The 70,939-nt window shown below is 40.6% G+C and overlaps 5 protein-coding genes across 6 annotated transcripts; 2 read left to right on the top strand and 3 right to left on the bottom strand.

Moving 5' to 3' along the window:
• Window positions 1-818: 818 nt before the first annotated feature.
• Window positions 819-27,658, bottom strand: hook3 (hook microtubule-tethering protein 3). The gene is made up of 23 exons (XM_069673531.1): window positions 27,513-27,658; window positions 19,823-19,908; window positions 19,661-19,733; window positions 19,425-19,475; window positions 18,899-19,031; window positions 18,674-18,741; window positions 18,428-18,490; window positions 17,232-17,315; window positions 12,620-12,783; window positions 12,375-12,515; window positions 10,783-10,870; window positions 10,578-10,691; window positions 10,312-10,422; window positions 10,080-10,164; window positions 9,061-9,130; window positions 7,438-7,578; window positions 7,164-7,251; window positions 4,722-4,756; window positions 4,508-4,590; window positions 4,232-4,332; window positions 2,427-2,531; window positions 2,155-2,226; window positions 819-1,755 (listed from the first exon to the last, which is right to left on the bottom strand). Exons 1-23 carry the CDS (start codon window positions 27,567-27,569, stop codon window positions 1,615-1,617), a joined length of 2,154 nt encoding a protein of 717 aa, XP_069529632.1. The 5' UTR covers window positions 27,570-27,658; the 3' UTR covers window positions 819-1,614.
• Window positions 27,659-31,072: 3,414 nt separating this feature from the next.
• On the bottom strand, window positions 31,073-35,920 carry rnf170 (ring finger protein 170). 2 transcript variants are annotated; one of them, XM_069673470.1, is made up of 7 exons: window positions 35,700-35,920; window positions 34,097-34,260; window positions 33,733-33,808; window positions 32,831-32,945; window positions 32,506-32,579; window positions 32,122-32,253; window positions 31,073-31,974 (listed from the first exon to the last, which is right to left on the bottom strand). In XM_069673470.1, exons 2-7 carry the CDS (start codon window positions 34,234-34,236, stop codon window positions 31,705-31,707), a joined length of 807 nt encoding a protein of 268 aa, XP_069529571.1. In that variant the 5' UTR covers window positions 34,237-34,260; window positions 35,700-35,920; the 3' UTR covers window positions 31,073-31,704. The 2 variants fall into 2 exon arrangements, with proteins under 2 accessions (XP_069529571.1, XP_069529573.1); XM_069673472.1 differs by having other exon boundaries at window positions 35,696-35,920.
• Window positions 35,921-39,501: 3,581 nt separating this feature from the next.
• gpn3 (GPN-loop GTPase 3) lies at window positions 39,502-42,677 on the top strand. Its single transcript, XM_069673584.1, has 8 exons — window positions 39,502-39,648; window positions 39,811-39,919; window positions 40,429-40,596; window positions 40,874-40,998; window positions 41,131-41,246; window positions 41,445-41,541; window positions 41,630-41,758; window positions 41,862-42,677. The coding sequence occupies exons 1-8, from the start codon at window positions 39,601-39,603 to the stop codon at window positions 41,925-41,927; spliced, it is 858 nt and encodes a 285-aa protein (XP_069529685.1). The 5' UTR covers window positions 39,502-39,600; the 3' UTR covers window positions 41,928-42,677.
• Window positions 42,678-42,808: 131 nt separating this feature from the next.
• On the top strand, window positions 42,809-48,006 carry arpc3 (actin related protein 2/3 complex, subunit 3). Its single transcript, XM_069673354.1, has 7 exons — window positions 42,809-42,899; window positions 43,285-43,384; window positions 44,829-44,905; window positions 45,307-45,375; window positions 45,611-45,737; window positions 47,278-47,372; window positions 47,735-48,006. Exons 1-7 carry the CDS (start codon window positions 42,894-42,896, stop codon window positions 47,795-47,797), a joined length of 537 nt encoding a protein of 178 aa, XP_069529455.1. The 5' UTR covers window positions 42,809-42,893; the 3' UTR covers window positions 47,798-48,006.
• A 1,441-nt stretch (window positions 48,007-49,447) lies between these two features.
• ube2g1b (ubiquitin-conjugating enzyme E2G 1b (UBC7 homolog, yeast)) lies at window positions 49,448-53,342 on the bottom strand. The gene is made up of 6 exons (XM_069673349.1): window positions 53,173-53,342; window positions 52,590-52,692; window positions 52,380-52,477; window positions 51,983-52,161; window positions 50,913-51,013; window positions 49,448-50,227 (listed from the first exon to the last, which is right to left on the bottom strand). Exons 1-5 carry the CDS (start codon window positions 53,213-53,215, stop codon window positions 50,927-50,929), a joined length of 510 nt encoding a protein of 169 aa, XP_069529450.1. The 5' UTR covers window positions 53,216-53,342; the 3' UTR covers window positions 49,448-50,227; window positions 50,913-50,926.
• Window positions 53,343-70,939: the final 17,597 nt, after the last annotated feature.

A 70,939-nucleotide genomic window follows, 5' to 3' on the forward strand; every position in this document is an offset into this window, starting at 1 on the left:
TGACGAATCATTCACGATGTGCTTTTAAAACAATGTAAACAGAATGGAAGAAAGATGGGTTAAATAAAGAGAACAGCTGCAACACGCATACCTTTTCAAACTTCCTATTTAAAGATACATAGACAAACTGGGTTTTCCATGATAAAAATTGACTCTTAAATGAAAGTCAATGAGCTACATTGAATTAACCCCTTATTGGCATTAAGGGCGGTCTACACTCCACAATCTCAGCCAGTGTCTCACACTTCATTTTCCTTCAACAAATGTCTGTTTGTGTAGTGTGAGGAGGACCAAATACCTTTGCTATCTACATTTAAATTGAACATTATGGCACATAAGGTGTTGTCTGGAACAACCTGGTAATGCTGGTAAATCTTAAACCATGTGAACAGATAACTTGTCCGCTTTGCTGAACAGTGGCTCCTTAAGAAAGAGGGTGAAAACCTCTTTACAATTTTATAGATCACATTGATCTTTGACACAGTCTATCTAGCTTCGCGCCATGTCTACACGTACATGGGTGGTTGGCCTTTCGTCCACACATGAACACCGTTTTAGGTCACTGAAAATTGATGCTGTGGCATTCTCATGACAGCGTTTCTGTTGTGTTTTTGCGTTTTCGTTTGGACAGGGATTTTTTTTTTTATAACCATGCTTGTGTGGAATGGAAATTTTTTGGGAAACAAAAGAGGGAAAAACTCAGTTTTGAAAAATACCGGTGTACGTGTAGACATGGCCTCAGACTGCAATGTCTTAACTTGGCTGAAGCAGTTTTTTATACAGGGGAAATTACCATTAAATATATTGCTGATGGTTAACTACTATTCCCCAAATAATGTTGTCCTATAGCGATCATTCAGACCATTCAGAAAGAAAATGGAAGATTCAAAGGTGCTGACTATTCATCTTCCTATGCCTCAGTACTCAATATTACAAAAAACCTAACAACATGGCAGAATTAGCAAATCGTCCCAATTTTACAAATAGAGTTCAAACACCAACACATGTAAATGAAAACTGCTGTTACCTGCTTAGAGCTACATCACAAGAGTTAAAGCAGTTAACAAAAGGACAGAAAATCTGACAACTCCAGTCATAAAATGTTACCACAGGTAGAGATGTGCATAAATACTGCATGGACAGGCGGAACATTTCGGACTAAATGACAAAACCTTGTCAGGAAGATGCGATTCGTCTTTGCATTGGAGTCAAGGTAACCTGCTTGGCAAAAGTTTGTCACGGAGAACAGGAGTAAAGGTCAGTGGTTGAGATGGAAAATGAGAGGGGGGTTTGGAGTGACTAGTCACACCCTATAAAATATGCTGGGGTGTGAAAAGGAATAGAAGCCTGGCATCGCAGGAGGTCAGCGTATAATATGCTTAGTCAGGGAAAAAAAAAAGTGGTGTGTCATTTGGGCAGCCTTGCCTGGCATCTCTACCTCATGGATCTGATCAAGAAGAAAAACAGAAAATCAATAGGCAGAATGCAGGGAAACAAGAAAGTCCATTAGAAATGAAAGGAAATAGTGTGCCTCAAAAGGGGCACATCTACGTATGTAAGTTCAGGGGATTTGTAAGGTAGTTTGTCTCAGTAATCTTTCTGCCCTGCTGCCATCTACCTTGCGGTAGCTGGCTGGACGTGGCCTGGATAGGAGCGGCGCGTGCTGGTGGCTTGTCTCTGCCGGGCCAGGAAGGACTGACCGGACCCAGTGTTGGCAAGTCTGTCTTCAGCCGCCTTCTTCTGCAGAGACATTCCCTGGGGAGAGATAGGGAGGAGAGCCAGCTACTGTGAGTGCACTGATCAAGAGTCATGAGAAAGACAAATATTAGTGCAGATTAATCCACTCATGAATATCAACACCGGCTACAGAGGTAACAGTGTTTGTTCAGCTTACAGAAAATATATACTTAAACATGTGCTGCCCTCTAGTGGTTAAAATGCATTGATGCAATGATCAGAATCCTAATTTTATTCATACTGTGTAACCGTGTAATAAGTACTCACATTGGTACATTGGATAACTAATTGCATGCTAACTGATAACTAACCTTAATGGCCTTATATTCGAGCTGTATATAAGTGTGTGTCACGGTTAAGAAAGAACACTTGTCAAAACCGGTGATAACTGGTATCAGAGTTTCAAGTCCTTCTTACCATATTGTACCAGGCCGACACAATCAGTTTCTCCTCGTAATCCCTCTGGCCTTTTGTCTTGTCCATCTCTTTCTGTTTGGAGGAAACAAAGAGCCAAACTAAATAAGCAACGCAACTTCTTTTTAAGCTACAATACATTGTCGTCCATATATTGCCATTGTGTTTTTACACACTCAAAAACAAGCTTCAGTGATCTACAAGGTGACTGGGAAACCCCACTGAGCTACAAGACACGGTGTGCACTATATCTGACTCTTCTAACACTCGATTACCTCCAATGAATGTAACATCCTCTCCTTCTCCTGCAGCTGGTTCTTCAGGGCCTGGACCTCGGGGCCTGAACCCTGGTTCTGCTTGGGGTCCAGGGTCCGGATAACCTGGGAAAGACACATTAAATCACATCACTTCAGGGTTCTTTTTCCCCTATCCTTCTGGAAACGTCCCGAGGTACAACTTAAGCCACCCCGAAAACAATTTGGACCGTCCGGAATTTACAATATTTGTGTTTCATTCAAAGTGATATACAATTCTTACAAATGATTAAATGATCAAATGATCAATCACTGCAATGGAGGCATTCGAGGCAATCTGAAAATAAAAAGTTGTTCTACAGCGCCTACACACATATATACACACATAGATTTACAGAAAATAAACAGTAATCTACTATGGCTGAACAAACAAAGAAAAGGTCGATGACTACAGATACAACTTCAAAAATAAGTGAGAATCCAAAGAAAAAGAAACTAAATCGACGCTCAGATGAAGGCAAACAGTCAGGAAAGCGACCATCAGTGAGGAAAATCAAGAGTCACAACTGTAACAAAGGGAGCCTAACGTATGCGCCCGCAATTGACCTTTTGGTAAGTCCCGTCCCCCTTGGTTACTGTTGCTACGCCTGTCAAGCTTTCGCATGTAAATAGCATGGCGTTATTCTACTATAAGAGTGAGAAATGTGAAGGGAAATAATGGCAAATTCCTGGAAAAATTGCTCCCAAATATCAGAGAGAAGTTGACAGAAAGGACGACAATATGCATTTGAAAGCTACATCCAGAATATCATTTGTCAGCAGAGTGTTGAGAATGAAGAGGACATAAAAATCGGTCTCAAAGCAAGCGTTAGGCACCCCACGTCCTGACGATTCATGTTAAGGACAATCACATACAGGAACAATGTTCTAGCACAGCGGGGTAAGTCAATATATTGTTTTATTTTAAGCTAATGTTTAGTTATGACTCCCTATAACTTTCATTATGTAATATGTTTTAGCCCATTTCTAGCTAAACTAAATTATCCCACTTTTTCATTTAGTTTAAAGCGCATCAGGATATTGTTGCATATCGTGGGCTTCATCCACACACTGGATCTGGATGAACTTATATTTAATATTCAACCGTCTTTGCTTGCTAACATGCTAACCTAGCCAAGTTAGTTGGCATCTTGCCATGTAACAAACAAAGGAGTTTGTTGATCTAAGCTGCGAGTGAGCTCTTCCACAATTTTTAATCCATGCCCGACATCCCTCTTCTTAAGTTTTTGGCTTCGGTAAAGTGACAGATATGACACCCTCCTCTAAACTTTGAGGACATCTGCTGTCGGACTTGCAGATTTCATGTGCACACCGTTACGGCATCTCTCCTTGTTTTGAAAGCTTGACAGGCCTCCCGCGCCTAGTTACGGTTGCTAATGTAGGATTGGACAGTGGCCGTTCAAAGGAGGGACTTAGCGAAAGGTCAATTTATCGACATATGGTGCTGCTAAATACAACAAAACTGAGAACTTCACGATTATATCTTTAAAAGTGTTTTTTGTTAATTAATTTATTATCTAACAAAACATTATTTCTCTTAAAGTGATTCTATTGGTTTATTTATAATTTGTAGTTTTGATAGTTTTGAGTTTAATGAACAATGCCACTTTTTTTTTTTCATTCAACTCTCGTCCCCAAAATTCTTTTTCATCCTCCCCGTCGCCCCGGTACGATGGGAGGTCCTTAAGCTCAAGCACGACAGAAAGCATCACTGCTTATAGTACACTAAACAGGTAGTTAACCTGTTGTAGTAAAAAAATACTCACACTTTTGGCTTTTTCCAGGTATTTCTTATATCGCTCCTCCATCTGTTTCATGTCGTCATCCTTCTTCTTCAATGCGTCTTCCAGCTCCTCCACTCGTTGGGCTGAAAACCACAAACATTGAACTTTTTAAAAGTTAAGTTTTCCATTGCTTTAGGAATGCAATGAGTAAAATGCTGTAAGTCTTGTTATGATGTACTACAATACTACAACATCACAAGATCGACAGGCTCTCAATCGCACTTCACATATTCAGAATTCAACCGGATCCAAACTCACAGCTGGCGTTATATTTAGGCTCCATTTCATCGATGAAGGAGTTTTTCTTCAGTAACTCATTGTTCAACTCTCGTAGTTTCTCCCTGATGAAGAGAACAAAGCAACAGCGTCAAATTACTATTCCAGGACTGCATGAAGAGAACATTTCAGACCACGTTTTATGTTATTCTAACACAACAGCATGTTTCTGAGGTCTGTAAAGGTGGTTACTTACATGTGCTCCTCATACTTCTTCTTCAGGATGGAAGACTGAAAAAAGAGAAAGGGTATGTTTAATAACATTTTATAACATCATATTACAACCTACAAATACTACAGTGGAGACATTACAGAATTTGTAGAGATACACGTTTTCTTCATCTTTGTTCCTTTAGACACATTTATGTGCCCTGCTAGTTCTTAATTTTTTATACGTCACAAAAATACACAGAAAGGATTTTTACTGCCTGGCTGTTTAAAAGGATCTGTTGTAAGTAAAAAGGGTTTTAAATAAAGGGGCTACCATATAACAAGCTGTGCACATTCCCCTTATCATCCAGCAGAGGGCAGTGTAGAACAAATAGTGTTTAGAAAAGGATATCATGATGGTAACGAAGTGCTTTAAAGTTACTTGTTTCTCTGTTTGATAATCACAAAACAATAACAGGCAAACGAGTATTTTAATTCTCTTTCGAGTGTTTCATTCTGTGCCTCTAGGCAGTACCACATTTTATGTGTTCTCTGAGGTGTCCAGCAAAAATATGTGAAAGCAGAAATCTTGTCTTAAAAATCAAACAGCATCAAGGGACAAGGAAAGTCTGATTCCTACGGGAGAAAGAAACCTACATGAAGAGGATGCTTCTCTATTTCTAAATGGGGAAGAAGATCTGCAGAACTCCAACAACTAGCTAAGAGAACAGAGTAACTTGTGTGCAGCAGCTCAGTGTAATAAACGCATAACAGCAGTTAAATGTTTGGTATAAGGTTTAAATCAACTGATTATTGAGGTTATTCTGGCCAAGTTGTATTACACAGTATAATATATGCCCTACACAGAATAAGCACCAGATTATGCACTCTTTTTACATTGTGCAAACTTATTACATTCTGAGCTGTTACACACTTGTAAAAGGAAGAAGAGGAAGTAAACATCCTACATTTAGAAAGTCTAACTAAAGGAAATTTGTCAGGAAACAGAAACATATACTTACTATAGTCTGACAGTGGGAGAGTAATTAAAGAAGAAAACGCATTTTACTTATTTGCAAGAATCAGAGTCTATCCCATCTTTACATGGGACACCTGACACACCAGCTTCTAAACTCCATGACTGAAACTGTTCTCACAATTGACCTTTAAAGGAGAAGTTCAATATTTTTAGCAATCAGAGCCTGTCAGTGGCAAAAACAAGCACTGTTAGTGGACGTACTTTGATAGGGCGCGATTGCCCCAGGGGATTATGTTGCAGCCATTGCGGCTGTATCGCGGCTATGGCGGAGGCTATCTCCAGGACCGATTCCAAAAGTTTTTGTTCCTACGAGTCATTTCAACACCCAAATTTGTAAAAAATAAATAAATAAATAAAATAGGGCCCAGGTTTAAAAATACCAAACTTCTCCTTTAACAAATTGTCTTCTTGAGCAACTCCTCAATAAGTGTAAAAAAGAGTTTTGTGTCTGTTTGTGCTTTTGTGTTCTGTTCATTTTGAGCTAAAAGACTAGCTAGTTAAATTAAGCCTGATAATGTTAGTGGGATGCCATATCTACACAGGCCGGCAGAAACACAACTTAAAACCTCATGAGAGAAAAAATGATGCAGTTAAAATCACACATAAAACTATGTTAGAAAAACTCCAAACCACCTCTTACTAAATACTAATTGTCCCCTATTATCCCTGTTTTCAAGGAGACACGGTTGAGAAGAAAGGCATACATTGAAAAAAATAGTTAATATATTAAAAGGAGTACAGTCTAATTATTTTGCTGATTTTATGGTGGTCTGTTCTGCCTTTTAATTTAGTCACTGATGATGTCAATGCTCTCTAGTCTATGAAGATAGTCACAACAAAAGTCTCAGGAGTGATTTCAACTCATTTTTATGCCCCGGGCCACGTGTGTACACACCAATGACTGTATACAAAGAAGGACGATGCGTCTCCCTCTACTCCTATTGTACTTAGCCAAAATACCCCACGAGGTGAGTGCTGCCATCTTGCACTTGCACTTGCACTCTGCTTATCCGGAACAGATCGCCTGCAGGAGCCGAATTTGTCAACAGAGCTGTCAATCATAATTTTTACAGCATCAAGTACCTATTTAAAAATAAACTTGGACGTAAATCAGCATGATAAGAACTAACTATAATGACAGTAACCATGTTTGAGAAACATGTATTTGGCGTGTATTTTGATTTTATAGTTTGACTCATGTCCCATCTGTTAACATGGAGGAGGCGGGCTTTATGACCTATACTGCAGCCAGTCAGCAGGGGGCGCTCAAAATGTTTTGGCTTCACTTTTAGGGAGCTGTCATGTCGTCCAACTTTTTATACAGTCTATGGCACACACACATAAACGTGATCGTTTGCAACTAATTATTTGCTGGGTGTGGTATGATGGGTATTTCACTTTCTTTGTTCGAGGCAGGTGTCACAGTTCTGCTCACAATTTGTTACTTACATCATCTGCTTTAGAGCCCTGTTCTTGAAGACTCTTCTGTAGCTCCTCCACCTGACTCTGCTCCTCCATCAGGCGCTGATTTATTAACCTAGATGAACAGCAACGATCAGTCTGACACGATAGCTTTAACAGAGCAATGAGGCACGCTTCTGGCGAGAACGTCATCAAGATTGTGGTTAAATATTCTCACTGCTTTGTGAAATAAAGCTCAAATAATAAAGTGAGTTTTTAGGCAAATGTAACAACATGTATTTGCAGGGCTGCATGTTCTGACCTGTTCTCTGTCTCCAGTTCATTTTTCCTTCTGTTGGCGTCCTCCAGGAGACTCTGCAACAGTGCTATCTTCTCATTGTCTGATCCCTCCTGGGCCAGCTTCAGCATCTTGTTCTCATGCTGAAGACGAATCAAATGCTCCCTGAACAAACAGACAGAGGCGAGTGTTCAGTTCAAACAGAAGAAAGAACCAATATTAGACGTTAAACAGCCATGCTTAATAACCCCACAGAGTATTTACCTTAATATGTCACTCTACATGTAGTCTATCATATCATCATGGTTTAAGATACAAAGAGGCCTCCACAGTGAGAATATATTATTACATGTCTTTTACTGAGTAGTGTTATCTCAACACTAAATTGGATAAATTGTAGCAGAATCAGATTATGCCCGACTTTCAGTTAAAGAGATAGTACAGGTTTTTTGAAGTGGGGTTGTATGATCAATAGTAATGTAAGTTTTTTTGTTAGATCGTGTTGTGCACAGTCTGTCTCCTGGGTCCGTTTTTTTTTTTTAAGGGTGTGGTTGCTGACTCCTTTCCAAGCGGAGAAGTGGCTAAACGTTTCCAGACGAGCTCACAGCTGCTGGCTGGAGAAGGCTATGCCAGGGACAGCAGGGGAAGACTTGAGAGAAAGCTTGTAGTATAGCTTATTGGGTAAATTATTACATAAGCATGAGCAGATTTGTTCTGGTGGAGGCCTGATTCTGCTAATCTGTCAAAGGGCGAGAGGAAAACTACATTTCCAGCTGCTGATGTGTCGGTTTTATACTTTAGAGAGAGGACTGACAAATCAATCCCAGATGCTTATAAACACAGTGAGATCAATCTGGCTGAAAGGACAGTTTTCACACTCACAGTTTGATGCTGAGAAGAATCACACAGACATCGCTTTATCAATTGTGTATACATCACACATGTTCTCTTCTCTCATCTTACAAGCTTGCAGGAAATAACATCACTTTTCCATACTCTACCTATCAAGTCTTATAAAAAACAACAGCTTGCACCGAGTTAACTCAATTCCTGTTTTTTGTCTCTGTAGTAGCTTTCAGTGGATTAGGATTTTCAAGGTAAATCCACATTTTTCTTGGTTCAGTAAACATCCAGGCTCAGCAGGCTGCCAGCAGAAAACCCAGCCCTCTTGGAAAGCAGCAGTTAGGCTGATGTAACTCACACACAACTATTACATAAGTCACAACAGACAGGCCAAACTCGTCTGCCTTAAAACAGTAGAGAGAGGAAGCGGAACAGGCTAGTAACACTATCTGGCTATAAACCGAACAGCAGTGCACACACAAACACACACACGCAAGATCAGTAACCTCAGTAGGGGAACCAGCTGGCTGCTCTGTCTCTGTAAAAACAACTAATCCTCAGCTGTATCTTGGCTGATATGTTTTTAGCATGCAAGTTGCAACACCAGTCTTTTCAACTTTTGTGAAAATATAAATGACTTTCCTTAAATAGGTGACTTAAATCATCCTTTTTGTACATCAATTTTCCTAACTAACCTACTGCATTTAAACACGACGCGATCTGCAATTTGTACGCCATCAAAAAACTCTAAACCCTTCTCTGTTTTTATACAAAACAACGAAATGTAAGGTTCACATGTCATACCGAATCTCTGGGGTGGTGATCTCAGCAGCCAGCGAATCAGTGCCGTCATTGCTGGCCAACGGGAACAAACCTGAACACACCAAAAACACCGTTAACACAGGGTAAATGCGATAATTAAAGCTTAAGCAAGTAGACTACATTACCCAGAAAGGCTGCACGGTATTGGAAAAAAAAACATTCATTGCGATATCTTTTTGTTCTGCGATATTTATGCAATATTTATTGTGATTTTAAAAAATACAGGAAATTATACCAGATAAATGCAGTGTTTTTTCATGTTTTTAAAGGGGGGCCATTATGCTAATTTCAAGCTTCATCTTTCACTCTGTGATACCTGTTGAGTAGCTTAGCATAATTTACAGTTTAAGAAACGTTTTCTCACACTGGTCCTGATACAGCCTCTGCCTGATATGAGTCAGCTCTGTCCCTTTAAGAAACCCCACTTTCTTCTGATTGGCCAGCTCTCTGCAGCCTGCACTTTGTGACGTCACAAAGTGCAGTGTGTAGAAAAAACTGTGTGAAACCTGGCGTTCACAGCAGCCTGCAGAGTGAGCTGAGAAGCCCGGGGATTACTCCAACATACTTCCACTACAGATTTGAAACTTCACCCATGTTTAGTCCGGACATCCAACATTGTAACATTATATATATGTCTTAATATGTGAAACAGCATAATACTCCCTCTTTAACAATCATACTTTTTTATTATTTGTGACTTTTAAGTGTATTTGATTCTAACAAAACAAAACTCCTCTCCTACTTTTACCACATTTGGTTCAGATTGTGACACCTGCATGAAAAAGTAGTTCAGGTGGTTCACGGTCCATTTATGTAACCCTAGCGTTAACCAGCACCAAGACCCAGCAACAATAAAGTAGCAGATTGACGTATACACTTAATTTGCTTCACTATCGCACGTCCTGTAATGTGAATATTGCACATGCGCACATCACAATTGCGACTATTAAACGATATATCGTGCAGTCCTATTACCCACCCTTAACAGTCGTGAGTTTTACCTGATGTAAGCTGTCCCTCCTGGGCTTGCACACAATGCAACTCCTCAATAGTCTCCTTTAGAGAGTCTCTCTCTGTTCGCATGCGCTACACAAGTAGAGAAAAAAGCAAGAAGGAGTTAATACAGGAGAGGTCTGACAAGATGTTTGGTTATGTCCATAACAAATGTATATTTATCTTTCTGCAGAGTTAAAGTAGTTCTGTTATGATATTAGTAAATGGTGCTGTGCGTACATCTTTTTCTTTTTGTAGAGAGTCCACTTTCTCTTTGACGCGTTTGTATTCAAACTCCATCTTGTCTGCCTTTTTAGACTCTTCTGACAGTCGGTTCTGAAGCTCAACCACCTGTGGACAGAAAAGAGCAGTTAATAGGAGGACATTACATATGTGTGGGTGTGAGTACTTTACCAGAGTTACAAGTTTGGGTACCTGGTATAGCCAGGGGCAATGTCAATAAAGATTAAAGCACTAGAAAGTCAACATGGCTGCCGGTTGGTTACCTGTCTTTTGTATGTCTCCAGCTGGCCCTTGGTAGCATTCGCCTTCCGTAGCTCCTCTTCCAGACTGACGTTAGTCTGCATGAACATTGTGTTCTTCTCCTCCAACAGCTTATTCTGGAGAAAAGAGACAGAGATGTAAGCATCAGTTGTGTTGTGTTCTTATGAACCACCAAACCCTGCAATGTACTCTGTGTGTGACGAGTACCTGTCTCCTGAGAAGGCCCATGTCTTCAAGTTTCTTCTTGTAGTGTTCCACTGTGCCTTCCAGCTTTGATACTTTGTCAGATGAATGCCTGGTGGAAAACAACAGGAACTATTACATTCAGAAAGGAAAGGATGGTGTGGGAGCAGTCATCTCCATGGCTGGGCCTGTCTGCTTTTAAACTGCAGTGTACCAAGGACAGGCTGAACAACACGTTTTCAGATTGGCAGGTTTGAGACTTCACAAACCTAAGGAGCCAATCCCGTTAATGGACTGGGTGACGCTATGCGTATCATTATATGCAACCTATGGCAACCACTTCGGCGATGCGCGAGCCAGCTGTAACCGTCATCGTGATTTTTGCAAACTCACTACTGACTGCAAATATTAACGTTACTACTACTAATTACTACATTTCAAGCTAGCTACGTTTCAAATAGTTGCCTCTAAACGATAGGACATGTTTTGTTTTTGCAAGGAGTGGCTAGTTGGAAATTTGCAGAGTGGGTGGGGACTATGCAGATTAGGGATGCACGATATTGGATTTTTTGCCGATATCTGATATGCTAATGTTTTCCAACCCTTTTTTGCCGACAAAAACTGCCATACCGCAGACATCTTGCACCCTTCTTCGCGCTTGATGTAAGAGGCGTTGTACAAAAGGTCACGTGTCTGATCACTCACGTTTCTGAGCGCACCTGAATGCAGCATCCCCCCAAAACACGGCAGAGGAAGACATGCCCAGACTTGTTTACTGCACCTACTACGGAGACATCTGTGATTACCGGCGGACTCTTTTTATCGTTTTTTTCGGCGTGTTTGATGTTGTTAAGTCCGGTAAAATGAAGAGATGTGAGCTAACTGTTAGCTAGTTAAGAGCAGTGAAAGATGTTCTATTCATTGGCTCGAGTTTTTGTGACTTTCTGTGACCGAGTTAATAACATAGCATTACGTCAAGCTTTTTTAGGGAATCATCGAGCATTTAGGCATAATTAACTGTTTTTATCGGTGGAAAATATTATCGTATTAGCTTAATCAAGAGTTAGCATTAAATTAGCTTTACCAGTGGCATTAGCTTATCAACACCTTTACTACCACGGTCCTCCGCTCGCCTATGGGCCTATCACAAAACAAAGAGGAGAGAAAATAGACGATGTTTCAGTCCTTTACGTTTATTTTTAAATGAACAATCATTGTCTGTGTAAACGGACACTAATATACCGGAGGCGAACACATCATCAGCACTGCACAACAACCTGAGGAGGAGACGTAACTTCCTGTAATTCATCACGTGAGCTACACAAGCCACGGCATTGGCTGGCTGCCCCTAGTGACGTTTTCACAGCGCATGTCGTGCATCATAACAAAGACCCAACTAATCGATTATGAAATTCGTTGCCAACTATTTTAATCATCGATTTTAATCGAATAAATCGATTAGTTGTTGCAGCCCTAGTGCAGATACAGATAACATGGTGTCCCTATATTATACAAGCAGAGCATTTTAAAACATGACTGGAGCTGCTCTTTAGAGTTTTCGCTCTTCAGCATTATCTCAGTGTGTTGAAAGTAAAGATTTAGCATCCCTGTCTTACCTGAGGACATCCATCTCATCTTTGAGAGACTGGGCTTCATCAGCGAGGGACGTGAGCTCTTCATTCTGTGACTTTACATCCAAGAGCTCTTTTTCAAGCTCTTCACAACGGATCCTGTAGTCGTCCTTTGCTGCCTCCAACCTAAAATGAATAAGCAGTATTTATCTTTCAAAGCTAAAAATATCTGATATCAGCATCATTCAACGCAGCTCTCCCTTTTTCATGTGACTACATTTCTTCCTCACCTGAAAGTCTCCTCCTGTAGTTGCTCCAGTTGTGTCTGCAGCTGGAGGTGTCTGCGGCCAGCAGGGCTGTTAATATCCTCTATAGAGTCAGACTGGTTAAGTCTCTCCATCAGGACCTGGTTCTCTGCTAGCAAACTGCTCTTCTCCTCCTGAAGGGCTGCCACCTGTGGGAGAGAAGACGGCGAAAAAAGGAAGGCAAAGAGTGGGGATGCAAAAAGAAAAAGGAGTAGAAATGGTTCAATGCAGAGATACATGGAGTCAAATGAGGAGAGGGAAGAAAGGCAAAATAAGAACAGAAAGATATGAAAGGAGAATGAGAGGTGAACAGAGGGATAGACGGAAAGAGTGTTAAGATAGAGAGAAGAGAGGCAGAGAAGGGACATAATTAGAAACAACATACACACACGTGAAGCAATAAATGAATACGTTATTTAAAATCACTGCATCCATTCTGGTAATAAAGCAAGCACACACCAAACACACTCCAACAAGGCACACCAAATAGATTCCAGCACAGCAATGAGGGCTGGTTTGATGTTGCCTTCTCAATGTGATTGACAGGGTATCAAACTCCACACAGAGCAAAGCAGAAGCTTTTTGTTTTGAAAATTGGACCATAGTCTAAGTCTGGTGCACCTCTTACACTTCAGAATGTGCGTATGATATTAATAAGCTGGCTTCTTTCCAAAATGTCTCATTCCTGACATATGAAGGTGTCAACACCTACGACTCCACTCTTTGAAACTGAAATGTTATTTCACCCGAGGAGTATTTTGTGTGTGATTTATTTTGTGTATATTATGAGCTTTTAAATCTTACTGGCTATGTTGCTTTTTTAAAATCTTGTGAAGCACTCCTACAGTGAGGGAAATAATGATTTGATCCCTTGATGATTTAGTAAGTTTGCCCAAAGAAATGACAGAGAAATGAACAGTCTCTAATTTTAATGGTAGGTTTGTTTTAACAGTGAGAAAATCACATTATATAAAAGTTATAAAGTGATTTGCATTTGATTGAGGGAAATAAGTATTTGATCCCCTAGCAACCAGCAAGAATTCTGGCTCCCACAGACCGGTTATGTGCTCCTGAGGCACACAGACCTGTCCTCTCGCTTTAAGAAAGCACTCCTAATCTCAACTCGTTACCTGTATAAAAGAAACCTGTTCACAGAAACAATCAATTAATCAGATTCTAACCTCTCCACCATGGGCAAGACCAAAGAGCTGTCTAAGGACGTCAGGGACAAGATTGTAGACCTGCACAAGGCTGGGATGGGCTAACCATCAATCTCCCTCGGTCTTGGGCTCCATGCAAGATCATGCCTCGTGGGGTATCGGTGATCACGAGAAAGGTGAGGGATCAGCCCAGAACTACACGGGAGGAGCTAGTTAATGATCTCAAGGCAGTTGGGACCACAGTCACCAAGAAGACCATTAGTAACACACTTCGCCTTAATGGATTGAAATCCTACAGCGCTCGCAAGGTCCCCCTGCTAAAGAAGGCACATGTACGGACCTGTCTGAAGTTTGCCTATACACCTGAATGATTCAGAGAAGGCTTGGGAGAACGTGATGTGGTCAGATGAGACCAAAATCGAGCTCTTTGGCATCAACTCGACTCGCCGTGTTTGGAGGAAGAGAAATGCTGACTATGACCCCAAGAACACCATCCCCTCTGTTAAGCATGGAGGTGGAAACTTTATGCTCTGGGGCTGTTTCTCTGCTAAGTGGACAGGACAACTTCACCGCATCGAGGGGAAGATGGACGGGGGCCATGTACCGTGAAATCTTGGGCGACAACCTCCTTCCCTCAGCCAGGCTATCAGAATGGGTCGTGGATGGGTCCTCCAGCACGACAATGGCCCAAAACATACGGCCAAGGCAACAAAGGAGTGGCTCAAGAAGGGTCATGGAGTGGCCTTAAAATTAGAGACTGTTCATTTCTTTGTCAGTGGGCAAACTTAAAAAATCAGCAAGGGATCAAATATTTATTCCCTTCACTGTATGTGAAAAATGTCTGTAACAGTGTCACATAGAAGCGTTATCGGACAACTTGCACCAGCATGAAGTTTCTCTCGCTGCCTTAAGCCTTTTGACATAAAAGATGTGATCAGCACAGCTCAAAGGAAGGAAAGTGTGAGTGAGACTCAGCTGCATCACTTCTAAGAGCCAAATGAGGCTTTCATAAAAACATACTTTATGCCTACACTAATCTCTATTTACATATTTACAGTAGGCAGGGACGTGGATTTTTAGGAATGGCAAGTCTTCTGGTTTCTGTTTGTAGTACGTTTGTTGTCAGAGTAATATTGACCAATCACGTATCAGCAGGCTGCGGCGTATGCAGGAAACACAGTCTGTGTGGAGAGCAAAAGCAGGCGGAACGTAATGCGATGTGATGACATCCCGGCTCCCAGCTCACTAGCATCTTTTTAATCTTTATAAGCAGACGTCTGCATGCATCTAGGACAGCTAAAATTCAACTTAAGACAAATTCCCCTGACGCGGTGTCAGAAAAGCCGTTCAGCATTTAGATTTCCCAACTTCCTCGAAATCATATGAAATGATCGATCCGACCTCCGTTCAACAAACGTGCATTTAAAAAGTTGTTGTTACTTTTTACTAGAAAAATGGGTTCTGTTTCTGTAAACAATGCAGCATGCAGAACACCAAGTCTTGACTGGAAGTCATTTATCGCTAACCGCTGGCTACAAGCCTAGCATGTTCACCGGTGTCCCCAGAGGCTGTATCGTTGTCAGACTGTAGCCGATGGGATCAGAGATTGTGCCTGCATGTATTTAGTTATAGTATGTGAAATGTTTCAGCAGATGTGTTTTTGAAAAAAAAAAATCTAAATAGTAACAAAATGTTTAAAGTGTAAATATTTGACATATATTCAATAGGTGTTCTGAGAATTGATGCCTTCCTTGGCCCAAAAGTTTTTCCCCCCGACTGTCTACTGTTGCTGTGGGAGAGCATGAGACACACCAAGGTAAAAAGGCAGAGGGTAATAAGTGCAGGGGTGACAACTGACACACCCACACTTAACTGTAGCTGTGGCTGGTGTGCACCAAGAGGGCCACATGTACACGAGTGCACAGACACTTGTGCACAAACGTGTACACACACACACATGCACACATAATTAGGAGAGGGGGGGAAATCTGGAATCCAAAGGGGATGCTGGTGCAAGCAAAAAAAATCCAGGACTATTAGACAAACCACACACCATTAATGGAAAACAACAGGAAGAAAAGAAAGTGTGGATTTACCCTCTCTTCTAGCTCATTTAACTCTAACCTCAGTCTATCACGCTCCTCTTGGACATGGAGGGCCTTTAAAGCAAGGACCACAGTATTGAAAAGGTCAGGAAATAAAGAGACAACCAACAGGAGAGCAGGTAACCCTTTAAACCGCAGCTCCATTTTTCTGCCATAAATATGTATAAATGAATATATAAATATGTCAAATATTAACTAATGCTACAGTAAATGATATAGCAATTGTGTTAGCATTTTTGCAACAGTTTGTCGCTGTTAAGGTAAACGATAACACAATTAATCAAGTTAGAACAGGGAAAGTCTGATAATTACAAAAAGGGAGCTGCTTTTAAAGTGTAACTGGAAAACAGCAGTAGAAGTATTAAGTATGACACAACCAGGTATCTAGTAAACAAATGATAGCAGAAAAAAGAAAGCTTTCAATGGGGTGGAAGAGGAGTATTTATGACTCTGTTCTATATTTAACTTACCGTAAAATTCGGTGTATAAGAAGCACTTTTAATACTTTTTTTTGCATCTAAAACGTGGGCGCTGTAATCCGCCTTTTTTTTTTTGTTCAAACTTTATTGAATACTACTTTAATATACAAACATTTGTTGGGGGATGGACAATCTTGTTTGTATATGTCACCAAGTGGGCTATGAAATCTGGGTACCTATCAAACAAAGGTCTGCAGATATGCGGACTCACAGAAAGTCCGTGATTTGGCGTTGAAAAGTCTGCATCAGAGCCCTCACGCACTCTGTGATTTGACAGTGGAACAACACATAGAACTCACACTCTTACCGGGAACGTGCCTAAAAGTGTGAGTGTGGAAATTGGGATTTGGCCAATCAAGGTCACCGACGGCTGAGCTCAAATCCTTCACTGGTAGCTAGCAGGATTGCAAACTCGACATGTGGAAAACAGATGGTAGGCTGTAATTTGTGGGTGTTTTGAATGTGTTTCATATGAAAATAAATTGTAATATCTTGTATACATGTTTTTATTCATATATAGCTAGAAAACCTAGAAAGCTAGAAAGAGTCTTATTTTCCTGTGCGACTTATATTCCGGATTTTACGGTAAATAACTTTGAGGTACAATACTGAAAACCTTACAGTAATGTGCACATTCTGTGCTCATTTATCTACAGCATGTTGGAGTATCTGTTTTGAAACTTGAATTCAATAGTTCACATAAAGTTTCGTGTGACACTTTTTTAAGTATAACCTCACTCGAGCTGGTGCCGTTATGTCTCTCAGGTAAAGTCATTCAGACATGTGATGTGTGATGATGTGTAAAAACCAGTGGTCAAAAAAACATGAGGCCACACTGCTGCATAAAACGAACCTGCATGTCAAGCTCACGACACCTCTGGGCGATCTCTTCCTTAGTAGCCATGGCATCATTCAGCTCCTCTACCGTCTTCTTCAGCTGAGGAGAGAATGTAAAAACAATTAAAGTCCAGCAGATTTGATTTGATTTCAACACAATTTACTGGCCCCTCGAAAGGGATTTAAAGGGCCAGTTCACCAATTTTCAACCTCAGTCCTATCATGCTATTATGGGGAGCCATTATGGTGGGAAAAAAATGCAGTTTCGCTTTGTGCCTTTGGAGGACGCTATCCGCTTCTCCAATGGGCCCTGGAAAACCTCTGCCAGACTACATAAAACGCGTCATATGGCGGAGGCCAGGGAGCTTGCTAAACTACACTTCCTCAATCTAGGACACCCGCCTCCGATGTCATGTCTCGTTCAAAATCTACATTTGAAATGTAGACTGCAGACCTGAAGATTTTGTAGACGATCCACCGGTATATTCTCATCATATTTCGGATTCTGTACGGCCCTGAGTCATTGCCTGCAGTGAAACGGTAGTATTTCACTCCAGCGTCTCTCGCTGGGCCGTTCCTTTCAGAGGGAGGGGCGCAATGCACGCTGGGTGTTGTAGGAATGTATAACAGCCGAAACCACGAGTTGTTTATACAACTTTCTTCACAGCTGTGGCGCCAATTTCAAATATTATTGCCTCTATTGATTAGAGAGAACACCAGCTTTGACTGACAGTGGCTTTTTACAGGGGAGAATTGATTCTTTAAGAGTCATTCATTTAGATCTCAAAGCCTATACTACCAAAAAATGTTTTTTTTGGGCTTTTGCTTTTATTTATAGGACAGCTGAAGAGAGGCAGGAAATGTGGGAAGGAGAGAGTGGGGATGACATGCACTAAATGATCAACAGCCCGGGAGTTGAACCTGCGATCAGTGCGTCAAGGACTGCAGCCCCTGCAGCCCCCTACCTACCGAGCCAAACCGACGCCCCCTAATAAATGTTTCTAAGGCAGTTCTAACACAGTAATGATGCCACAGTAGCACAGGGCGAGGCAGAAGCTAGATTTTTGCAAAGGGGCCTTGTGAGGTTCCCTGTGAATAACTGGTCTGTCCAGGGTGTCCCCTGCCTCTCGCCCAATGACAGCTGGGATAAGCTCCGGCCTCCCCGCAATAATGGATGTATGGTAGTGAGGTTGTAGTATAACGTCTCCATACCTGTCTGTCTAGATCCACATACGAGTCATTTCCTCCCGTCACTGGAGTTTCTTTACTCATCAGCTGCGGAAACACACACAAAAACACTTGTTACACCCTGGTTCAGTAATAATGACAATCAATGCTGAACCCGCCCACTCCAACAGGATAACTACATTCAACATATTAACCATCCCAAGTCAATTCCAATTACATTTCTTTCTAATCAGTTCCTTTCTGCAATTAATTTGAGAGAGAACAGTTCACCTCTTGGATGGCTGTCATGACGACATGCTGCACTGACTCCTCCATCATCATTATGGTCTGGATGTACTCTAGAGATCACAAGGAAACAAACAATATAAGGGGATAAGTTTGAGCTTTGATTTAGCTGTTAATGCAATGTGACATCACATAACATCATTTTCCAATAAAAAAAACAAATACACATCACACACGTTTACAAAAACACAATAATTATGGGATGCACACCTTGTTTCTGTTCACAGTTGACAGCACAGCCAAGGAGAAGTTGGAGCATCCTCCCGAGTTCTGCTGCGTCAGAGTGTTCACCGATAAGGTTCACATCTGGTAATGTGAAGTCGTTGATGTGCTGTCCAAGGATCTAGATGCGGACAACAGGCGGTTAATGTCATTAAAAGTAATCACAACTTTTTATCATAAGGAAGCTAGACTATCATGGTGGTGTCGTAGATATTTCTCTGTACTGCGCTTTTTTTTTTTTTTTCCAGATTATATTTTTGGCTTTTTATGCCTTTATTTCAGAGAGAGGACAGTGGATAGTGGCAGAAATGGGGGAAGAGAGAGTGGGGACGACACGCGGCAAGGGGCCGAGGGCGGGAAGGCGGGGGTTGAACCCCGGGCCACCGCATCGAGGACTATAGCCTCTGTGTATGGTTGCCGATTTAACCACTGAGCCAAACTAGCGCCCATTCCGCTTTTCTTATCTGTGGTGTGGGTAGTGATCGTGTCTTATGAACACATGAAGTATTCTTACCTCCTGATTATAGTCAAGGATGCCTTTCAGGACTTTCTTTAGATTGCTGACCTGTAACAAGAGAGAATATTAAAAAATCCTAACATGACTTACACAAGCAATACAAGCACAAATTAGAACTACAGGTGACTTTAAAAAACAGTGTCAACATATAATAAAAATTTCTAGATTAAGATGATAATCTATGAAAACTTGCAGTTATCAGTAAAAACATGCAAAGAATAACAGGTATTTACCTTTAACCTCCAGTTGTCCCCAACCTCTGGCTTGATTCTACTTATCCAAGCATCGTTGAAATACACTATATCTCTAGAAAATTCAGAGAGACAGAATAATAAGGATTTAAACGGTGTCAAACGAACAATTATTGCTAAAAAACCTCAAGGGGGAAAACTTACATCTTCTGCAGAGCTTGGGCCATGACGATACCGCCCGTCAGGTCTTCTACTGTCTTGCACGGAGCCTCCACTCCAAATGTCTGGATCTAAACAACAAACAGACACACGCGTTGAGTGCTGGGTGCAATTTTATGCTGGTTAGAGTGCATACGATCTAATCTGGTCTCAACACGCAACAAACACTGTTCATGAGGAGCTAGCACAGCCTCTTTGTCAGCTCAAATGTGGTTTCAGCACATGTGATCAGCTGGATGGTGTGTGTACCGGGAAAAACAGAGATAATGCATTTGTAATACACTTTTTTAGGTTGAATTTAATGAATTCTTGCATTAGTATGACGCTTACACTTCTTGCTGGAGCAAGATTTTTCACAGCAGTGCAAGTCACCCCTGCTCAGTTTCTCTTACATCATCTCTATCACTTCTTTCAGCTCCCTCCTTACTTGACGTGTCTTTGTTCTTTTTTTCTATCCTTCTTATTATTCTGTACCGCTTTTCCTCCAGGCTGAAAGGCTGTTGCCCAGGCAGAAGTGAATATATTTCAGTCTGCACGCCAGCAGTCCACGTGCGCGAGGAAGACGGGAAGTTGAGAGCAAGGAATGTTGGATTTCTGACAGGAAGAAAATGACGAGGTTGAAACCCTGCCTGCACATAGTTCCGTCTGTCTCGCTTTTCATTACGTGGCTCAACCAGCAGCTCTCGGGCCTTTAGTTGCAGAGAGGGGAGAGCAAAAAGTTTCAGTGACCGCATATCAATAAGGGACACTTGTTCAATCCCCGATGCGAGGTTTATCCTGGATCAACATGAGGTCACCGGGTTGAACTTAACTGAGCTGAAAAAGACTCCAGCTTTAGCCAACATAAAACTCATTCAAAGTTCTTATAAGTGGAAAACATTTATTGTGTAAAGCAGCTGTAAATGCTGGCAATAAATGGCACTTTACTTAGAGTGGTCTCAATCCATTGCCCTCCTGCCTGTAGAGCAGATTTCCTCTAAATAAACATGATGCAAGAACACCGCCTCCGACTGCTGAGCTGCCACAATGAAGCGAGCATTTTTTTTTTACTTGTAAAAAAGGTAAAGTGAATTTGCTGTGTTTAACTGAACTATTTTCTTATTTCTTAGAAGGTACTCCATAGATCACAGGCAGGATTAAGCCACAGAAAACTTTGTCAGAGGTCTGCACTATCATTTAATGGCAGAGACAGATAAGTAAACAAGAAGACACCTGACACTGTACACAGTGAAGGACACACTTCACATGGCACAAGGGCAACATGACACTGAAAATAACATCCGCACATCATCACATGATACAGTCCCAATCCAGGGGCTGCGTCATTCATAGCCTGCGTAGACCATTAAAGCTGAACTGAAATGAGACGGGTCTGGTCTACGCAGGATTTCCTGTTTGCGTCACCAGCTGTTCCCGCCCTTACCCTTGCGTCTCACCAAACGCCGCTCCTGCTGCCTAGCAACAGGTACCTGGCGCGCTAACTAGCTAGCATAACTAACATTGAGTACGTTAACCTGTTATTTTAAAGATAATTTGTTTCAAGGGCCCTGTTTTTAACGTGTAACGCTAGCTATTCAATTCAGTGGATCCTGCGCGGCCCGGGAAACGGAGGACGCATTTGAAGGAGCCTTCGAATTGGGAGAGCCCTCGAAGCGCTTCTGTGACGCGATCGGCCTTCAAATACGGCCTTGCCCTGGATTGGGACACAGCGAATGTCTCCACAATGTTTGCTGATTTATTTAGATTCAACAGCCCAATTGAGGTTAATCGTGAAGTTCTGTTGTGAGATTATCTGCGGGGCATGTTCAGACCTTATGTGACACAAATACAGCATAAAAAATGCCAATATAAAGTTTAAATCAACTTCTAAACTTTTACTTGTAAGCCTTCTACATTGTTGTCGGATACCTGGGGGGTGTACTACGAAGCAGTAGTTCCCTTCTTACTTGGGTAGATCACCATGGTAACTTATGCTTAACATCTAACCTGCTCCGGAGCAGGTTATATTGGCGATAAGAGATCAACCTGAACTAAACACCAATCAGGTCTCTTGATTTATAATATTATATTATAACTATAACTATAACTATAAGGTGTGCTAATGATGGAGCATATTCAATTTGAACATTTACACAATTTTCCTTTTATTTGCTATTTGTCCTTCCTGCATTTGGCAGCTGCAGCTGAGTGGATTTTAGTCTGGATTATGTGTAATTTCTTTATATGTTGCTAAAATCATAGTTTGCTCTGAGTTTGTATAATATGCCGATCAGCTGACGGCAGACTTGCCCGTGTTTAGATTGGTCATTTGCTCCAAACAACGCCCCTTTTATGTGAACGCACTCATAGAAACCCTGGGTTGACTTGTGGAGTTGCGATTGCCTTTGTCAGGTGAAGTGAAGCCAGATCAGGAAAAAGATACCCCGGGTATGCTGAGCTCGCTTCATGATGATAGGCACCTGTATGTATGACATCTTCCAAACGTCTTGAAAACATGATTAGATGACACTCTCCTGTGCCCGACTTCAAAATGTCTGTTACCGTTCCTTTCCCCGCTAACAAGCTCTGTGTTTTGAGGTAGCCCAGCACCCATAGGACAGTCCCTCTGTGTATACATCATGCAGCTTGTCGCTGAACACTGGACCAGAGCCAACACGTAAAGGAGCCACAACAATGGCCCTGATTACATAACGGCAACTTCCAATGAGAGGAAACTTTTTACCGCTTCAATTACCCACACAGCATTCACTATTATCTACCAGTGCAGCTAAACACTACTGACAGACTTATACATAGCGCAATCAAGATATTCTCTTTCCTGTGATGCTGTTATCTTATAGAGTAGTTCACATGCTGACTTCCTTTGTCTAGATATAATATGTCTCAACCACACCTATTGTTCTAATCTAGGTGACGGCCCTCCTCACCAAAGCACCATTTTGGTTTGCATCACTTCCCTTTTCAGGAAAAAGGTTGGGAGGGAAGAAAATATAGCGCCTCGCCGCCTCACAAGCACACAGACAACAAACAAAGGCAGTGACAGACTTACTAGATCAGGCACCTTGGGGGAACTAACACATCAAAATCTGTGAGGCAAGGAGCATTTGAGCCCCTTTTTTCAGGCCTCTAACGATTGTTCCCAACCAGTGGGCTAACAGCTTCTAACATGAGCTACACATGCTTCATAGGGTTGCATGTAAGGTCTACAGAGCTGCAGTATACATGCCACAGGAATACAATGCCTTTTAACAGAACGTATGGCCATGTGATGTCACCTGAAAAGCCACAGCGGAGCAGTGCAGGCGAGTCTCTTTATGCTGTGTAGGACATTGTACAGGCACCAGCTAACAGTGAACGAAACTCCTTTTTTTCAGCTGCAAATTAGTGACTGATGGCACATCAAATGGCGTTAAGGGGTTAATTATATGTGGCTCATTTGTTGCCTAAATGATCATTAGGTATAAAGCCACTTATTTTGGTGATTAAATCTGCAATACCGATCAAACCAATTGGAACAGCTCATTTTCACACTGCCATAACGTCTAACTAAAAATATTTTGGGGATATTCATCTACGTACATTGCAAAGAAATGTATTGTTTTGTCAGACTTTATGAAGAATTACTGAAAGATTTGTCCATTTGCCTTATGCAAGCTGAATCAAGCTGTGCTAAAAATAATGTCTCGATTTGGAAACGGGGCAAAGTTTACTCCTTGTGCTAAACCTCTAAGCCGTTGTTCCTGACCTGAGCTGAAGGTCACTGAGCTGCAGCACAAACTGTAAAACAATCAACAATCAACAAGCTATCCACACGTTGCCGATTTCATCTGAACTCTTTGCAGAAAGCTGCGGGCTAAGCCATGTCCCCTACGTCACCAGAATCACCGGCCAAATCAGCTTATTATGATTATATTAAATCACTGAACCTTGAAGCGTTGGCCAAATAATGAGAAGGGTAACAACCACTTGTGCCTCTATTGGTGTAATATTTTGTTTGTCCCTTTGTTATTGATCATAATAGCTTTAATAGATACCATGTTGTGCTGCTCAAAGATATCAGGCTTATTTTATTAGTTCATTGAAAGTTCAGCGGTAACCGGTGATGTGCTTTTTATCTGCATATTATCTCAGGCTCTGTTAGAGCCCAATCTGTGTGTGAGCCGCGATGTGATGATTGAAAATCAACTCATCAGAAAACAAAGAGCTATCATGGGAACTGAGGAATTTGGAGATTGTAGTTAAACATATTTTCTTAAGTTCCACTGCGATCACCAATCAGCAATCTGCTAACAGGGCAGATGAGAGAGGTCAACGTAGCTGACCTGACGTTTGAAAGAGACTGCCTCGATTACATTGGCAATTGTCCACCATAATAACTGCACTGAAAATGTACGACATTGTATGAGACCTAAAAGGTTGGTACAATGCTCCCCAGAGACAGAAAATGCTTAACAAAAAGGTGCATTTCACACAATACTCTTAGTTTTCTAAAGCCACTTTCCCACTGGTCAAAAAACCCGATAACAGCCGGCTATTTTGCTTAGTGGGAAAGGTTACAATCGGCATTCAGACCTGGGTCAAATGACTCTGCAGTCGACCCAGGTAATTATCGCCTCCACTCCGATCTGCATTGATGGGAACACAAAACCTGTGTCGACGCGCGAATCTCCGCTCCCTTTCCGGCGCGATGCTATGCTCTGTCGGTTACTTCTGAGACTTCTCATCATCTCAACTACAAATTCTGCCCGTCTCCGTCTGAGCAGCGCTCAAAAATCATTCCAAATTTGTTGCCGCCGAGTTTGATAAACAGGCTGAATGAGTAATAGATACAATAATGACCTAACCACCATAACATCTTCACTGTTTACTAACCCTGTTTCCAGCGCGTTTGTGACGTCAGACGGTGAAGCAGCAGAAAAGAGACAGAAAGGAGGATACTGCACTGGCAACGGGAAAAGAGACAACCAGCATCTATAAGCGGGTCTAAAAAACCTGCGTTAACGCGCTAATTTCAGTGGGACATGGGTATTATTCACATGCACAATGCAATGGCAACATTTGTGTGGCAAGACACAATGTGCAACAAAAATTAACCTGATCTATTATGTATGTATGTGTTAAGTAGTATGTGTTTTTGCCAACAGCCAACAACAATACTCCTGAAAATACTGGCTAAAGTACACCAAGAAAACATGGGTGGGCTGAGGTCAAAATAGGAAAATCCACACCTACAAGTTTGTGAAAACAGTTGGGAAAGGATGCAGGCGAGCTGTGGAAAAGCACGTGTCACATGACTAGGACTAAAGAATGGGATGAAAAAGCCTTCACATCAACACAATATGAAAATGAGAAATGTGAGATGATACGTGTCCTCTTAAATGTTACCATAACAGGCAGCCACATGTCAACATTAGGATGCATTTTACATAATAACAGTCGCCTCTTTCGTTTGGAATGCCAGTTTTCCCCAAAAGGAAGAACAGCATACCAGTGCTACAGATGCCAACCTTGTACAACTTTGACAGTAACAGTGAAGCTGCAAAAATGCATGCAACAAAAATAACCAAGACACAATGCAACAAATGCAACTGGTTATTTCATCGTTTTTTTATATAGAGTTTCTTTGTTGTGTTTTTTGAACAGTCCTTCACTACATATTATAGAGCTTGTCGGAAATTATTAATATTTACGTATTAAATATGGTATGAATGTCAGTATGTGTATGTTTAAATGTAAATGCATGATAGCGTATGCAGTACAGGCCCTGGCAAGAGCTCTGTTCAACTGAAAACAATAAACGTGTAATACACTATACACAAGATGTTTAAGTGGGTAAAAAAATGTCCTGTGACTACACTGTCATGACATATCGTTTTATCACTTGCATCTCATTATCTTATTAGACAAACTTGCTTATATAACAGGCAAAATAAGGTTAAATAAATGGCTAAAAGCTGATTAACTCGCAAAGATTTACTGGTATTTGGCTGGCATCTGACTGTATTTTCCACGCTAGTACAATGGATACTTCATGCATTACAGGTATGCTGCCTTGACTTTTAATTTATTAATTAGTCAATATAATGCAACTAATGAGCAACCAACTTTCTCAGTGTCCCCTAAATTATAAAAATCATCAGGCCATCAGTAGACGCCGAGACATCTTCGCTGCTATTTCGTAAGAAGTTCAGTCTCACATGTTTCAGTAATCATCAGCCCCACTCTGTGTTGTGACTTCACAGTTAACAGGTATGTGAGGAATGTTTGCCAGCTACATGGTTACTTGGAACATGACGAAAGGCTATAGATAAGCCAAACTATGACAACAAAAGGAGGAGGCAACAGTGAAGCACTCATAGATGTAAAATAGATTGCAGCTAAAAGTGTGCATGAACTGAATTTAAAAAGTACACGTTCAAATTCTGACTAAAGACTGACTTTACAAAAGGTTTCTGTAATCATAGTTAGAGGTGTATCTTGCACAAGTAAGCATTAAATGTATTCTCAAATATTCACATTTAACAGCCATGCTTGAATTGATGAATAACGCAAATAGTTGAGTTGCTTAGTAATAGCTTGAAATACTTCTTGAAGGGAATGCTCACATTCATTTGATTACATGACATGTAGGAAGCACATGACTAGGGAGAAACAGGGTAGCTTGCTTGCCCTATACTCTACTATTACCAGCACCACCGGCTTGCTTTATGTATATACTACTGACATTTATGCCAGTACTTTATTGTGAAAACATGGAAGTGGGTACAGTTTCCATACCCCCTGTATCCATTCATAATTATGGATAATGCTTTGTGATTCAAGCTGAAACATCATGCATTCAGTTACCTTAATTATTAATTAATTACATGATTAAGATCTGTGACAGGAACAGTTTATTTCTACCTGCTTGGATATCATATTCACATCAGCGTTTTTCTCAGACATCAACCATTTCTGCTTTAACTTCAATGCATCAAAAAACAACATACCGCAGACATGTGTTCATTATAACTGTGTAGCTGCTAGCCTAAAAATGCTGCATGTCGTTTCAGCTCTGGACACATTGCTGTATTTCAACAATGTAAACATGCTCCAGTCGTTAGCATGTGATGCTACAGTCTGGGGGCTTAGATGTCTGCTTTCAGGATTCAACTAAAAAGATTTAGAGTAACGTTAACGTGATAAATCTACCCTTTATGTGTCATTTTGATCAGGGATGACCGATAAGGGAAAGAAGACATTGTGACACGTTGGACAACAATGACAGGGATTCAGAGCTGTAATGTTATATCCACAGTCCAGAGGAAAAAGCTTTAAAAGCGTTGAACCACAACAAGGCCGACGTCTCTGTCGTTTGATCCCTTTACAATAAACGACAGAGCAATAGGAAAGTAAAGCTAGCTAAATATCAGAGCGAATTCAACCACAATTTAAATCTTGACTTGGTAGACGATTTGCTTGCGGCTAGTGAGACACACATCAGCAGCTAAAGCAGCAAACAGCTGGCCTGCATACGTAACCAACGTGATCCATGTCATTATCCCCGAGCCCGCTGCCGTTACCCCAGCTAGCTCACCAAGCTAGTATTAGCATTCTATACTAGCTAGCATCGCCGGCGCCGGAGGACTGTCTGTCAGTGGAAAAACGCCCAAAAACTTCACATTTGATCACTCACCCATGTCAAGAGGCTTTCGCAGAGCTCCATACGATCCAAGGACTCTGATGTACTCATCGTTAACTAACGTAGACAGACTTTGTGTGGTAAACAGAGCCTGAAGTTAGCAGTCGGCTTCATGTACTCCCGAGGTCTCTTGCTCTCTGGGTGTCTCACAATCTGTGTCGGCCAATAGTCGGGTTCGCTGCTTTGCTAGACTGGCGTCTGCCTGAGGAGGGCTCGGTGGGCGGAGTCTGCAGTCCACATAAGGGAAACTTCCATAAATACAGGGAAAAAACCCAAAGGAGGATTTGTTTCCTGTGGGAGAATATTGACACAAAAAATGTGTGGAGTATTTTTTAAGCTCCTTTGAGCAAACAGATAGTAGCGTTTTGAAGTTACATACGGCCACTTCCATGGGCTGGAAAAAACACATTGCAGGACTGGATTAACCCAAAGCAAGAATGTTGTTGTGCCCCTCTTGGTTCTTAAGACAGAGCCTTTTGAGTTTGGGTTCAGTTCAATTCAAATCGATTCAATTAAATTGTAATAACTTTATTTATCAGTTAGGAACTCCATTTGTGTAAAAGCGTCTGTGATACAGTTCACGTACCCAACAACATACCACACACACATATCAAATACGACATATGCAGAGCAATCAATAGTGGTAAATAAAGCTTTAATATATAATAAATAAGACTGAATTAATATTAGATAAATAATGTTAAAAAATAATAATTCAACTGTTCATGAGTCTGATGGATGTGTGCACAAAGCTTGACATGGCTCTTCTCAGTCCTGAAGGTTAGTGATCTGTATCTCAGGCCTGAGGGGAGGTGACTGTATTGGCTGTGTAGTGTGTGTGTGGTGTCCAAAGCTATTTGTAATCCTTTTATTTTAGTCCTTCTGTTGTAAATGCTGATTAGCGGTTCCTGCTCCAGTCCGATTATTTTACTGCTCATTGTTGTGACTTTATTTAGCGGATTGCGATGGATGTTTGATAGGGACCCAAACCAGTCGGTTATATTGAAAGTAATAACAGATTCAGTGAAACATTTCTTTAAATGCTGTCTGATTGGTGGACTTGAAGTTTGCAGAGTTTCCTGAGGAAGAAGAGGCTTTGCTGACATTTGGTGAAGATGGTTTCACAGTTGGGTTGGAAAGTGAGTTTATGGTCAATTATTGTTCTGAGGTTCAAATATTGAAGTGACATTAGGGCCCACTTTAGTTGCCATTACATTTTAGTTTTATTGAGTGTGACTGGTACATTTCAACAAGCAAAGGGCTTGTCGCAGGAAAAGAAGAGGAAAAGGCCTACGTGGGAAAGCAGAAAACAATTTTTATGCTTCACAAATTAACATTTCTCTTATCTCTGCTTTTGTCTTGTTAATCACTGGATAATTGTTTCTCTTGGGGCCCTAAATGTACATTTTAAATACCACAGGTGGCTCACATGGCCACCGCATCCATATAAAGATGTACCAATAAAAACATTGGGGCATGTTCATTTTCCAATTTGAAAATGACAAAAGGCAATTTGTGGCCCTATCATCATACAGGAGGTGCTCTTTTAGGATGACTGCATGCCAACAACGTGTATGGACGTGAACAAATTAACCCAATAACACTCTCATGGAAAGGATAGCTGTCTCATCTACTCCTCTTCATTTAACAGTGAAAGGGCCGAGTTGAGGAAGGGCACAGCTGACTCACTTCTGCAGAACGGCGGGGGCGGCCGTGTGCTCAGACACAAATCTGTATCATGCTCGAACAGATTTGTTTGAATCACAAGAGCAGAGACACACACTGCCAAACTCAATAAATGGCCAAATTCTATCCTGACTGACTTTTTAAAAAATCTATCAATGAAGACTATATTATATTTCAATAGCTTGAAATGCTTTTCTAGCTTGTGGAAAAACTGTGATCTTGAGGAAACCTGAAGAGTGGCAGGGTGTATTCCCCCTGACTTGTGTGGGTGTTAATTATAATCCCTTCCAACAGCTTTAGTATTTTCCCACCTGTGTAGGACTTTCACCTAACCGGTTCTCAGCTGGGAAACAGCAGAAGCATTTACATGTTGCTGTCATTGGCTTCAGCTTGGTGATCAAAAACAAAAGGGTGGAGGTTGCTGAAACACCCCCACAGACTAACCTGAGGAGTCACTAATCAGTAAAGACAGTGTAAAGGTATGACGCAGCTCGGTATGTGCCACACCTCAAAATAAGACATTCCAAGAGGGAACTCTGGGTCTTTTTTGAGATCTGAAGCTGTCAAACATACTGAACAAATTTTACACTTGACTGTTGATCCGACACCCAACCCTTTCCCCTTGCTTCTACTGTTCATGAACATGAAGGCCACTGCTTGCTCAGCAAATATAGCCCCAAGAAAGCAAATGGTCTGGATACAGTTTCAGTTAGTGCTCTGAAGCAGCCATTTTCAGCTCAGGGGTCGGGACCCCTCGTGGATTGAAGTAACTTTAGGGTGCCAGGAAAAGCGTAACAGGGACAGATTTATAAACTAGAAAATAGAATATCTCTCATTGGCTGGGCAGGGAGACACAAGCTTCGATAGTTGGCTAATTTAAGGAACCACAAATCAAAAAGGTTTAAAGCTTGGATTCTACCTTTACTATGCATCAATACAAGTTCCTTACGGAGCTTTTCAGTTGATCATCTCAACACTCGGAGATACCCCTCATTTATTTTACATTTTTATTTTATCATTTTATCTAGTCCCACCCAAAAAATGTTTCTTCCCCAAATACATATGTGAAAGAACTCAATCATTTGTCATGTAAAAAAAATGAGCTTTTAAATTACTTAGTGATTTATACAGAGGATTCAGATGATCCCAAAGTTAGCTCAAGAATCTGACAAGCTTTGTGCTGAGCATGGAGTTAATCACCTTATCACTCTGAGCCTGATTAGAGCGGTATGTCTCCTGTACACAACATCAAAACTCACAATTATCTTTTCATTGGCAACGTAAATTTTGAAATAGGGATGCACGATATTATTGACACGTTATCTATATCTGCAGATTATGGCTCGTCATCTTTCTGCTGATATTTTCCACAGATAAAACAACGCTTTAATTCTGCCTAAATGCTCGATGATTCCCTGAAAAAGCTTCACGTAATGCTACGACATTGTGTACCACGTAATGTACGACTCCGCGCGAGTGTTCGCGCGCACTGCCTGCACCACGCCTCTTTCATAAAGCGTGAAGAATAGTGCAAGATATCTGCGGTATGGCAGTTTTTTTTTAAAGTTTCCGAAAAGGACAGCAAGGTTGCTATTTGCAATGGTTGCTCAACATCGGTCATGCGAGGAGAAGCCTGTCTAAGTTGTATGAATATTACAGTTTAAATTTGACATGCCCAATATTTACTCTTGGACACTTGGCTTTGCCTCTTTTCATGACCAAGTGATAACTTGAATAAAAATCTCCAGCTAAGGAAGTTATTATGCGACAGTCAGTTTGTCATGGGTAACTTCTGTCATTTTCACACAAGCATGAATATCTGTGTTTTTTAGGTCATTACAAATATGCACAGTCAGAGGTTACTTACATAAGTGCATAATCAGTTTAATAGACAACAAAGCCTGTCATAGCCACAGCAGGATGGTTTAAGTCACACGAAATGTCCAACAGTCAGAACTCTGGATGCAGACAGCCAACTTTAAATGCATATAAACAAGACACTGCCATCAATACAGTTAATTCAGGTTCACATTACATTACAATGTTGTCTCCATTATGATGATATGCATAATAACCAAATTTGGCAATACTGTCATAGAACAGGCTTGTACTGTATGTTGCTTGTTATTCAGCTCATCAAAGACTTCCCTGGATTACACCGAGTCAGGATGAAAATAGATATTTACATCACATTCCTTTACAGCCATCCTCAGGCTGTACTGTTGTCCACCTTGACTTCATAGAACTTCTATTAAGCCATTAATAAACATTTGTGAATTTACAAAGTCAACATTCAAAGATTACTCCTTCTAATCCCTCTGCAGCGATAAAGAAACATCCCACATTTTAAATTAAACCTGTTTGAGAGAGACAAAATTTTTGGTCAACTGACATTGAAGCATTTATTCAGTTTGAAGTCAGGTTTTTTTTTCCACATCCGGCTCAGATGCTGGGTTCACCTCATCCTGAGCAAGCTCTGGCCTCTTTAATGAGAGAGCACCTAGCCGTTAAGTCTCTGTGTAACCACCTCTCTGTACATGATGGAGATGTACACAAAGAGGAGCAGGATGACAAAGAAATCGTCCATGAATCCCAAGAGACCAAAAAGTGCCTCGGGAAGGATGTCGAGTGGCGAGGCAAGGTAGGTCAGAGCGCCGACCAGGCAGAGGAGGATTCGAATCCTGAACATCCAGAAGAGGCCACCCACAGAAAACATCTCCCTAAAGAGGTGGCGAAGCAGGGTTGGCACATCTCGCAGCCTGTCCATGTACTGAGGAGACAGAGGAGACAAAGTGTTACAAATAAAAATGGATGCTTATCGCACATTAGTTTCACATATTTCACATGGATATTGCGTAAAGTAGGTCAATCTAACCTGTAATTACAGCAGCCTAAATATGTAGTGTAGTGTACTCACAGATCTTGGCTGGCCTGAGAACCTGCGGTTGTAGTCGTTAATGTCTCTTAATATCAGCAGAGGTTCTGCCTCGCCATCCTGCACCCTCTGCGGAGTGGCATGCTCATGAAACAGCGGGAAGAGCAATGTTACCTGGGCAAAAGCAAAGAGATTAACTCAACACATGGCTTTACTGATGCCAAGAAGGAACTGCATGGCATTGCATTGTATGGATGACATCTACTTTAATAAAGAATAGTTTAATGAGCTTGGACCGAAGATGTGAGAGAAGATCAGTGGCTATGACAACCATCACCCTCATTGTCAATGAGCTGAAAATGAAGGAAATGCTAGATTCTAGAGACATTTTAATGTATCTGTTATCCTGACTGCTACTGGTCTCACCATTTGTCTGCAGATGGGACAGTTGATAGCACCCAGCCAGGTGCCATACCTCCAGTAGGCTATAATGCAGGAGCCTATGAAGGAAGAAACAGCACTTCACCACATTGAGTACAAATTGAAGTACAAATTAAATAACTATACATTATTGTTTAAGAAATGTGCCCTGATTGCATTCTAAATCATTCTGATTTCTGTGCTTTATCTAAACATAAGCCATAACTTGATATGCTAAAGCTTACCCATGAGGGTAAGGGGTAAATATGTTCTCCAGCAGTGACAAGTAACTTCACTGTTTCCTGGTTTATCATCTGCACAGAAGTCTTACCGCAGAAAAGGTGTCCACAATTGGTTTCCACAGGCAGAACAGCCTGCTGTAAACACACAGGACAAGACATGTCTGTGTAATACTGCTGCCTGGCCTCCGACTGACTGCTTTCATCCTGACGGAGAGAAATTAAAGAAACAGGAATCAAAAACATTTCTGAAGGTTGAAAATCAGGTCAATCAAATGGTATTTAAATCAATCTCCTAAAACATTATGCAAATGCATCAAATATGAAACCAGTCCTTCAGAAGCATACAGGGAAATACCCTATCATCAGCAACCATAACACCTACATATACCTTACTTGAGAAAATCCTTCTTCGTTCTTCGAAACTTTTTTTTGTTCATGGTTAACTTCAGGAAACAAAGTCTTTTGCAACTTCCTGTGGCTGACTGGCAACATAAACTTTACCTTACTAATCTTACTTCCCCAGCTTTCTGTTTCCAGCTAGCCGTACCACTTTTAAAGGCATTCCAAAATTGAATAAATGTTTATACTATAATAATTATAGAGAAATAAGTATTATTTTATTTTATTTTAAAGCATGCTACATTTTCATAAGTGACATACATACTGACAAAGTATTCCTTTTGGTTCAGCTAAAGTATGAAATGGATGCAACTTACAATATTATTGTCAAAACAATTATGTACTTTGTTTCATTTATATACTGTATGTTGTCTATGGTGATGTCAGGGGCAAAGCATCAGTTATGAAAAACACGAAGGTGTTGAAATTACAATTCATTCTACAATTATGTAACACATTTTGAAGTATTAATAAAAAGAAAGATTTGTAACTTAAATAATAATAAAAACTTTTTCTATGTATTTTGTTTGTTTACGTTTTCTCAGTCTCCAAAGTTTAGCTGGACAGGCCTGAGTTGTGTTTGACAGCGTACCTGCTCTGTTTGGAGCTGTTGTCGGACGGCTCGAACGTGCTCTTGATTCTCAGGATGAATGTTCTGCTCCTCTTGTCTGCAGGGTCACAAAACAGACAGTTGGAATCATAATATTCAACAATGAGTGTAACAGCACATAAAGCTGTGCAAACAGCAAGAGGTCTTTCGATACATCACTAAAATGAAGGAGCATTTTGTTATACAGAGATTTATAATACACTTGCTAAATATAGGTTTGCCAAACAGTGCCCAAACTCATTGAAAATAAGGGTCTCTCCAAAAGTTGAATAATTCTGTCTGATAGGCTAAAATTTTGTGACACTACTTCGCTTGTGGATAATACCATTCTAAGGATACTCCGTACCTGCAGAGCAGAGTGAGGAGGCCTGCGAGGAAGGTGACACTGAGCACCACAACAAATAAGACCTGGTTGCTGACACCCTCAATAAGGGTGTCCTCATCTTGGATCATGTAGTCCAAGTCTCCACATTGACCGTCCTCCATCACGCACACTCATAGCCTACAACACTTGAAAACAGAGAGGTAAAAAAAAAAAAGGTTAGCATTTTATTGAACAAAGTTCTTTTCATGTTTTTTACCTTCTGTACAGAAAGAGTAAAAAGAAAAGAAAGCTTGAGCATTAATAAGAGATGAATTTATTATGTTTTTCTACTATAATTATTACTGGTGGTATTAGGTGTCATAGTTGTTTCATGAATAACAACTGCTACATTATTAGTAGTTATTATAAGTATAATAATTAGCTAAATATTGGCAGGGGCAATTCAGGGTTTCAAAGCCCAGAGTGATTGCTTTAAATTTCAGGTTTGCTTTTTACACAACCTTAACTATTGAAACGATCTAGTCATCAAAATTCATCAAAGCGTTTGGTTCTAAAAAGAATTGTAAAATCCCCATTGTTAAGTTTCACAAGTCACTTCACAGTGAGCGTATTCAAAGTGCACAAATTAGAAACCTTAGCTTACTCAGCTAACTGCCTAAGGGGGAAAAACAACATTAGTTTAACTGGAGTTATCTGTAAAGATTCTGAAGAGAAGTTATGTCCTTTCTAACTTATTGCTTTAGCAGGTTTAAGTTATGAACACAGTATTAGGCTGGAAACTTGTTCATTTTTACATTAACTAGAAATAACATAAACGACTGTAGCCTTGATATCGCTAGCACATTTGCATAAAAACTATGTTCGCTTTGCTTGTGAATTAACATAAGTCAGATATCATTACAACTAATACAAATATCACTAAATAATGTAGGAAGTCGTTTTGTTTACGCTCCTGACATCATGAGCTAGCAATGACAGTCATAAGCTTACACTTATACTGCGTTCCAGACAACTGGGAACTTGAGAACTTCCCAGTAGAAATGTCCGACTTCCGATGGTGAAGTCGGGGTAGTCCGAGTTCACAAGTAGGAACTCCGACTTTAAATGGTGTTCAAAGCAATGTTTCTAGTCGGAGGTCGGAAAAATGCCGCGGTCCAGACTTCACAGTTCGGAGGTCGGACATTTCTACTGAGAAGTTCTCGAGGTCCCAGTGGTCTGGAACGCAGCATTAAGTTGCTTCTGCCCACACTGCTAGCAGAGTTGGCCTGAAGTAGCCGTTACTTGCTAGTTATACTGTTTCATGCATGAAAATTGCTGACGTTGATAGCCAACCTTTAGTAGTTTCACTTGAGCTTCCGAGCTTTTGTATAGTAGATAGAGTTTGTACACACCGATAATAGACACACAGCTGGTCTTTTAAATCCGAGCTCAACTGGGCCATAATCGCTCGAAGCTAATTTATAAACACAGCTCCCTCCCCCCGGTGACCAAGATCATCTTGCTGCGCTTAGCAACGAGAAAGTGGGAAACAAGAGCACAGTTATCGTGCTTATAGTCTACGTAAGCATTGCCAACAACCATACATTACAGTACAAGACGGTGCATGACGAATGGCCTCACCTACCAATAAGAAGTCCACCTGTCTCTATAGGCTTGACTTTTCAACTCCATTCACTGCCTTTCGTCTCGACACATTTTCTCTCCAACATGTCAGATTTTAAAGTCCCAGTCTTATCACCACGCCGAGACACGGTGGCAGCATCGTTGCTTTGTCACGTAATGCTTTTGCATCAGTTTCATATTCCAGTGTTGCTGTTGCAGGTTGTTGCCCCTTCTTCTTCTTCTTCTTCTTCTTTGGTTTTTATTGGCGGTTGGCAACCGACTTAAGGTGCATTACCGCCACCTACTGGACTGGAGTGTGGAGCAGTAGATTGGCAGAAAAATAAAACATAATAAGAAATAAAAAATAAAAAAAAATTATTAACCAAAAAATAGAATATAAACAAAACAGAATAGAAACGAGGAAACTAAATCCTCTCCATCAACTTTGTTTCTTTTAAATATGTCATTAACTGAACGGTTATTCTGTTTAATTCTGTTCTGAGTAGGCTCTCTATATTAAAGCATACCTTGGCTTTCTCTGCTGCCGTTATCAGTGCCCTCCTTTCCTCCTCGTACGCTCTACACTCCAACAAAACATGTTTGACTGATTCAGACTGACCACAGTGGTCACAATTGGCGTTAGGGTGTTTACCTATTTTATGTAGTGTGTTGTTCAGTCCTGTGTGCCCTATCCTGAGTCGTGTGATGACTGCCTCTTCCCTCCGGCTCCTGCCCATCTTAAAAGATTGTTCACCTTTTTGCATTTATCTCTTACTGTTTCTAAATGATGCCTCCACGTCAGCTTTTCATCCATCCACATTCCTAGCAACCTTATGACCCTGACCTGCTCAATTGTTTGCCCATATAATTTCAGGGAAATATCTTTGTGTCGTCTAGAAAAACATATGCCTTGTGTTTTTGTAACTGAAAGTTTAAAGCCCCATTCATTTGCCCACTGCTCCACCTTCACAATTTCTGCCTGCAGTTTCTTCTGTATATATTCCTTATTCCTCCCTCTTATCCATAAAGCTCCATCGTCAGCATACAATGACTTCCCTATGCCTCTCTCAACATTCTCAAAAATATCATTAATCATAATGTTAAACAGAACCGGACTGCAGACACTTCCCTGAGGTGTTCCATTCTCCACCTGATAACTTTTTGAATACTCTGTACCCACTCTGACTTCTATTGTTCTCCCATACAAGAAATCTATAGCTATGAACCTTCACAAACGTCTTTGCTAGGAGCTCTGCCTTTTCTACAGTACTTATTGCTGTAACGTTATTACTATGCATCACTGGAATCTCAAAGTTCCTCTTAATGCCATTCATTTTCCTTATCATTCCCCATACATCTGCTAATTGCGTTTCTCTCCCAATTCTATTGCAGTATTTCCTCCAGTATGTTCGTTTTGCTGATCTTATTATTTTCCGAACTAATGCTTGGGCTCTCTTGTACTGAATCAATGTTTCTAATGTATGGTGAGCTTTCAGCTGTCTAAATGTTCTGTTTCTCATTTTTATTGCTTTACTACAATTATCATCCCACCATGGCACACTCTTTCTTCGTTTGTTTCCTCTACTCTTTGGAATGGTTTCTTCTGCTGTCTGTATCAATGCTGCTATCAATTTCCTGTTCATTTCTTCTACATTTGCCACATTCTCTTCCATTAGTTTTACACAGCTAATTTCACTTAATGATTGGAATGCCACCCAGTCTGCTTCATCCAGCTTCCACCTTGGTGTTCTTACTCCCTCCTCTTGATATATCTCAATTCCAATTTTGGTCATTATTGGATAATGATCACTGCCTATTGTTGACCGGTTTAACACTTCCCAAGTACTTACACCTGCAATTAAAGCGGATGTGAGTGTCAGATCAATTACACTTTCTGTGTTCTGTGAGCTATTATACCTTGTGCCCTTTCCATCATTGATACACACCAAACTCATATCATCTATAAACTCCTCTATTACTGATCCATTTACATCTGAATTCTTGCTCCCCCATAATGTGCTGTGAGCATTAAAGTCCCCACACCATACTACTTTCCCTTCAATCAGCCCACTTGCATTATTCAGTATATCAATGCTCAGTCTGTTACATGGGTTATAGTAATTGACTATTGTTATATTACTTTTTCCTGTCCAGATTTTGATTACAATGGATTCTTGTTCTTTTCCTATTTTGACTAAGTTGTAACTCAGCTCATTCCTCACAAATGTTGCCACTCCTCCACCTTTCCCAGTTTCCCTATCATTTCTTATTGCTGTGTAACCATATATAACAAAGTCCCATTGTGGTTTTAATCATGTCTCTTGAAGCATTCCACTGCAATATAATTAAGACCATGAAGATCCACCAGTCCGTGATTGAGAGTCAGACGTTTCTCCAGCTAACATTTCCTCTACTGCTTCCCAGCTTGTCCCCTTAAGTCCAAGATATTTCTCAGCTGCTCTTACAATAAAAGGTTGTTGCCCCGCTTCTTCTTCTTCTTCTTCTCCTTCTCTGTAGTTGTTATTCTTCTTCATTTTGTTAATAACGGCATGCAATCAATTAATTTAAAGGTGCATACCGCCACCTACTGTACCGGAGTACAAAGATTTTTTTTTCTTAATGTTCAATTCTGAGACAAAGAAACTATCTATCTATCTATCTATCTATCTATCTATCTATCTATCTATCTATCTATAGCTTCATTCTATTTCACACTCAGATCAGCAAATCCTAAATTAGATCTATCCATACTTGAGAAGATAAAGGAGAAGGATAGTGGAAACCCAGATGATTTGGTGAGGGAAAAGCTACATGTGAATTAGGCTGATCACTTATGAAATTTCACAGATGGCTCTGTGGATCCCAAGAGCAAAAGGGCAGGATTTGTAATACACATTCCCAACCTGCAGATCACTCTCAGGCTCAGGATCACTCAGGCAGCCTTAGCTTGCTGTGATATGGGCACTGGAATGGGTAGAGGAAGTGACACTGCAGCAGGTTGTCATTTGTTCTGACTCAGCTGCGGCACTGATGGCTCTGCAGGGGGGAAGGTCAAGGGTCAGGCCCGACCTCATCTCAGAACTATTAATGACATTATATAAAGTGGGTTTGGCTGGAAGTAGGGTGGGATTTTTTATGAGTCCCAGCGCATGAGGGTGTAATAGGAAATGAGGCTGTAGATAAAGCAGCCAAGGAGGCATTGAAACGGGAGGAGGTAGACGTGTGTGGCCTTGGGAGGGTCTGAGTGTCGCATTATTATAAAGGAGGAGATGACAAGGAGGTGGCAGAGCGACTGGGAGACAGAGATTAGAGAAAGAAACTATTATAAAATACAAGGGAGAGTTAGAGGAGGGGACAGATAGGAGAGAAAAAGTTATTATGGGGAGATTAAGGCTTGGACACTGTGGACTGGCATGGGGACTGGATCGTATTGGAAAACATTAAGTTGGACTATGTGAAACCTGTGGAAAGGGAGAGGCAGTACAACATATTCATTTTGAGTGCTTGAAATACTTCACAAGAGGAGAGAAATATTCTATTGTTAGAAGTGATGGATGCAGGCTCGTCTACTGTGTCGATGAAAACCCCACTCGGGCCTGTGGAACACCAGTATGAAGTGGTGTAAGCAGTGACTAAATTCATGTGAGGCCAGAACAAGAACACGGTGCAGTACAAGGACTAAACAGTGAGAGGCAGCAATGCGCCAACGGGCGTCAAGCCTGCCGGAAAACAAAAGAAGAAGAAGAACACACAGCTCAGTACTACTACTGAGTCAGTAGGTGGCAGTAATGAGTCTTACAACGGGTGTGAGTGCTCATAAACACGAGAAGGAGCTCTGAGCATTAGTAAATAAAATAAAGCTAGCTATCTTAGCCAGCCTTGAGCTGTCAAATCGTCCTCACAACACCTGTAATTGAGGCAAAATGCCTCGCTTTGCACAGCTAGTTATGGGTCCGGCGGGTAGCGGTAAGGTAAGTTATCACTTTTTTAGTTACACGTGTTGAAATGCCTTGTTATGCTTCTCGGCTAAAGTGCTATGCTAATGCATGAGGTTGTGTTGTTTTCCACATTGCTCAAGTTCACGCTATAGCTGCTTTTACTTGTTCATTTTTGGAGTTTAATTTCCATTACAGAGTACCTACTGCTCCACCATGGTCCAGCATTCAGAGGCCCTAAACCGCTCAGTTCAGGTGGTCAACCTAGACCCAGCAGCTGAGCACTTTGACTACCCTGTTATGGCAGGTGAATAAGCATGGTTGTTGTTTAATACAAAAATATGACTATTAAGAATACATATACCAGGACAAAAGTGTTATCTAATAATGACACTAGTGATTGAGTATAGAAGAAGAGGTAAACAACTGGTTATTACACGATTATGTTGGGTTTATAAAGTATTTTAGGTTTTTAACCAGGGAGTTTAATTAGGTCCATAACAGGCTAAACTAGGACATTTTTTTGTGACCTCACATATGTTCACAATAATCCCAAGAATGCAAACACAATACACCACGAAAAATATTAGAATTGGGATATTACAATTGAGACTGAATGGGGAGCTTATAAATGTAATTTACCATAGTGTGTTAATAAAGCAATCCCTTCTGCATGTTTTTAAGGCTGGATACGAGAGAGATAAAATGTTAGTAACATAGTAGTGTTCTGCTAATATTTGTAACTTGCTTTAGGTTTCATAAACTTACAGTAGTGTTTTTTAAATAGAAGAGAACCTTATTATTTTGTGTCCTCAGACATCCGGGAGCTGATCCAGGTGGATGATGTGATGGAGGATCAGTCACTCAGATTTGGCCCTAACGGAGGTTTGGTCTTCTGCATGGAGTACTTTGCTAACAACTTTGACTGGCTGGAGGAAAGCCTGGGTCATGTGGAGGATGACTACATACTGTTTGACTGCCCAGGTAAACATCTTTCCAAAGACAAGTTGAAGCCCTTGTAAGATAAATACATAATAAAACATTGTTATTATTATAGGAAAAACAAGTCATAAACACTCTACTGCCACTTTTATTTATGAGAGAAGACGAGACAGATTTGCCTGGGTTTCATTTACAGCGTTAAGATTATGCATCTGTGTCTGTTGCATTTACATCAGCACTGTAGAACAGCCATGTCCCAGTTGTGAAGTCTTGCTTTTAAAGCTTTCAAACAATTTTGACACGTGGCTTATTTTTGCAGGTCAGATTGAACTTTACACACACCTCCCTGTGATGAGGCAACTGGTGGAGCAGCTCCAGCAGTGGGAGTTTAGGGTGTGCGGGGTCTTTCTGGTGGACTCCCAGTTCATGGTGGAGTCTTTTAAGGTAACAGATAATCTTCGGGGGAAAAAATTGTTTGTTTATTTGACTGTTTTTTGTGTCTGAACTCAACTAATTTTTCCACCAAAGTGCACTCAATGAAGTTAGTCCCACATCTTCTCTTTTCTGTAACTGTAGTTCATCTCAGGAGTCATGGCTGCCCTGAGTGCCATGGTGTCATTAGAGATTCCTCAAGTAAACATCATGACAAAAATGGACCTGCTTAGTCCCAAAGCCAAGAAGGAAATCGAAAAGTAAGTTCTGTATATGTACAGTACTGTTCACATGAAACCTGTTGCAATAATCTGTTTTTTTATTTTATTTTCTAATTCTAGCATTTGAAGCCTGAACCTAAGTTATTGTTTTTCAAAATATAAAACAAGTTAAAGAGTAAATCAGCTATATTTAGCATTCCCGCAAATTCATAATGTTTTGTAATTCTCTTTCGCCAGATACCTGGACCCAGACATGTACTCAATGATGGAAGATAACGCGGATACCATCAAAAGCACAAAGTTCAAGAAGCTGACTAAAGCCATCTGTGAACTTGTAAGTAAATCCTATAAAGTCACACCGCAGTTTTAAGTTTGGATCAAATGCAGGATGTTGTTAATGAGCCTTCTTTCTGACTATCCAGATTGATGACTACAGCATGGTGAGATTTCTGCCCTTTGACCGCACAGATGAGGAAGGAGTTAACATAGTACTGCAACACATTGACTTCTCGATACAGTATGGAGAGGATCTGGAGTTCAAGGAGCCTAAGGTAACTAAAATAAAACAAAACAAAATTTTATAATAACAATGCATTTGGCCATTATTATAGTATGGTACTTAATTTGTTATTTCCATCGTTTATTTTTCCACAGGAGGTTGATGAAGAGCCTGCTAACCAGAATTATGATGAGGCTTTTCAAGATTTTGGGGACAGCTGAGGAATTATGACTCCAGGAATTCTGCAGAGACTTGTCATAATAATAAAAATACAACAACAAAGAACCGGAGTAGACCTTATCAAGACAAGTGACTACAATGTAATGAGGAAGGGGCACGTCTCAGACACAGACTGACTCTGAAGATCATGAATATCCTGGGTGTCATCTGTGTTCAGAAGCTTTTATTTATGTTGCTGTTTTGTTGACTTAAGAAATTAGATTTCAACTAGGGATGCACAATATTGGATTTTTTGCCGATATTCGATATGCTGATATTTTCCAACCCTTTTTGCCGATTGCCGATTTCGATACCGATATATTAGGCACATGTATTTTTCCCACCTTATTGCAGAGAACATCAAGTCTCCTCTGTAGTCGAATTGATCATGTTGATCACTACTATGCCTACTCTTATTGTAGTGGCCCTCTGGCAGATGCAGAAAGAACATAATACAGTGCTTTTTAAAATGTACAAATTGACTGGGCAATATAAGACAACTGCTTAAACTTAGGTTATGAACAAAATGTCATATTTATTTTTATGTAACATTTTCTTTTCTTTTTTTAGGGAATCATCGAGCACTTAGGCATTTATAAAGAGTTGTTTTATCGGCAGAAAATATCGGCAGAAAGCCATAACCTGCAGATACCGATAATGTGCCGATCATATCATGCATCCCTAATTTCAACCCATTTATGTTTCATTAGAACATTGTTAAAGTTTAAAGAGTTATTGTTAAATAGATTCACGAATGCTATATTTTTAAATAAAATATTATCCAAAATAAAACTTTACTACCTGTGTGAAGAAAACTGATGTGTTAGCGCCCCTATGTGGCAGCTACGCTACATGACATGTAGCCACTTCCTGTTTTGCTGAAGGGTGGGACAGGCGGAAGCAGCAGGGCTCTACGGTGTTAATATTTTTCTCCGGCTGAGCAGTTGGACTGATTTTTATCACTCAACATGCCGGTGAGTAAATGCTTCATGAATATTAACCGACATAAGCGTATATTAGAGCCGTTTAGAGCTAAATACCAGCATAGGAAATGTTCCGGGTGACACAAGGCCCTTCGAGTTAACGTTAGCTTTGACGATGAATCTCGTTAGCATTGTTTGCTAGCTTTAGTAGCATTTACTCGCAATTCAGCGATGCTGGACATGTCAGAAATAAAACATTCGGTGTTGTAACTGTTCTGCTAATTTTCCAAATTTAGTATGCATGTAAAAGTCATGGTATAGTCTAGATACCATAGGCTTTGCGGTAGCAGAGCTGTCATTGATGCTAACAGAACTCTGCAGTCAACTCAGCGCATTAAATATATGTGACAGCAACTTCTCTTTCTTTCTTTCTAAGGCCTATCACTCAAGCCTGATGGTCCCTGAAACCAGACTGGTGGGGAATATGGCTTTGCTTCCCCTCAAAACCCAGTTCAAGGGGCCAGCCAGAGGAGACGGTAAGGCTGTAAGGTGGTTTTAGTGAGAACAAAGTGGAGCCAAACCCTCTTGACCACAAAAATATATATGTTGTGTTTAGTTTAAAATCGTCTATTCCCTTGCTCGAGGCAGTTTATGCAGAATCCATACCGTGTCATGACACGTCGCTCAGTTCCTGATGCATGTAGTAGCATCATTTCCATATATGGCCTTGAGAGTGCACACTTCAACTTCTTCATTGATGTCCCCTGAGACAAAGTTTACCGTCTTTCAGTGTCTCTCTTTGATTAAGTTGAGCTTTGTAAATATTATAAAGCTGTGATAAGTCACAGAACAGGAAATGCATTCAAATGGGATGAATAGTGGTATTATGATCTGTTACATTTTTACAATGCAAAAAGTAGTGCCACAATTTGCCACTTTTACACTATTAAATAATGTATGTCCACTTGGAGTGCTTTATTAGCAGACTGTATCACATCCAAAAATATGGTTTTGCCAAATAGGAAAAAAAGAGGTGATTACCAAAAAAGGAAGTGACTGCATTGATGAGAGTTAGGGATGCACAATATTAACGGCATGTTATTGGTATCTGCAGATAATGGCTTGAAAATGACTTTTCTGCTGATAATACAACGCTTTAATTATGCCTAAGTGCTCGATGATTCCCTAAAAAAGCTTGACGTCATGCTACGACATTAACTCGGCGTGAGTGTGTGCGTGCACTGCCTGCAAGACGGGTGCAAGATGTCTGCAGGATGGCAGTTTTTCAAAGTTTCCAAAACGGACAGAAAGTTTGCTATTTGCAATGGTTGCTCAGCATCGGCCATGTGAGGGAGGCCAAATCTCATCATCCAAGCCTGTCTAAGTTGTATGAATATTACAGCTTTATTTGAAAGGAAATGTTACATACAAATAAATATGGCATTTTGTACATAACCTAAGTTAAAGTACTTGTCTTATATTGCCCAGTAAATGTCAACATTTTAAAAAGCACTGTATTATGTTGTTTCTGCATCTGCCAGTGGGCCATGACAATAAGAGTAGGCATGATATTAATTCCACTACAGGGGAGACTTGTTGTTCTCTGCAATTAGGTGGAAAAAAACGTGCCTAATATATTGGTAAATAAATAATTGGAAAATATTCAACATATCGGATATCGGCAAAAAATCCAATATTGTGCATCCCTAGTAATAAGTCACAGACCTGGAAATGTCATAGTGATATTATGATTTCATACATTTTTAAATTTGCAAAGCGAAGTGCCACAACAGTATTAAAAACTGGAAATTGTTTAAAATTTGACTCAAGCAATGCTGTTTGTGTGAAGCAATAACCAAAACAGGAAGTGACTGCATTGATGAGAATAGTTTATCTTATAAAGGTTATTTTTTAAATTTCATGATTATCTATTGAATTCAGAGCCTTTGTTTACTGATGCATCCGTTTCTGTAATTTCAGGCATAGACTCGGACATCATTGATGAGGCTATCTACTACTTCAAGGCCAATGTTTTCTTTAAGAACTATGAAATCAAGGTAAGAAATACACTGTGCCTTGTATGGACAACTTCATATATCATTCAAAGTGTTTAAAGAAAATAAATATATGTAAGTGCCAAATTCAACAAAAGTAAGGAAACAACAGTTCGGATGCTTGACAGAGGGACGATTCTGACCCTGACTTGTGTGCTTGTTCCTGTGAGTGCTTCCTCTTCTTGAAACAGCTGTGTTTAGTTCCTCCGCATGCCCCAACTTGCTTAGTCCCATTCCCCTCAGCTATGAATAGTTGCTCAGGATTTCAGCCATGCAACCTTTTTGTACTCAGATCTGGCTGGAACTATGTTTTATACAATAACATTTATACCTTCATTTTAACATTATTCTCTCTATAATTTCATGTATTTCATCCAGTAAAGTAATGATGTTGTTTGTTTCAGAATGAGGCGGACAGGACTCTGATCTATGTCACACTGTACATCTCTGAATGCCTAAAGAAGCTACAGAAGGTAAATTGCATGTTTGTTTATGAGTAAACTATGATGGATGTCTGCTCATTAAATTCTCAAGGACACATAAGTACTCACCAGTGATATTTAGGGAGTCATTAAATGTTAAGTAGAGTATGAGTAGTTTTATCCTCACAGATTTAGAAAGGCTAGGCTGTTTTAATGACCATCAAATGGGTGCTACTAAAACATAGGATCTGCCCTGTTGCATTGATGCATCTGTTGCTCTTCACAGTGCAGCTCCAGGAACCAAGGAGAGAAGGAGATGTACACTCTTGGCATCTCTAACTTTCCTATTCCAGGAGAACCCGGCTTCCCTCTCAACGCCATGTATATTAAACCCACGAACAAGCAGGAGGATGGTAAGAGCAAGCACCATAAACTCGGACTGGTACCTGTTGGGATGTCTCAGGGGGTCTACATGAATAAAAAGAACAAAATTTTTGTACTGATGGTTAGATAGTAAATCATTGAGGCCCATAAATGCTGTTTCACCAGTCTGAATTCTGAACTAGAGCCACTTTCCTTGTTCCCGTCTTATATTTCATCCAATTTCTTGGCTGAAGCAACAACCAGCCGAAAATAGCAAGATGACCAGACCCCGTCAGCTATTAGTCCTAAGGGCTGTTTCAGGCTCTCTAAGCCATGTTATTATTCAGTAATAGTATTAAGTAATAAAAATATAATCTGGAAGATTTAATGTAAATAAATGTCTGTTGAGTCACTATCGCCGTATGAGGTATCACAATGGTGATGAGCCTATGGCCCACTGATGAAAGCCTTTGCATTTACAGTATAGTATTATTATGGACTGGGTGTCTGTGGCCACATTCGCGAAAAAAATCGACGCCCAGTTAGCGACGCGTTTTCCATCACCCAGCAGTGGTTGGTCTGCCAGAGAGGGTAGGCGGAGCTAGCCGGCTGCTATTTGGGTCTCTGCAAGTGTTGCGAGTAAACAGTTATCTACTATGGCTGAACAAAGAAAGAAAAGATCGGTGACTACAGATACAACTTCAAAAATAAGTGAAAATCCAAAGAAAAAGAAACAAATTCGACGCTCAGATGAAGGCAAACAGTCTAAAAAGGAAAGCAACCGTCAGCGAGGAAAATCAAGAGTTACAACTGTAACAAAGGGAGCCAACTGTCTACGTCTGGTTGTCTGGAACGTATGCCCCTGCATTTGCCTTTTATCGCCATTAGGTGCCGCCTAATAGAATGAAACGAGAACTTCAAGATTATCAATTTTTTTGTGATGATTAGGTGGCTTCAGTGTTAATTTTAAAACAATATGTAAAAAAATATATTTATGGCCTTGTTAGCTAAAGCGAATCATATCAGGAAAGTAACAGTTCCCTTTCTAGTGTTGGGAATTACGGCTCTTTGAAGGGAGCCGGATCTTATGGCTCCTTTCCGAGAGCCGTTCAAAACGGCTCATTGTTCGCATCTCAACACCTCAACACTAGAGGTAGAGTGGTCAGACTCGCGAACATGCCTGCACTATATTCTCCCTTATCAACACACGCAAATTTAAAAATTCTGCACTTTCAAAATATAAAAACAATGTAGGAACAATGATTCAATATCATTGATATGCCAATAATTTATGATACAACTGTATGACTACAGAGATGTCAACTACAAAACCACAAACCTGGTGGAGGGTTATAATGCTGCTCACCGTCGGCACTATGTTGTGACATGATTCCGCTGCACATGACCTAGTGTTGCAGAGTCGCAGTTGAAAAAAGCTGCCTGTGGTAATTCAGCATAAAGGAGAGTGGATCTAGGGCAGGCAGTGAAATTTGGGCACAACTGTGAAAAGAACGGCTCTCACCTACGACTCGGTGAGGTTGATGTTGTCAGTGGTGTTGGTTTTAATACTGGCTTTGCAACCTTTTCCAGACACTATGAGGGCGTACCTGCAGCAGATCCGCCAGGAGACCGGCTTGAGGCTATGCGACCGTGTGTTTGACCCCCAGACAGACAAACCCAGCAAGGTAAGTCCAAAACCTCCCAAATAAGAAGTTTAATACACAAAAAAATTAAATCATCAGCACTAACTTTTATTTACAGTTAACTGCACCCAGGGCAGTTTCATTTGTAAGGTCAAACAAGGCTTTTTAATTAAGAAGACAACATAATAGAAAATAATAAACCCAGCACATCTCCTGTATGAGTATATTGTATATCAACAAATTAAGTACAGGTTTCATATTTGAAATGTATTTTTACAAAAAAACAGTATGTATCTTTTAATGTTATGACCGAAGGATTGTGTAGTTCCCCTTTTTTATTCCGGTCAGGTAGTTTAGTGCAGAAGCGTCAGGCACTTTTCTTAACAGATGTTTGTTTCTTTCAGTGGTGGGTGTGCTTCGTCAAGAGGCAGTTCATGAACAAAAGTCTGTCGGCTCCTGGACAGTAAACGACTCAGGACCCAAAGTTTCTATTCTACACCTGCAACATGGACGGATGGATGAGTTTTTCTTGGGTGGGACGGGAGGGGTTTGCTTTTGTGTTGCGAAGATGATTTTATACTCTTTCAGTTTAAAAGTTATGTATTCTCTTGTCTGGATGTTGACAATATTGAGCTGGTGCTTAATTCAATAAAGCAATCATGGAGACTGGAAAAAAGTGGTACTTTGTTTTGTTGTCAGTACAATTTAACACTGAAAAGGTGGCACATTTTCATTGGATCTTGTTCAACACTAGCTCTGAACATACTTAAGTTAGATTTCAGTGAGCTGAAGACACAAATGTTAATTTAAGATGAAGACCACGGGCCTAAACTAGGAAGCGAGTTCAACAGACCCAGGGTCTCTTTTCCTGATCTCTTTTCGACACAGGCAAGTCTGCAGTCAGCTGATCGGCATATTTTACAAACTCAGAGCAAACTGTGATTTTAGAAAGATATGATTTAGAAGATAAGAAATTACACATAATACAGACTAAAATCCTCTCAGTGAATCAACTGAATGCAGGAAGGACAAATAGCAAAAAAAAAGCAGACTGTGTAAATTTGCAAATATAGTAATATCACTGCTCCATTATTAGAGCACCATATATTTATTTGTGTTATAACACTTGTGTGACATTAGATTAATATGTTGCAGAGATGTGTTTCTGATGCGTTAATGACAGATTTAGACTTTTTCTCTCATCCAGCCGTATCAAACTATGGAGCAAATAAAAATAAAACCGCAATTTAAAGCAGAACGAATGCTTACTTTTATATCTTAGGAGTGCAAAAGTACTTCAGGCTTCATTGTTTTCATCAATCTCTGTTGTAGATGTACATCAGGAAAGCTTGATGAATATCTTTCATGAATGTATTTCATAAAACCAGATCGTAAAGAGGAAGTGTTTTATCTCTCTCTCCCTCCTCCCTTTCACGATCTGCTCACAGAGCTCCTGAATCAAGAGACCTGATTGGTCAGTGGGTGATGATAAGTTCAGGTTGATCTCTTATCTCAAACATAACCTGTTCCGGAGCAGGTTTGGTGTTAAGCATAAGTTACCATGGCGATCTACCCCGATAAGAAGTGAACCACCTTTGCAGTACTGAAAACCCGGAGTTAACCCTGAAGTTACCTAGATAACTGCAAATCCTGCTTCGTAGCACAGGGAAACATTTCAACAGTTAACAATGTCCACTGAGGTTTATTACTTTCTTTCACAATGTAACATTAACTTTGTGTCCTTGGTAAGCATAAAAACTGTTTAATTTTTAGCTTAACTCGCTTGATCAGCAGATCATATTTTGGTTGGTTTAAGCTTTTATCACAGAAGACACCTTGATTTGTCACAGAAGGTAAGCGGGTGTTGCTAATTACATTACAATGGCACCTTCTTTGTCCCAGTGAGACAGAAGCTAATCGCTAAAGCTAAATTCAGCCATATTTTAGTTTCTCAAATACCAAGTGCCTTTCCTACTGAAGCATTTCAAAAGCGCTGTACAGTAGCAACACACGCCTCTCCTATAGGCAACGTGATTCCAAAATAACAAGAACAAATAGTTTATATTTACAGAGGTTATAAAAAAAAAAGGGAACCTGTTGAGTAAAAATAGATTTATTGGTTTATTCTCTTTGGTTTGTCCACAACAGTTTTTCTGAGTCTAAAATAAGCCGTCAGATGCAGTCCTTATCGTAGGTATGTTTCCTTTGCTGGCAGTCAGAGTTAAGGCAGTGCTGGGTGATGAGTTTCCCACTCAGGGACAGGAGGAACACCTTCTCTGCTGAACACTTAAAGAGTGTGCAGGGAAAGCAAAGCCAGTGTCTGTTTTATTTCCATCTCTTTGGTGGCTGCAAATACTCCAAAATTGCATAATTGATGAGATAACTGTAAGGATGGTTGGCTCAGTGTGGCAGGTTGAAAAGAAAAAAGGAAAACCTCCAGAACAGAGGGACAATTTGCATCTTTAAAATAGTCACAATCTAAATAAATAAATATAACGTGAACTTACTTTAGAAAATGGGGCATTTATCAAAAGGGGATAACTGCTCCGAAAAACCTGTTGAGTATGTACATGACAGTGAAACAGTTAAGTTGTATTATTTCTCTTCCTCTATGTGAAACGCTGATGCTTGACTGGAAACAGAATCCTGTGTACTGATGGCGGAAAACTGAAAAGTAAAACTGTACTTGAGGCAGGATGAATGCCACTGCCTCTCTGAAATACGAATGATTTTTGAAGAACCCTTCTCAAACTGCAAGAGAACATAAGCAAAGAAATATGGGTGTATGGGAGTCTTTTTTCGTCTTTACATGGCTAGCTGTTTGTTTAAGTTGTGCCATGATCATCTCGCAAAACGTTGGTGTGTCCAGTTGTCAAATCCCCTGTGCAGTTTCCAGCCTGAAACAAAAAGAGCATCGCAGCTTGGTTACCATCAGTGTTTAACATGTAAAACTACAGCATTATACTTATATGGTATTATGAGACAAAAACAACATGAGCAGCAACAGAACATTCAAATATCATTAGAGTACAGCTCAAAAAACATGTTCAAGTGTGCAGTTAATCTAAATTATATTGCTGTACTGTGATGACACCATCTACTGTTTTAAATCAGCTCTGAACCTTACCAGCTGATGGGGACGTAGAGTCGACCGTTTGAGATACAGCTACGTCATGAAATTTATTTTAAAAAAGGAATGTTAACGCCTGTCAATCAGAGGTGGGCGTATGCTCATTTGCATTGCTTCGGCTCTGAAAGCTCCGGCTTCAGGCATTAGTGGGGCTGGAGCCAACAGCTCTAACTGATGGGGCTCGTGGCCACCACGGTCCTCCGGCACTCTTCAGGGGACTCTGGAGGGGAGAAGTACTCCACCTCAAAAGAGCCCGTCTGTGGCATATGTGTCATGTTAATCTGTGTTGCTCTCCATTTTTCTGGCAGGGGAGGGGACGTCACCACCCTCTCAGCCCCTTGCCCACTTTGAGCATTTTTCAAAATTGTGCAGTGGGTGGGGTTACACTAAAATATACTTCACTATGTACTACCATTGTACTGTGATGAATCTTGGCCGATGGTTTTACTTACGGTCTTGTGAGGCCTCAGTCAAATGCCATCTCTTGACTCCTCCGTACACAGCGTGCCACCTTTTTCTTGAAAACTCCCTTAGGATCGTCCCGCCACTCTTTCTGCAGGATATTGCAGAGATAAAAAAAATATCAAAGATTTCATCAGTGCAAACCATTCTTCCTCCCTAACTTTGTTTCAAACTAAGATTGTACACAAAAACTTGTTAACAAAGTTGACTGATGGATTTTTGCTTTAATTCAAACTTAAGTTTAAACAGTTGCCCTTTTCTGTCTCCAGGTAGCACCTCTGAATAAAAAGATAGACTCTTTAAACCCAACCAATACCCCTTTCCCTAAAAGATTAGCACGACGCAGGTTTTTCAGACCTGGCTGACCCGCTAATAAATGCCAATTTTCTCTTTTCCCATTACCAGTGGAGTATACTCCTTTCAGTCTCTTTTCTGCTACGTCACCGTCTGACATCACGAATGTTCCGGAAACAGGGTCAGTAAATAATAGTGCGCACAAAGAACTTACATTATACTCTTTGGTAAGCAGCATGGAAGCCAGTGAAGATATTACAGTGGTTAGGTCTTTTTTGTAAAGATAGCTTAGCGTGTCGACCCGGGTTTTGTGTTCCCATTGTTGCCGACCGGAGCAGAGGCCATAATTACCCGGGTCTACTGCAGAGTCATTTGACCCAAGTCTGAATGCCGATTGTAACCTTTCCCACTAAGCAAAAAAGCCAGGTGGGAAAGGGGCTCAGGCTAAACTAGGTTGTGTTTGCCTCCACAGGAACTTGTTTGGATGTTGGAAGGAAAGCAAGACCAAACTGAGGTGACTTTAAACACATTTCACCTTTTTTGTACCTTTTTTAAGCTCCCCATATAAACATCCGTACACAGATATTAGACATAAAATGTTTCTTATAGTTCCCTGTGGCTTATTGTAATAGATTGAGTGTTAATCTAAATAATCAAGTTCAAATTCAGTCTAGAAACATATCCAGTATATCATTGGTGGCGTGAAAAGAATCTGCAAACTACCCCCAGCTTCAGAGCATTGTCATATGAGGCCGTGGGCACTTACAGCTGCATCCACATTTGCAGGAGAGTCTCCATTGGGGTCTGCCAACATGGAGATGACACTGATCATGATGGTCTCCACTGTGTGAATTGGCAGCCAGCGCTCCTCAGGCTTCTCATAGCCGTACTTGTCCTCCCCCGGTTCATGAAGGATGGAGATGCAGACGTCGCCATTTTTTGCCACTGGCAGAAGACAAGAACACACGCGGATAACTGATACGTTTGTACTAAACCAGAAGATCAGGTACTATACTGCAGCGCTGTGCTTGTTTAAATATTGGAAATAGTCAAACATAAGACACTTAATTGGTAATCTTGGCAGATCTGTTAAGACCATTTTAGTACTCAACAGCATTAGCCTACTTGTAGCAAACAAATAGCACTGAGAAGTAAGTTCTTACCATTTGGATGCCAGATTTCTGTGACGAACTTCATCTTAGGTGGCCTCAGAGGGTAGTCACGTGGGAAGGTTAAAGTGGCTTTGAAGAAACCTCCTTCACTACAAGTGATAAAGAAGATTGTTCAGATGAACAGTAGGGGTTATGAGTGAATATAGAGCTCAGTCTGAGCTGTAAGTGAATGTGAGTTCACACTTAATTCGTTTCACTTACAATAATGTGTCCTGGGGTCCGATGACGACCACTTCCCACTGATAGATGTCATCATCATCTACAAGTCCCGCAGAAAAGCCTTCCACTGGGTTCTTGTTGAGCTCTGAAATTATTAAGTTATTATTCAGATGTAGCTGAAAAACGAATTCATCTTACTGTCAAACATACAGCCCATCAACACGAGGAGTAGGTTCATAAAAACCTAGTAATGTATTTACAGCACAATTAGGTGACCCTAATTTCAGGTAGACCGATTTAAAGATTGACAAAGATAATCTTTAGCCTTTATGTGGAAATGTAAGCATGTTTCAAAATCACGACACACAGACCAATGTATGTGGGCTGACTTGGAAATGCCTTCTTAGTTATTGAGCAACAGCAGCCAGTCTTAGTCATATCCTCAAGCACAGCTGTCTGGTACTTTAATTGCACGTGCACTTCAACTTTATTGTCACGCGCTATACCTGTATGTTTAACGTAACATAACCAAACAACACAACAGCAGAAAAAAACGCAGCTGCTCTCATGTGTTAACTTCATATACAGTAAAATAGCCTCTAGTAGCAACAGTTAGCCAACTCACCTGCTAGTTGTTTACGTAGTAACAACGAGGACTGATCCGTCATTTTAAAGCTATATATCTTTTAAACGGTCTTATTTGTATTGTCTAAGGTAAACTATGTGTCAAACTGTCGACACGTTTAAATTAAACATTGGGCAAACAAGGTAAAGCGTACGGTCCACGTTTTCTCCTCCGTCTGTCTGTCTGACAACACCAAAAACATGAGTCAAATATAATATGGAGACTTTTGCCCTCAGTTACACCTTTCAGGCATAGAATGCTTTCAGGCTATACATTTTCTCATTGATGTCCACCAATTAAATCAAAGTTAAGGTTATACCTAAAGGTATTGCGGGAATATAGGGTTTGTACGTATGGCTAACAGTCATGAATGTATTGCTCGCATAGCCATGAAAGTACTACCTGCGAGGCTTTACTTAGGGCAAAACATACACGGTGGATAAACGTTCTTCTTCGTGTGGCTTATAGCAGGCTTTACCCCAAATGGTGGATTACTGCCTCCAACTGTTTGAATTTAATAATACACGTTCATAATTTCCATTCAAGGCCCCAGCTCGTCTCAACATGTACTTTTGTGTACTTTGGGTCTGAGGGAAATCATACAGTTACAGCCTACCATGATGCTTTTTTTATTAATAATAATAATGATAATAACAATAATAATAATAATAATAATACATTTTATTTGTATAGCGCTTTAAAAGGTACTCAAAGGCACTTTACATGAAAAAAACAACAATAACAAAGACATTAGGAGCATATACAGTGAGAAAACAATCAAAGTATAAGACTTACAGTTAAATATGTATATAAAGGAAAGAAGAAGATAGAATGACATAGATGACAGAGATCACAGATTAAAAGCAGATTTAAATAGGTGGGTCTTGAATGCAGTTTTGAAAGAGGGGAGTGAAGGAGAGTTTCTGAGGTGTTGGGGGAGAGAGTTCCAGAGGGAGGGGGCCACAATGGGGAAGGCTCTGTCCCCCCAAGTCCGGTGTTTGGATCGGGTGGGAGGGGTGAGGAGGTTGGCGTCGGCAGATCTGAGGTTGCGTGTGGGAGTGTATTGGGGAAGGAAGTCAGTGAGGTAGGAGGAGGCAAGATTGTGGAGGGCCGATGAGAAGGATTTTGAATTGGATTCTATATTGAGCTAGTGGAGGCTTTGAAGGACAGGGGTGATGTGGTCTCTGGTGCGAGAGTGGGTGAGCAGACAGGCGGCAGAGTTCTGGATTTATTGTAGTTTGTTGAGGATTTTGGAGGATGTGCCATAAAGGATGCTATTGCAGTAGTCCAGTCGTGAGGTGAATGAGTGTTTCAGTAGAGATGGAATCAGAATGTGACTCCATCTCTACTGAAACAGAAGGGGAAGGGCCCCTTTTTGTTTCCACATGCCAATGCAAACTGTTGACAATGCAAAATGGCTCCATGAAGAGATAGTTTCCCCCAGTTTGGTGTTGGAGGACTTCACTTCACTAACTTTACTTGTTACTTGTTAAGTTGTGCAGGAATTTCCACTCCATAATTTAAATAACAGTTGATTATTTTAAAGGATAATTCCAACATTTTAATACTCTATATATCAAATGTTGACTCCTTTGATGGCCACTTGATGAAAAAGTTAAAATACCATTCATTATTTCCCTAACATAGTTACATTTCTGGCTCTAACTGCATGTACATCATTGTATGGGGATGTTGAATTTACACTAACATCATAAATTAAATATGAGCTGCCTGCCATGGAGCTGCCTGCACACAGCTCTGAAATCAACTCAACTAAATATCTTTGGCATTAAAGTTGTGCTGTGACTGAAGCGGAGGCCTTTTTACACAGCATCAGTGCATGGACTCTCTAATACTCTTCTGGCTACAGGGGAGCAAATCCCTGCAGCGGGGCTCTTCAGAACAGCCTTGTCAGACCAGCCTATATTCCCTAACTCCCAAGATTAGATTAATATTTTTTTCTTAATCCTCTTTATCATCTCACCTACATAACACATCTCCTGCTGAAATAAATACATACAAAACTTTCCATCTCCCACTTCCTTTCTTCTCTTTCTTGCTTTTCCCCATATACCTCTGTCATATCCCTTTAAAGCAGCTTTTAAATCAAGGCTGCTCACTCGTCTTCACTTGCTACAACATACAACATAACTGTCCACACCTACTTGTGCTTGAATCTCCAAAAATGTACTTCCTGCACCCACTCAATACAAGCTCTAAAATGTTTCCAATGATCCTCCCCCTGGCAAGGCTGTCAATGCATCGGCTGAAGAAAAACAACTGCTGGGTAGTCTTGAAAACTGACAAATCATGTGGCAACATCCTTTCCTAAATAATAACATGTACTGTCAATCTAGCTGTGAGAATCTGTAGGTGTAATACCAAGTTCTCTGGCCTTTTTATAACCTCATCATCGTTCTGTTTCCTCTTCCTTCCTTGTTTTTTCCATTACTGAAGGATCTATTTCAAGATCCGGTGACATCCAAGATGAAATACAGAGCGAGCATGCTGCGTGACCTTTTCAACCTTTCCATCTTTGTCAACCCCCTGCTCCTCCACTTCCTCACTTGTTGTGCTCCCTTTACACCATATGAAGGGTGTGAAAAGAAGAACTCACATATTGTTGTAATATACCCTCATATTTGCCTTCTTTCATTTTTGCTTTACATTTAAACACGTAGTGGGGAAATAAAACCCATAAACACTCAATAAAAATTGCTTCTCCATCTTGTAAACTTTCACTACCCTCTTCATGATCTAAGAATCAGTTTTATTGTTTTTTCTTAACTCACGATGTACACGCGCAAATTGACATCTTAATAGGAAACATGATTCTGGGCTGTCGGCACATTCTGGATAACTACCTGTCCTGGAACAGCATGCAGCATCCCCTGCTGGCCATCCAATGTGCCTGTATGGAGATCCTGCTTATCCACCGCCAGGCCCCATTCAGAAATATCAATCTCACTCTCCAGATGATGGCATTCAACAAATGCATGAGTGTAGTGAGAGTGTCTGCAGAGTGGTTGTTTGGAGACGTCGCCAATTACTTAAAAAAAAAGTAAAAATCTGGTTGAGTAACGTAGGTAAACTTTACATTGTCATCCTATCGAGTGTAATTAATACATTCTACTAAATTCTGTACTCCCTTTTACTGTATTAGTGTGAGTGTACACGATGAGAGTAATACATAATTGTATATAGATCTGTATATAATACATATTATAGTACGTTCCCCGGAGATGTTTAGGGGCTGAGGGGAACAACAATTAAATGATAACCGGGAAGAAAAAGAGAGACCGGGGATGGACAAGTTATTTAATAAAAATTAAAAGGCAAATACAAGTTCAACTTGGAACAAACTTCAGAGGTAGAAACCAATCTTCCAATTACTCTTTTAAACAAAGTCAAAATTAATGCAAAACAAGGAACTATGGCGCCGAGAAGCAGATCACCCTCCTTCCACCGAAATAGTAACACAATGCAGGCCGTTCAGCACCCGACAACCGACTGATCCAAATCATTCACTGCAACATGCTGTCTCCTCTCCCCTGCTCATATGCTCCGAGTCCTGATTTATTAAGTTGCAACAGGTGAGCTTAATCACTTTGGCCAGCAAGGAGAGCACCACCTGAAGAGCACAGGAGAGGGAGAAGGGAGAGACATAAAAACACACACGGATCCACAGTTGTATATAATAAACGTACATAATTGTACATAGAGTAATTAATTAATGAGGACATGTTATGGTAGCAAGATGGTAGAGATCTCACCTTAATGAAAAAAGCAATATACATACATAATATTTTGTTTTATTTATTAATAAATCAACTGTTAAACATTGGTCATCTCGAAATTACTCAGTGAGCTTTTCAATTAGCTGCTGCTACTGAAGGAGCCTGCATTTGGGCCTGCTGCATAATTTGCATCATCTCCATCATCTGCTGCTGTGGCTGTTGTGCCCTCCTCGCCTGCCCCTCCATCCCTTGTCTAGCTCTTTCGCTGTCAGCTTTCTATCAATTTGGCTTCTCTTCCTCAAAAATGCAATTGTGTCATTGCCACTTGTACACTTGTTGCACTCCTCTCCATCCTCACTCAGCCTCCGTTTTGTCTGGCCCACCCTCTCCATGGCCCTTTTCCCTGCCTCCTTTGCTTTGGCCCTGTCTTCCTGTTGTTATTACATCCTCTCACTTCTTTGGCTGCCTTCTCCCTTTCTGTTATTTCTTCAATTAATTGGTCTAATTGACACTACTCCTCTCATCTTTACGATTTTTCTTGTATTTTTCTTGAATAAGGGCAAACCTCACCACTACAGACCCTGTGGAACACTTTAAATTGAAGGTCCAGGGAGCTATTCAGGGCGTCTGCAATAGTAGACCAGGCCTTCCCCTTGTCCACACTTCCCTTCTTATACCTGAAAGGCTCCGACACGAGTATCTCTCTTGTGAGAATGATATTGTGCTTTCTGTCAACTCCATGGGGACTATATGGGCAACTAGTTAGCCAAGCTTCACGAATGACCAGCTACATAGTTTTGGATATAAAGTAGGCTGTAGTTAAGATACCTGTCTTGCTAACTTATCCTAATTTTAATCAAAAATGTTGAGAATAACCTAGCATCATCCTGACTGCTGCTGGCAATGGATAACATGTCTATTACAAACAGGAATAAGTGGGTATCTTTAACAAATATACTATAAACTACTACAGGTAGGATTCAATATAAATGAAGTGACAGTGTCAAATACAATAAAAAAAAGAAAAAAAAACATACATTCTGACGTTGTACTGACTACGGCAAGCCAGTCTTTCTCCGTTAGACAGCTGGGGCTACAACCATAGGAAGTGCAGTGGAGCTTATTTTTTTCCGTAGCCGTCCCTTCAACCGTCGCTGCTTAAAGTCCCTAATGTCTGGCACATGTAGCAGCATTAGCGGCGGGAAGTGTCCATCACTCAAATCTCAGTGTTACTTTGAGTACTACAACTGACAGAGGTAGGTGTGTTTGTTTTTTTGTCTTTCATTTCAAGGCCTACCGATTTTAAAATAATAATACCTAGCTTAAGTTACTTTGTTCCGCGCAGTCTAGCCATGGTAAAATGCATAAAATAGCCTGCACAGTCTACTCATTCATACTGAATCAGACTATTATGGTGAAAATTATGTCCACTATTAAACTTTTATATTCATAGCACATTTATTATGGCAGGGATATAATGTAGCCTAATGAGACACTGACAGGATGAACCGGACACCAATGCGAAGGGTCCTGTTCATCCTGTCAGGGTGGTACTCCGCTATTACACAGCTACGTACTTCTGAAATGAATCATTTGCAACAAAACATTGATTTGGAAATTATTTTAGTCATTTAAAAACCATAATATTTCTTCCATTAAAAACTAGTCTGTTAGACTCACAGCCAGACCTGTACTTTAAATACAACATTTTCTAATGAACATACCTACTTTGTTAGAAGGTTGCTCTTTCATCAACGGGGAACAAACAAAATGCCGGAGATAATTATAACACGGAGAAGCTGTGTGTGTGCGTGCATGTGGCCAGAATAAAATGAGTTGGCCTAATGGATTTTAAATAACTTACCCTTTGATGGTTGAACCGCGGATCATCCTTGGGTATCGCTTTAATTGCTGGCCTTTGTTTTCTGCACCTATCTAAGCTCAGGTGTAGGTATTGTGTTGCCCATTATCTCCAACTTTTCATTAAAAGTTAATATAGAAAACAGAGTGGATAATAAATTCGCAACTATGTCCTCCTCACTAGCAGTAACTACTCGCAGCTTCCATCGTGGGAAAAGGCTAGGTAGTTAGCTTGGTGTTTTTTTTAGCTAGCTTGTGTTTTGTGTTCCCTGCAGCAGGCTGAACTTGTTGTAGCAAAGCCCACTCAATTACAGGGAAGATGCGATTGGTAAATTTTTCATTTGAAATTATTCTCTCATTAAATTGCTACCACCAATCACAGAGCTGGAAGCATAGCAGAGAAATTATGTTTGGGTGACATATTAGCTGTGTCCCAATCCAGGGGCTGTTGCCTTCGAAGGACCCAGCCTACTAAGGCTGAGTCCCTCGAAGGCTGGGTAGATTGTTAAAACCATACTGAAATGAGACGGTCTGATCTGCGGAGCATTTCCTGGTTGCATCATCAGCTGTTCCTGCCCTTACCCTTGCGTCACACCCATAGAAAAGATGGACGACATGACAGCTCCCTAAAAGTGAAGCCAAAACACGTTGAGCGCCCCCTGCTGACCGGCTGTAGTATAAGTCATAAAGCCCGCCTCCTCCATGTTAACAGATGGGACATGAGTCAAACTATAAAACATGTCAAATACATTTTTCTCGAACATTATAGTTAGTTCTTATCATGCTGATTTATGTCAAAGTGTTCAATTTTCTGACAAGTTTATTTTTAATTAGTTATTTGATGCTGTGAAAATGATGATTGACAGCTCTGCTGACAAATACGGCTCCTGCAGCCGATCTGTTCCAGGAAAGAAAGAAGGAAAAGCAGAAATGGAGCCCACAACTTTACTTTCATTTTTCATTTTTTATCTGTTACTGGAGGCAATGGAGGTCAGAAAATGATGCATCGCTGTAGATTAAACAACCGTGCAGTTAAGAAACCATTTTACTGCATGACTAGTTATACTTTTCATAGTTACAGTGAATATTACTGAGAATACTTTTGCTTTAGTAGTTTTTAATTGGATGGTTTTCATTTTTATTTGTAGTGGAGTATTTTAACAGTGTGGTATACTCAGTTTGTACTTCTTTCACCACTGAAACATAATCTTAATCTTGCTTTAATTAAAAAGTTATTTCATTTAACAGCTTTAAAGAGGCTGACTAGAGAGCTACATGAAAATATATATATGACACTAAATAAATAGCTCATGTAAAATTAAAAGCGCTTATCCGTTTTTTCCTCTCCTTTCCCTTAACCAACTGAGACCCCTGTACGTCAGGATAAACCCCAGCCTTCCTGTGCTGGAGAGCTTTTTCAGTAGGGAGGACACAAAGCCTGATTTCTTGCTGAGCAGGGAGGCCCTGGGAGTGCTGCTGGACCTTCTGAAGCAGGAAAGGAGGCATGGTTGGGGTGCCGCAATTGAGACCCTGGTTTTTGTCTTCTGGCTGGCAAGTGGGGCATCATACAGGATGGTTTCCGGAGTGTTTAGGATGCCCCGTTCCACTGTCCATCGCATCGTCCACAGGGTTACTAAGGAGGTGTCATCAAGTTCCCGAAGACCCCGGAAGACCTGGAGGCAGTGTCTCATGGGTTTGCAGGGCTGGCAAGACAGAGCTTTCCAGAAAGCAGCTGGTGCAATCAACGGCTGCCATGTCAGCATAAAGCCATCAAGCAGCCCTGATGGTCACTGCGACAGGAACAGGAAACTGTTTCAATTCATCCTCATGCAGGCAGTTTGTGACCATCAGGACCGCTTTATTGACACCTTGACGTGGGCTGGCCGGGGTCAGTCCATGACTCCAGAGTGCTCCGGCAAAGCCCACTGTACCGGAGTCCACTCTACCCTCCTTCAGGACACTTTATTCTTGCTGACGGTGGGTACCCGTACCCTTTACAAGGGGGGGTGATGGAGGGCCTCTGTCCTAACACCACATTCATGAGGACAAACCAGGGCCATGTATCACAGGGAGGAAATAATGTATGCAGATGCCCAATTTAAGGTCAAACAAACAAAAAGAGGTGAGTCAGCTTCCATCCCTGTGACAGTACTACCAACAAACTGCCCCATCTCCTGTTTGTCTCATTATAATGTGCTATGTGTAGGATAAGTGCTATTTTATCTGTTACCTTCCCTCAGAATAAATAAAGTATTTCTGATTCTGAAATACAAGATTGTCAAATGGAGATATTAAAAATAGGCTATTGTCAGGCCACACTGCCCGAATTTTTATTGCCTGTGAATAGGGAATCTTTCTCCCCCCTCAGCTGGATAAATGTAGCAGTCTGCTCCTTGGTCCCTAACACAACATTAAAAGTTAGAGTTAGAAGTTTTGCTTTATGACACCAAACAAACACAGTAAACAAAGTCTCAAAATAATTAAGTTCAGGTTAGCTGTAAAAATCCCACATTTGTATTGGACTTTTGAAAGTGTTTCGACTTTGTTGTCGTAATATTACAACTTTGTTAGCGTTCCTAACAACTGGGAGCTCGAGAACTTTCCTGTAGAAATTTTCGTCTGCCAACATCAGAGCATTCCAGGTGCGCTTGGCGTGGGTTTAGCCAGTTTAACAGTCAGCAGTACAGCCTACTTGCCTATGTAAACCAAACCGACGACAAAAACGCAGCATGAGGTAAGTATCACCCTGGATGAGGCAGTAAAAATCCTAAACCACATTAAATCACGCGCTATGAATGCTCGTCTCCATCCTCTGCAATGAGATGGGCGCTCACTTCCAACAGCTGCTCCTGCACTCCGAGATGCAGGGCAAGATCCTCACCAGCGCGTGTGATTTGCGTGAGGAGGTCGTCCTGTTTCTCGCTGAAATCAACTCCCTACTGGTCCACATGGAGGACATGAACCTGGTTGCAATGTTAACCTATCTTTCTGATATCTTGGACCAGATGAACACACTGAACACATCGCTGCAGGGCAAAGAGTGCCACGTTTCTTTGGCACACGGTCCAGTCTCCGCATTCAGGAAAAAGTTGGGCCTGTGGTGTGCTCCTGTTGAACAGGGCTCAGTGGAAATGTTTGCAACCTTGGAAGATGTTGAAGGAAGGGCAGGGCTGCAGCTGTACTATGTACAACAGGTGGTCATTGCGCATTTGAAGGGTTTGCGTGAGCAGTTTGGACAGTATTTTGGAGAGGAGAACTTGGTAAATCAGTGGGTGAGAAATCCCTTCTCTTCCCCAGTGACACAGAGTGATGGACTGACCATGCAAGAGGAAGAGGCTCTAGTCGAACTGAACTGTAATGTGGACCTTAAACGAAAGATGAGTGAAGTGTCACTTGCGCACTTTTGGCCGACTTTTTTCCCACACCTCTCCAAAAAGGCCATAAAAGTGCTCATCCCCATCACCTCCACATACCTGTGTGAGTGCGGGTTTTCTGCATTGACAATGATCAAGAGCAAGTACCGGTCAAGGCTGCAGGTGGAGGATGATCTGCGTTTGTTGCTGTCTACAATACATCCCCGCATCAACCACTTGTGCGTGTCAAAGACGCAGACTCATTGTTTCCACTAAAAAAGAGGTGAGCATAATAAGAAGGCAATATCAGCAATCAGTTTATTGCCGAAGCATAAATGAAAAGGATTTATGCAGGACGTTGAGACAGTGATATGAAAAGCAGCAGCCTTGAATAAAATTACACAAATAGTCCTTAAAATGTGTGAGTTTAGTTGGGCAATTTTGAGTCTGTTTTCAGTAAATGGATTGTGGAGGATTAATTGTTAGTTTTAGGTTGGAGTAGTCTACAATTTAAGCGTGAATGTAGGAGAACGTTGGGATGAGTGCAATAAAGATGTTAAAAAAGACACAAATGTTATTCAAACGAAGTTTAAAAAATATATAGATGAAGATGTTTTCAGTGTAAGACAAAGATGTTTAAAAAGCTGTTTAAAAGTACAGATAGAGATGTATAAAATGTAAGAATGTTTAAACGTAGGCTACAAATAAAGATGTTTGAAATCTTAAAAAAAAAAAGATGTTTAAAATGTAAGACAAAAATGTTTAAATACAAAGGTGTTTAGAATATTTGTTGTTGAATCCCCTTTTTTGTTAGGGAGGGGGTCGCACCTGTTTTTATTATCTTTCAGGGGAGGCTCACCTTCCCACACTTTGCAAACCCCTTTGCTAAAACACTCAAAACATTCCAAGAACAACAACACAGGACATGAACAAAGCAGTCAGTAGAGGGAGCTGGTGCTCTATACAACACAAAGTCAGTCTCTCTGCAGCCATTTACAGTGAGTAAAACTTTTAAAAAAAAGTATGTTACACTCTTGAACTAGTAGCCTCAAAATATGTTAGAATAGGTTCACATAGTTATTGAAACTAACTTAGATGGCACTAACGTATACAGCATGGAAAACAAACAGTGGCCACACTTGAATTCAAATTATTGACCCACCCCCCAATATAACTATGACTTCATAACTATTTACCTTATGACTTGCTTAGGTTTTCTTTCATTATTGTCTCAAAGGAGACCATCAAAGCTCTCATTTGACTCAATAACTCCTCGTGTCTCCTTTGGCTTGCGGCCTCTGACTCAAGGCGGAATTCCACGATTGTGTTAGCCTGTGCCCTTGACCTTTGTCTACGTGTGCCCCCTGTGCTACCCTGTGGAGATGGGCTGAATTGGCTGGGTCTAGCCACTGTACTACACTGTGGGGTTTGGCTAGGTGTGGCCACTGTACTACACTGTGGGGTTTGGCTATCTGACTCTAGGTGTTGCCTCATTGAGTCGATGAGGAAGAGGGTTTGCTCTCTTGTGAAGCTATCATTCATTTGCAGCGGCACAGAAGCAATCCCTCCATATTCTCGCTGTTCTCTCCCTTTTCCTTGCTGCTGTTGTCTGTCCCTTAATCAAGAATAGAACATATGATGGGCAGTTTATGTTATTAGCAGATGGCCATTACAGTCCACTGAACATGTCACTCCTCTGTTGATTAAACTACACTGGCTCCCTGACGGATTCACTTCAACATCTTATTATTAACATTTAAGGCTCTTCGTAATCTATCCCCTGCTTATCTCACAGACCTCCTTCAGAGTTACACTCCCAGGTCTACTGGCACTACCAGCCATCAACCTCAGCACAATGGGTGCCAGGGCCTTCTCCTGTGCTGCACCCAAACTTTGGAACTCCCTTCCCCCTCACGTCCACATGCTGGACTCCATCTTTATAGCTTACGCACTTTAATTCCATCAACTGCATCTTATCGATTTTTTCCATTATTACTGAGCTATGCTCCGTTGCTTATTGCTTGTCTGATTGTACACGTTCTATTACTGGTGCTTTGCTATTAATTGTGTTGTTTGTTGTATGTTATTGTATGATATAAGGTGACCTTGAGGGCCATGATAGGCGCCTTTATATAAAATGTATTATTATTATTCTATTATTATTAAATAGACAACAAGTCGGTTGCAAAGTTGTCTTCTACTGTTTCCGGCAGAGTGCACACTTTTTGGCGTCACTGCATCCCTATTTATGGCCAGGAATCGCAACTACTATTGGCGAGAAGACACAAAATCAATGGAATCTACTGTGCGGGCGGTATGGTCAGAATCTTTGACGGAGTGGGCAGGAGTGGAAAACACACATTGCGGGAGTGGGCGGTAATGGTCAGAAATCCAACGGTAGTGGTCTAAAGGTTCTGTCTGTTTCTCTCTCTCTGTGTGTCTCTTCTCTTTTTTTACTACCTTTCCAACCTCATTATTCTCATTTCATCTTTAAACTTCGTCTGTTTGTCTTCCTTTTTCTGTCTCTCTCTTTTCTTCTCTTTCAGTTTAACAGAACCACACACAAACATGACACAGATCCCAACTTACAATACAATATACCGCTCTTTAAAGACCCCCTCCAGTTAAAAAGTGTTTAACCTTGTAAACATCTCCTTGTGGTGTTTTTCATGTGCTACAAGACATATCAGGGACAACATCAGCAGTCATCTCCATGGCTGAGCATGTCTGCTTTTAAACTGCAGTGTACCAAGGACAGGCTGAACAACACGTTTTCAGATTGGCAGGTTTAAGACGTCACAAACCTAAGGAGCCAATCCCGTTAATGGACAGGGTGACGCTATGCATATCATTATGTGCAACTTATGACAACCACTCCTGCAATGCGCGAGCCAGCTGTAACTGTCATCGTAATTTTTGAAAACTCACTACTGACTACCAGAGGTGGAAGTAACGAATAACAAGTTGTCACATTATTGTACGTTTTTGAGTATTTTTCAAAGTCAGTAATTGTACTTTTACTTAAGTATCTTAAATGAAGTAAAGTCACATCCTCTCAAAATGAGTGTTGTGCAGGTGAAGTTACCTCAAGTATAGTTGAAGAGCTCAAGCAATCGAAAATATACGCAGTGATGGCTGATGAGGCAAGGGATGGCCATGTTGAGCAGCTTGTCGTTTGTGTGCGTTATGTCACAGCTAACGGCACAGTAAGGGCCCGATCAGACAGGACGCGTTTTAGCAGCTGGGGGCGGCTTTTTTGTCATTGTTTTCAATGAGAGGGACGCTTTTTGTGCGCTGCTTTTGCGTTGTAAAGCGCCTCGCATTTTTCCGCTCTGTGCGCCTCGCGTTTTTGAGGAAACGCTCCGAGCGGCTCGAGTTGAAAAAACTTCAACTCAAAGCAGAAAAGCGCACAACGTCATGGGTTTTTTTCTCATTGTCCAATCGGATGAAAGGAGAGGCGGGCCCTCTGTGTGGATGACGACATCCGGTTGATTTCCATAGAAACATCAAACATGGAAGAGAGATTAGTGGTAGCTGTTGTGGGATACCCGGAGCTTTATGATTTTACTAATCCAAAGTACCATGATGGCAACAAAAAACAACTGGCCTGGAGGCAAATAAGCGTTGCTCTTGAAATTTCGGGTAAGTTGTTTTGATTCATTTCAACTGTAGGCTACAAATAGTTAACTTTTTCGTAGTGTAACGTTACAGTTTGTGGTTTGTGTTGTGGTTTGTGTTGTGCAACCGTTAGCTCACTTTCAACGCCGTTCTCTGCAAACTGCAAGACATATCAAAACAAACTGAGCCTCAACTACTTTTAATGTTAAGGGTTAATGTTAGGGAGCTGACTATCTGCTAGCTGTCATCCTTATTTTACCCTGTGTTAAGAGGACGAATGCAGGAAGAAATGGAAATATCTGAGAGACAAATATTTGAAGGAAAGGAAGGCAGAGAAGGAGAAAAGGAGTGGGGCAGAAGGAGGCACTCAGAAGAGGTGGACATTTATGGCAATCATGTCATTTCTGGAGCCACATGTGAAGGAGAGACCAACAACTTCTAACTATGCATTTAACACAGGCAGACAGGACTGTACTGTTGAGTCTCTCCTTCTCCCCATGGTGTTGCAAGTTGAGGTAGGTGGAGCAAGGAACCTGTTAGTGTAGGGCGATATAGTCAAAGTGAATGGGCTGTTTTCATAGCATAGTTTTGCAATCTTTGACAGGGTAAACACAGGGGTAAATTAATCAAATAAATTATGGTCCCATTCCATTTAGGTGTGTCACAGCTATTCAGTGAGACATGATGTACAATCTTCTGGACATGTAATATCAGAAATGTCTTGATTGGTGAGGAGGGATTAAGGAATATAAACTTCACATCACCTTAAAAAAAACATGATTCCAAGAGCACTGTCCCTAAAATGGCAGACTTGACTGAATTGGCTTTGGAGATCAATAGCATCAAAAATCATGTCTACAACTTCAGAGTCTTTACTTTCTACCAAAAAAAAAAAAATAAAACCTTGAGATGAGCCAAATAAAAAAGATAATACTAGAAATAAAACACCAAACGTGTTACCAGAGAAACAAAGCAATTTCAAAACTTAACATTTAGACAAATATTGATCCTAATATTGAGCCTAAGGCACACCTGTGCAATAATCATGCTTTCTAATCAGCATCTTGATATGCCACACCTGTGAGGTGGATGGATAATCTCAGCAAAGGAGAAGTGCTCACTAACACAGATTTAGACAAATTTGTTATAATATTTGAGAGAAACAGGCCTTTTGTGTACGTAGAAAAAGTCTTAAATCTTTGAGTTCAGCTCATGAAAAATGGGAGCAAAAACAAAAGTGTTGCGTTTATATTTTTGTTCAGTGTATATCCGAGTAGATTCATAGGTACTGTAAGTGTAAAAGATAAATTGCACAGGAAATGCCACATTAACATGTAATAAGACTGAACCAAGTAATCCTGTAATTATGTTGCCCTTTTAGAAAGGGGAACGTGTCTGATCCTGAGAAACAAGATTAATTGACTGAGAGGGTTAGAGGCTTTTAAGGGCTCTGGTGCACTTGACCCAGAACATTTTTAATAGTCAATAATGATACACCAATGACACTCAAAGGTATTATTAAATTATGCTTAATCTTGATGAGGATAACGTTTATTATGCCTACCTTTATTCCAGCCTCTCCTGGGTCCTGTTCTGCTTTTTAAAAGTGATTTATTTCACTGAGAAACATGTATCACCCCAACCCACTGTCTCTCCTCTTTTACTGATAGTTCTCATTATTAACATTTAATAAATGGGATGACTACTTACATTATTTTATGGTTTTGACACAACATCTGGTCCCTAATAAGAAGCCTTTTGCAAATAAATACAGATTTTGATAAACTACTGTATCAAATGAAAATGGCATTCCTTCAATCATAGTGTTGAACAAGGTTAACCAAAACTAAATTGTCAAAAACCTTTTCGATAACTGAAATGACCATAGAACGAGGCTTTACAAAAAAGCGAGAACTAACTGAAACTGTATAGTGACTTTACAAAAGTAACACAAATGAAAAGTTCATTTTAGCTTTCGTCTATGTCAATTAATTTCATATATGCCCGTGATCTGTCCGGATTACCCCCCCCCCCCCCCCCCCCACGGTTTGGCACGCAGGTGATCCATGGACCGAAATAAAGTTTAACATTGTGATGTGAAATACAGTTTCACTTCCACAAAATCCCTATGCAGAGTCCTGCATTATGCAAAGATAAAAATTAAAACAGCTGAGCAGACTGCAGTGGTAAAAAGAAAAAAAATCTATATATATAGTAGATAAGTAACACGGTTTATTGGAAGGTTGACCTTTCTTACCTGCAGTAGAAAACTTCATTTACATATGCATTTGTAAACAGCAAAATGACACCCATGAAATTCACCTTGACTTAGATGTGACTCAACATTTTGTGTTCAAAAGCTTTCCTCTCTAAATGTTCTGGGAATGAAAGGTCACCAAATACATGAAACCTATTCAAGTGGAGAAAATGTGTCACTCTGCATCATCATCAGCCCAGACATAATAAGTCTGTATAGCAGAAATAAGTCTGTAAGGTTATTGTAAGTTAAGTTTATTCAGTTTAGTGGATTTACTACAGTGAAAAAAAGGCCCCTCACCCACTCGATGATAATATAAGATGATGTGTTGTGTTGCAGAAGACTCCAGTGCAAGTGTGGTTCATAAAACAATGCGGAAGGATTTTTATAGGATCACTGTCCAGCTTGTAACCAACAGTGTACCAACAGGGTTTAGCATTTATTCAATAAAAGTGAAGAAAATAGATCTCCACATCTTTAACATGTTAAATTTGCAAATGCCTTCAGAAGTGTAGGCAGGAGACAGGTCGAGGTGCAAAAAGGCTAATTGGGGGCATGGAGGAGTCAATGCAACTGGGCAAGTTTAAGAGAAGTCACATTTTGTTGACTGACTGATCTGGGATTGCAGCTACACAGCAGGGAACGAAAGCGGAACGGAATCTGGTTTGAGTAGAAAATGATTTGCTGTCCCGTCTCAACATTGTCTCCGTTCAGACAAACTTTACAGAAACCTAAAACAGGACAAAGGTAAGATTGACCATGAAGCATTTAAAAGAGCTAACTGTCATGGCTGCAGTCCAGTGTAACAAGGCGACATGCAACTGCTTTAACCCGTAAACGGTAAAGTATTTTAAAAACAACAGATATACCGTAAAAAAATCTGTGTAATTTACAGTAAAATACCAGCAGCTGTGGTTGCCAGAACCTCACTGTAAATAATATGGTGACGATTGATAATTGTAAATTTCATAGTTGAGAACTGTTGTTTGTTGACGGTAAATTTCTATTAAAAAAAAAGATATTGTAAAGCTGTTTACGGCCAGTTATTATCGTGCTGATTTACGTCCAAGTTTATTTTTAAGTAGTTATTTGATGCTACCAAAAGGATGATTGACAGCTCTGTCGACAAATACGGCTCCTGCAGCCGATCTGTTCCTGATTAGCAGACCAGAGGAGGAACGAGAGGAAACGTAACTAAAACAATCACTACAGTCATTGAAGTATCTGTGAACGTTTGCTTCAGACAGACACAAAGAAGCTGTTCTGCTGTTAAATACGCCAACATGCAGGATCCTTGCAGTTTTTATCTGTATGTTAAGTGTGTTTTGGTTAGCGGAAGTGGGTACAGCGGCTCCACCCACCCATCTCTACTGTACAACTCTGGCTCCAAATGAAGTCACCAGCCCAGTGCCTATCACAGGGGCTATTTTGGCATCAATTTCGTACAATGACTGCAGATGGAGATGCGTTGTCCATCTATAAAATAAAATTATAATAATAATAAAATATAAAAAAATTAAAAAATAAAGTGTAATTTAAGGTAAAATACTGCCAGCTGTGGTGTAACAGTCACCCACTGCCATTGTTCCCATTTTCCCACTTAATTTTGGCTGAGTTACTTAGTTGATTAGAGGGTTATTCAGTTCACCTGTTACACATGGTGTGGGGGGCTGGCTCCCAATGATTAACTGAAAGCAGCTTGGTGCATTCTCCTCATGGCCAATCAGGGTGTGACGATGTCTTTCTTTAGGTTTTAAAAGAGATGGAATTGCACTCCCTGGTGTCATTCTGATCCTTCCTTGACTTGCTAAAACGGCTCAAGTTATCATCTAAGCATGATACTCTGGTCTGTTAGGCCCTTATGAGATTATGTGATGTTCCTGAGTCCTAGAGTGGGAAAAAAACAAAATAGGCTATTCTTTGAACTAGGTTACCTGCATCAGGGTGAATAAGTGCCATTCGTGCAAGAATCTTGCTTGCCAACAGCCTAGCGCCTGCAGGCTTTATTTATTCTGTCCATTTGCTATTTTCTTTAAAAACCTTTTTACACGTTTCCTTTTATTTGTTTGTGTCAGGGTCATAGTCTGTCTTCCCCAGTGTTTCCCTGTGTTTCCCCTCCCTTGTGTGCCTGTATGTTCTATCTTCGTGTCAGAAGGAGCTGGGCGTGGCGTTGCTGACTTCATTCTCAGAACAAGCCTGCACACCTGCCGCTCATCAGCTAATCAAGCCACCTACACTCTGCTCTGTATAAAAGCCCGGTTGAGACAGTCATTCTGGTCTGCCTTGCCCTGCTCAACTTCAGCCTCTGTCTGGAAAAAATTACTTTTTGTCAACCTGCATTTTCCAGTGTGTTTGCTGTTGTACGTGGGTCCAACTTTTTTGGTTACATTACAACAGTTTGGTTTGGGGAAAGCTTTAAGAGGCCAAAGAAACATTTAAAAGAAAGAAACAATATTTCAGTTCCCTTTATTATTGAAGAGGCATTTGTTTTTTATAATAAAAAGGCATTCTTTTTTTGTATTATATGTGGTTGGAAACATGTCCTCTGGCTTCGTCCTGATGAGCTGAGATCTGCCAGAACTTCATCGTAAAAAAAATGGCAAGCGTAAATTTCATAGTTGAAAACTGATAGTTTACGGTAAATTACAATGGAAAAAAAAAAAAATTTGTGTACCCATTTACGGTAATTTGCTTTAAAAATAACAACTATACTATAAACCTGTTAACGGTAAAGGATTTAAAAAAAACAAAAAACTGATATACTGGATATACTGTTTAAAAAAAAAAAAATCTGTGTAATTTACCGTAAAATATCAGCGACACTGGTTGCCAAAACTTAATCGTAAAAAAATATGGTGAAGACATTCCGGTATGTTTTTTTGGCAACCATAAATTTCATGGTTGAGAACTGTTGTTTACGGTAAAATTATATAAAAAACATA

This window comes from Semicossyphus pulcher, unplaced genomic scaffold (assembly GCF_022749685.1).
Source record: "Semicossyphus pulcher isolate SPU_LCO1_2020_fin unplaced genomic scaffold, fSemPul1.0.p SCAF_22, whole genome shotgun sequence".
NCBI classification, from domain to species: Eukaryota; Metazoa; Chordata; class Actinopteri; order Labriformes; family Labridae; genus Semicossyphus; species Semicossyphus pulcher.

Bases quoted from the DNA above. Each gene is read 5' to 3' on its own strand.
- ube2g1b (XM_069673349.1), bottom strand. From the start codon at position 53,215: ATGACGGATCAGTCCTCGTTGTTACTACGTAAACAACTAGCAG. The intron at 52,162-52,379 runs GTAAGAACTTAC...GTCTTCTGCCAG, and splicing joins AGAAATCTGGCATCCAAATG to TGGCAAAAAATGGCGACGTC. The intron at 51,014-51,982 runs GTAAGTGCCCAC...AATATCCTGCAG, and splicing joins CTGCAAATGTGGATGCAGCT to AAAGAGTGGCGGGACGATCC.
- rnf170 (XM_069673470.1), bottom strand. From the start codon at position 34,236: ATGGAGGACGGTCAATGTGGAGACTTGGACTACATGATCCAAGATGAG. The intron at 32,580-32,830 runs GTAAGACTTCTG...CTTCCTTCATAG, and splicing joins TTGTGGACACCTTTTCTGCG to GCTCCTGCATTATAGCCTAC. The intron at 32,254-32,505 runs GTGAGACCAGTA...GCTTTTGCCCAG, and splicing joins GTCCCATCTGCAGACAAATG to GTAACATTGCTCTTCCCGCT.
- arpc3 (XM_069673354.1), top strand. The intron at 44,906-45,306 runs GTAAGAAATACA...TGTTTGTTTCAG, and splicing joins TTAAGAACTATGAAATCAAG to AATGAGGCGGACAGGACTCT. The intron at 45,738-47,277 runs GTAAGAGCAAGC...AACCTTTTCCAG, and splicing joins CACGAACAAGCAGGAGGATG to ACACTATGAGGGCGTACCTG.
- hook3 (XM_069673531.1), bottom strand. From the start codon at position 27,569: ATGAGTACATCAGAGTCCTTGGATCGTATGGAGCTCTGCGAAAGCCTC. The intron at 17,316-18,427 runs GTATGGAGACGT...TTCTCTCCTCAG, and splicing joins ATGTGGATCTAGACAGACAG to CTGAAGAAGACGGTAGAGGA. The intron at 4,333-4,507 runs GTGAGTTTGGAT...TGTGGTTTTCAG, and splicing joins GCCTAAATATAACGCCAGCT to CCCAACGAGTGGAGGAGCTG.
- gpn3 (XM_069673584.1), top strand. From the start codon at position 39,601: ATGCCTCGCTTTGCACAGCTAGTTATGGGTCCGGCGGGTAGCGGTAAG. The intron at 40,597-40,873 runs GTAAACATCTTT...TTATTTTTGCAG, and splicing joins CATACTGTTTGACTGCCCAG to GTCAGATTGAACTTTACACA. The intron at 41,247-41,444 runs GTAAGTTCTGTA...CTCTTTCGCCAG, and splicing joins GCCAAGAAGGAAATCGAAAA to ATACCTGGACCCAGACATGT.